Source organism: Tachypleus tridentatus, chromosome 10 (assembly GCF_004210375.1).
Source record: "Tachypleus tridentatus isolate NWPU-2018 chromosome 10, ASM421037v1, whole genome shotgun sequence".
NCBI classification, from domain to species: domain Eukaryota; kingdom Metazoa; phylum Arthropoda; class Merostomata; order Xiphosura; family Limulidae; genus Tachypleus; species Tachypleus tridentatus.
Window position 1 is genome coordinate 70,900,040 of NC_134834.1, and position 60,948 is coordinate 70,960,987.

The window sequence follows — 60,948 nt, forward strand, 5'->3', positions numbered from 1 at the left end:
CTCGTGCCAACAAATCTACCAATGTTTCTATCGCATACAAACACTCTACGATCCCCTAGGTGTGGATTCCTGGTGAGAGGACCTCCCAGAGAAGGTTCTGTACTTTCACTTTACCTTTTTTTGTGATCTGAAATCTACCCACGTGTTTGCTGTTCGTGGCGACCCGTGAAGGGGAGGAAAGGGTTCTTGTGGTTGAGGGATCTATCCTCATCTCACCATTTTGGCTTTGAATTCCTCCCCAGGGACAATCGGATGGTTCACTTGACGAAGGTCAACAGAGAACCAGTGTTGGACGTTCTCAAATGGTGTTGTGAACATTGTGTCTGATGCTAGTGTTTGGGTATATTGCTGACAAAACCCTGGAGTTGCTGCAATGTCCTTGTTTGGCATTGTAGTGCGCCCCCATGTAGCTCTCTATAGTGGGTGGGGTTAGTGGGCACTGAAATTTCTCCTTTTTTGTAGATTCTCCAAATAAAAATAAAAATAAAATAGTGAAAAACAGACCATAGGTAAACGACCACGTCTTAAAGTTTCTGAACAGCAATTTTTAACTTCTTCAACATCTGTACCTCATTTTCTGATATTATACTATTTATCAGAAAAATCTTTAGGGCAAACATCTCCATTTTTTTTATCATAAGGGACTTAAGGGGCTTGCTGGCTCTCCTAAGTTAGTGAAAAGCTACGTTCTGGGGACATCTTGGTGAAAACATCTACTCCAAAGCACAATGGACTTCTCTTGCATTCTAAGACCATTCAGGTTACTCCTCATGCTACTTTGAATTCGTCACGAGAAGTTTTTGTTAAGAGTGGTTTAAAGAATATACCTGAATCAGAGATCATCGCTGGTTTCTCCACCCAAGAAGTTTCTGCAGTGAGGCGTATCCCCACTTGCAAAGATGGAATTATGCTGCCTGCTAACGTCGTAATTTTGACGTTCACATCATCACTACCACCTGTCACCATCAAGGTAGGTTATTTAATATATTCTGAAACCTCTCAAATGTTTCCAATGTAAGTGGTTTGGTCAGTCGAAGGCGTAATGTTGTGATGCCTTGACATGTACTCAATGCAGTGGCAAAAACTACGATGCCTATTTGTGTGAAATACACCCTCGTTTGTGTTAATTGTAGTGACTCTCACCCCACGTATTTTCGTTTATGCCCTAGATGGATGGAGGAAAAGAAGTACAATGTTTGAGCCCGGTTCACGACATTTCTTACCCTGAGACTCGAAAGTTACTGTCCAACACTCCATCCCGGACATATGCTGCCGCACTCCATTCCACTGCTACAGTGGGAGTGCAGACAGATCTTTCTGTGCCTCCAGTAAAGTTGTTCTCTAACTATGTGAAGAGTCTTTGGTCTCCGTTGTTAAGAAAGTAGACGAATCAACGTCTACTCCAACCTCTGTACTTATCAACTTTTTCAGTGACTGCTCAGGTCCACTTTCTTCGGCCCCTGCTTTTAGCGTATGCTTGGGCCCATCTTCTTCGGCTCCACGATGTCGAACGATTATTCATTTTGCACCTCAGTTGCTGGACTCTACTTCTACTGACAGAGACCTACCCACTCGGTCAAGCGTAGAATTCATGAAGGTAGAAAGACCTCCTTCTAGTAAAGAAAAACGACTTGGTTGTAAACTGAAAGGCCAGTTCTCAACCTAGTTCTCACATTGATACAATGGAACTACCGAGGTTTCTATTCCAATATAGATAACATCAAGGAGTCTATTGATTCTTAACATGTTGTGTGTATTTCCTTATCGATGCAGTCACCTTATGGCAGTTTTTTTTACAAAATGTAAGGTTGTGTGATGGATGAGTGCAATGAGGGTCGCACTGCTGGTTGATAAGCATGTGTCCACCCTGTCTATGCCACTCGACACACCCTTGGAGGCCGTAGGCATCCGTGTTTCCTTGAGTCGTACCATTACTGTTTGTTTTCTCTATCTGTTTTTTGAGAGATCTATGATAAATCAGATCTTGATGCTCTCATTGAACAGTTGCCTTCTCCATTTTTTAATCCTGGGAAATTTTAATGGACATAATCCTTTCTGGAGTGTTGCTAATATTGATGGGAGGAGTCATTCTTTAGAGAGTATGCTCTCAGATCACAACCTTTCTCTCTTCAATACTGGTTCTTATACCTATTTTCATGCACCTAGTCAGTCTTTTACTGTTACTGATCTCTCTATCTACGCCCCTTCACTTTTCTCTCACTCTTCTTGGGGTTTAACTTACGAGGCAGTCATAATTTTTCTATCATCTTGAGGGTGAGTGGTCGTGGGTGATGCTACCCGACCCACATGACTCGGTGAAAGCTAGACCAGGCCAACTGGCCCTCTTATCCTGCTCTCTCAAAACTTGATCCTGCCGTCGTTTGTAAACCATCGATAGACGACTGTGTGACAGCAATAACTGACTGTATTGTCCAAGCAGCTATTCAATTTGTTCCTAAAACCTTGACACATTTCCAAGCTATTCTCGCCCATGGTGGAATCTTGCCTACCACATGACATGGAAAACTCAAAAACAGACCTGAGATACGTTTCGCAGGTATCTCACACTTTCAAAACGCATCGCTTTTCAGTGGGCCAGTGCACATGCTCGGTAGGTGAGACGTGAAAGCCAAAGGAATCTTGGATTAATTTCAAAACTAACATCTCTTCTATCACCAGTTCCAAAGTAACATGGAACAAGATTTGAGAGGTCAGTGGACAGTATACTTCTGCCCCACTTTCGATCTTGTTCTCCAATGGCTAGGAAGTTGCTGATACCCATAGCATCGCCGATACTCTTGGCGAAAGTTTTATCGTGCATCTAACACTTCTGTTTCATCTCCCATCTTTTTATTCATCAAGAATCGAGCAAACCGGATGTCTTTTTCCAATCGTCTCTATGACTATAATTGCACCTTTACACTGGTAAAACTCAAGCTTTCTAATAGTACAAGAGTTGAAGCTGATGCAATTCACTACGAAATGCTTTGCCATCTCTCTCCTGCCTTTCTTCTTATTCTTCTGGTTGTTTTAATCACATCTGGCAGGAGAAAGTTTTTCTGATGCTTGATACCATGCTATTGCCCTACCTTTTTCTAAGCCTGGCAAGGATAACAAGATTCCTTCAAACTACCGTCCAATTTATTTGACAAGCTATGTCTGTAAGATCGTAGAGAGGATATTTATTGTTCGTCTTGTTTTTTTCTCGAATCAAGCAACCTCTTCTCGCTCACTCAGTGTGGGTTTCAATGATAACACTCTACGGTGAACCACCTACATCGACTTGAAATATCAATCAGGGGAGCTTTTTTTGAGCGACAACTTCTTGTTTTTGTATTTTTTTACATTTTAAAAGGCTTAGTATACTACGAGGAGGTATGACATTCTGGGTGACCTCCACTCATATGGGTTGCGTGGCCATTTGCTCATTTCTATTAAACATTTTTAATGGACCAGCGATTCCAGATCCATGTGGGCTTAACACTTTCCCGTCCTTTCCTACAGTAACTTGAAGTTCCCTCAGGGCTATGTCTTGAGTTGCACACTTTTCGTTATAAAGATTAATGCCATTACTGAACAATTCCTCCCCTTACAGTTGCAAATTGACTTTTTGTCAACCACTTCTACATTTTGTGTCAGCCATCGAACATGAGGTATATTGAGCAGCAGATACAGACTGCCCTCAATCGTTTACTGAAGTGGACCACAACAAATGGTTTTACCTTCTATTTCTCTAAAACTATTCATGCACTTCTGTCACAAAGTTCGTGGGGCTTATATTTGACCATAAGCTGACTTTCATTCCACACATCAAGTAACTTTTGGAGAACAGATCGATGTTCTACACTAAAGATCTATCGCGCCCTCATTCAATCAAACTAGATTATGGGTCCATGGCCTATGGCTCTGCCAGGACCTTGGCCTTGAAAATATTGGGCCCCTTTCACCATCCGGGCTTCGGCTCTGCACGGGAGCTTTCTGCACTTCTCTAGTCCAGAGTTTGTCTCATGAAACTTCTCTACACCTCTGCGGTTTACAACTGTTTTACTGTATACTTCAAAACTTTGATCCTTACCAAAGCATCTCAGCTAGGGTGTTCTTCCTTGGTTAGCCATGCTTTTTCAGAATAAATTGTTTGCCATTGTTCCTTTTGGCCTTCGTGTCTAGGCAGAGTTAGCTGAATTAGGTCTCTCCTTGAATTATGTTGCTGTATATACTGTTTTTTGACTCATCTAAAGAAAGTAGATACTAGTAATCCGAGGGTCGCGGGTTCAAATCCTGAAATTGTTATATTACAATTTTAGTCATTTATAGGGATAAGAAACCTATCCTTTTAACGACGTCATATATCATTGGAAAAATAAAGCTTTTTATATTCATTAGCGTTTTTATTCTTTTTAAAACTTTATTTCCAATATTTCAGGCTCTTGTAATTAATGGTGGAAAAATAAGTTAGCCATCGTTTATTACATGAATTCAGACTTGATCATAACGCATCCCAAACAGATCGCAATATTAACCAAGCATGGGGCGAAGGATCCACCTCCGAATGTACAATACAGAGTTGGTTCCAAAAGTTTCATAATGGAGATGTGAGTTTTGAAGATAAGGAGGGCAGAGAACATCTTTATGTTGTTGGAATCGACTAACTGAGAACATCAGTGGAAAGAAACCCGTGTCAAACTCTTCGAGAAACTGCATAATAATTAGGTACTGGCATTTCCACAATTTCGGACCATCTCGAAAAAATTGTAAAAGTGAAAAAGCTGGACAAGTGGGTTCCACACGAACTCAGTAAAAATCAGAAAAATCGCCGTTTTGAACTGTGATCTTTGCTGATTTTGTGCAACAGAAATGACCCATTTCTTGATTCAATTATCACCTTTGATAAAAAGTGGATCCTTTACGACAAAATAAAGTGATCTGCGTCGTGGGTCAACCGTGACGAAGCTCGAAAACTCTTCACAAAGCCAAAGTTGCACCAACAAAAGATTATAGTCACTGTATGGAGGTCTGCGGCCGGTATTATTCATTACAGCTTGCTTAAATAGGGCCAGAATATTACTGCAGAGGCTTACTGTCAAGAATTGAAAGAAATGGATAGAAAGTTGCGTGACAAAATGACAACACTAGTCAATCAAAGAGCACCAATCTGGTTTCATGATAATGCTCGACCACACGTTGCTCAAATGACGCTCCAGAAGTTCAACCAATTAGGGTATGAAACATTGCCTTATTTTTCTTACTCCCTAGACTTTTTCAAGCATTTGAAGAACATTTTACAGGACAAAATATTCAACAGAGCAATGGCTGAGAATAGATTTAAAGAATTTTTTAGTTCTAGGACTTCAGAGCTTTATCGTCATGGCATAAATAATCTTACTTCCCCTTTGGCAAAATTGTGTAGATTCACTAGGTTCTTATTTTGAGTTCCCCGCTGGTACAGCGGTAAGTCTACGAATTTACACCGTTAAAATCAGGGGTTCGATTTCCCTCGGTGGACTTAACAGATAGCCGATGTGGCTTTGCTGTGAGAAAAACACGCACTCCTATTCTGTTTAATAAAGTCACTTTTGAATTTGTTTATTTCTTACTAAAGTTAAACTTTAAAATCTGACATTATCTTTTGAACAACTTAATATTTATACCGATTCGCTTATCTCTCTACTGGCCCTTCACGTTAGTTCTCATCCTGTTTTCGTCTATCTTCAAAACCGTCTGGCCATTTCTCTTTATCATCCTTTTCTGTTCAGTTTTTTTTTTTGGAAATCGGGCCACGTTGGTATTCGTATGAACGAGCACACTAACATCTCCAACTGGCGCGGAGTCCAGCTTTAAATGCAAGACTGTAGACCATGCATGGGACAGGCACGTATGTGATGGTACCAGAGCAGACGGACTTAGAATAGGCAACGTGATAACATGCTTTTCCAGATCAAACTTTCTGTTGCACTTTGACCGTCTTCCTTTCTTAAGTTGTCCTAGCTAGACTACACATTGGTTAGAGTTTTTTAACACATCGTTTTCATTTATCAGGAACTGATGCACAAATATGTGGTCTGTATGACACTCAAGACACAAAAGTCGTGAGCGACGGCATCATTTTAGACATGTTTATTCTACGGGTTCACCCTTGACATTGAACAGTGTCATTGGTGATGGTGACACTGTCTATCTCAGTTGTATTTCTAAATTGTTAAGAGTAATTGGTCTTTTTAATTCTATTTAAGTTTTGAATTCGAAAATTGGACCTTGTTTTGTTTTAACACGATTCCTTTCTACGTATTTCAATAATGTTACTTTTATTTTTAATTTTATTACCAGTTTTTTGGCGCAGATAGTCTAGTTGCTTTGTGTCAAAAAACGCCAACCAACCAACTACTCTTCGATAAGATAATATTAACTTCTCAGGTCAATAAATCTATCAATGTTTGTGTTCCGTACAAACACTCTACGATAAGACAATGTTAACAAAATTAAAATAAACAAAATTATAGTTAGAATGACCAAATATGCTAACGAGTTTTATAATTATGTTTAGTCTACAAAAGTGTTTAGTCTACAAAACAGCATCGTATCCGGACAAATGTTAACGTCTGCCATCTTGTTTTTGTTCATCATATTGACTCAAAATTGATGTTTTTATGAATTTAAATGCGATACTATTTAAAAACCAATTCTTTTAGTGAATTCTAGTCACTGATTTTATTTATTTTTCCTTTGAACTCAAACAAGAAGTCTGTGATAGAACGATGCCTCCATCACAAGTTTCCTCGACGCAGATACCGAAACTTCGTCTTATTCCAGAAACGAGCCACGAACCTTCCATTACAAATTTTTATTTTTGTCTTGCTGCCTATTTTCATCCTTTCGTATCACGAATACGTTACGTTATTTAAATATGCAGTCATTGAACTTCATTTAAAACTACATATTTACTGTTATTGTGCCTGTTTTTAAAATAAAAAATCATATTTCAAAAAGTGTTAACACTTGTAGAAGACATGACGTAGAGTTATCAATCTCTACTCAGAGCAGTACGATAGGGATGCGTATCACATCATCGTAGTTGATACGATACTTAATGTAACGGATTTATTGTTATACATTTATTTTAATATATTTGTTTCAATCTGATGCATGCGAAGTACATTGTTGGATGTATATTGGGCAAATCTCACCTGTTCTCTAAGTTTGTAGAAGATTCTCGAGGATAAGAATCAAAAATATATGTTTTACGAAAGCACTTGAACGTTCGAGAATCTCGACTAATAAGTATAAAAACTATCCGAGGAACAATAACAGAATGTTGTTGGTCAGCTACAATCAGTATACTAAAATACTTGGGAGCTATAACTATGACTAAAGCTTATTAATTGGAAACTACAAAATTTGACCAGGTAAGTTTAGAGATTTTGAACATTACAAATCGTTTAATTTCAGTGAATCAACTTCACTCCTTAGTATTTCTACGAAGACATTAAATATCTTTGTCGCTAAAAAGTCAACTTACAAGCGGCGTGAGGACAACTGAACCAGCTAGCTTAAGCGAAATATAACAATATCAACTCAGAATTATTTTGCTCATCGTGGACTTGGACCGTCGATAAAATATTCAGTTTTAGACCAGACAGAAAACTCAGTACAGTTTGTATGCTTGTAAAACTCTCGTATATAAACAATTATTTATAATAACTATTTGTAATAACTGTTATTATAAATTGTATTGTTGTTTGTATATTTGTGTTAAGAAAGAAAACTGTGTGTATCAATTTTGTTCGCAAATATCGTAAATTTGATACATATTAACATTTAATTAACTAACTTCTAAATTAAAATTAAAATTTCTGGCTATTTGAAATCGTAATACGTATCGTGCATGATATAATAAATCGGAAACTCGACCAAGATAAATTATAATACGTAACAGTATACAAATGTTGATGCCAAGATACGATACGTATCTAGATACAAAATGTTTACCAATGATTTGTTACAAAAATAGACAGTCTTGTCTGTAATCTATTACCTATATTACCGACACTAGCTGATTACCTGTAGCGCCAGGGCATTAGTTCCGCGTGTGACGTATTCATGACGATATATTTATACCCTGAGAATGGAGGAAAATAAAGTTCTCTGTGACGAGAAACGGAGGCGAAACGGTAAAATCACGACTTCTGTTGCAAATCTATATGCACACAAGATAAGCATTTCGCGAAGTTGGGGATTGCATATCGCTTAATAAAAAAGTTATTACAGCGTCCTATAAGTGTAAATAAAAAAAAAGTTAATATCTGTATATTTTGTTATTGTTAGTTTATGTTACTCTGCATGTAATGTTTTTGATAAGAGAAATGAAGACAACACGTATTACTCAGTAGTTTTTTTCCTTTATCGAATCATTAATTTATCATTTGATAAAGTATGTTTTAACATATATACCTTGTCAAAACTCAGATTTTCTTCTGTACAAAATACTTATGACGTTTGCCGAAACCTTGTCAAATTTCTTAAAGATATACAAATTGTATCGTATTGTATTAGTCGAAGAAGGGATACGATCGTATCACAGTATAACAACACGCTAGCTTGTTTTTGAATTTCACGCAAAGCTACACAAGGGCTATATGCACTAGCCGTCTCCAGTTGAGCAGTGTAAGACTAGAAGGAAGACAGCTAGTCATCACTACCCATATTCAACTCTTGAGTTACTCTTTTACCAGCGAATAGTGGGATTGACTAAACTTTATAACGTTCCGACGGCTGAAAGGGCAAGCATGAATGGTGTTTCGAACCTGCGACCCTCAGATTGCAAGTCGAACTCCCTAACCGCTTGGCCATGCTGGGACTATTTCACAATATGATACTCATATCGCATTGTTGTATTGTCAAACCTTTACAACATGCTATTAAATTCAGTAATCAAAAACTTCAAATAGTTATATAAATGTAGTGCTTCAGTATTAACTGAATAGTTGTATCATAGAATAACTTGTGATATGTAGTTTAATATATTTTTTTAGATATTAAAAGCCTCTTTTTATTTATAAAACTTCGTTTAAAGAGACACAAAATATATATGGTGTGAATGCCTTTTTCGAGCTAGCGAAGCATGATTATAATTAACGGTGTAACAGCGGTACGTATACGGACTTACAACACTAAAATCTGAGGTTCGAATTGTCACAATGAATATAACAGATAGTCTAATGTGGATTTGCCTTAAAACATGCAAACTTGTCGTGTGACATAAGTGCTAAGCCTATAATGTTTTTAACACTAAATTATTAATATGCTCTCCTGGGAATTTTTAAGAACTAGAAGAGTATATCATAATAGTATTATAGTATTACAACTATATTACATTTGTTATATTCATTAAGAATTCATTAAGTCAGTTGAGGCACAACAATTATAGTAATGGTCAAAACTTCATTTATGACAAGCATAGTTAATCAAAACCACAAAATATTTATTCATTCTGTGCATAATACGTTCAAAACCGACTTTATCTACCGTTTCATTTTCGTCTGCCTCTATAGATATAATACTGAATATTATAGCTTTATGAAGAGGTAAGTATAAGAAGTTTATAAACAGATGATGCCGAAAATTTAATTTATGCTAATAGATAACGCTGGGAGTTTGAATTTTCTAAATAGATAGTATGGAGTTTCTCAAGTCTGTTAGTAGATAGTGCACGTATTTAAATTTTATAAATCGATAACGCTGGGTATCTGAGTTTTATTATTTATGTATGTAATCCATCACATACTGTTACCGATACAAAAGTGACTTAATTTTCTTTTTCTTACTATGCATCGTAAGAATAATAATTTCTTAAAAATTTATTCTCAAGACAGCTGGTATGGATTATAGTGCTTTAGTTAAAATAAAGTACAGAACAACGTTTCGACCTTCTAAGGTCATCTTCAGGTTAACAAAAAATGTTTGCAACTGACCGTTGACCGTTACCGGACAAAAGTCTTAGGGATGAGAGTGTAAATGGGTACAGGATTGTAGGGGGCGCTGCAGTTGGATTTTAGATTATTAGTTAGTATAGGTATAAATGTGTTTCTTTATATTTGTTTAATTATGGTTTGAGTTCTTGTTTAAGTAAGCTTCTTTGCTTTTGCGTTTGTCTATTTTTCTTCCCTATTTTATATCCGGTTTTTATGGTTATGTTGCGTTTATTTTATTTGTAGCGTTCAAAAACATGTGAAGGTGTTTTCCTGTGTTCTTTGTATCTGGTTTCCATTTCTCTGCTTGTTACTCCAATATAGAAGTCGTGGCAATTGTTGTATTGTATTTTATAAATAATGTTGGTGCTGTGTTTGTCACTATAGTTTGTACACAGTATGGGCTTTAGTTTTGTACCTGGTTTTGGAATAAATTGTTTGTTACTGTAATGTTGTGTTTTTAATAAGTTTTTTTTCCAAATGTTGGCTATTTTTTCACAGATATCTGGAGGGTATGGCATGCAGCAGTGTAAGGTTTTATAGTTTATTATTTCTTGGAATTTATTATTGTCTGTTTGTTGTTGAGTGTGTTGTTGCTCTAGGTGTGAGTGTATAATGTTTTTAACGGTTTTCGGAGGAAATTTGTTGATGTTGATGAAATGTTGTTTTATTTTGTTGATTTCATCATTAATTTTATTGGATGACATAGTTTTGTGGATGTATTTATTTGGTTTCTTAATATGTTGAGTTTTTGTTTCATATGTTGAATCCTAGGAAATGTATAATCCAGTATGGGTGATTTTTCTGTGGATTTCTGTGTCAGTTCTTGTGATCTTGAGATTTAGAAATGCTATTTGATTAGATTTTTCGTGTTCACAGGTGAACTTCTAACCATAAAAATGTTGGCTAGAACTGGTGACACAGGATTCCCCATAATTAAGGTAGTTTTGGTCATTGAACATAAAGTTAGTTTTGGTGATAGTGAATTCTATAAGGGTTGCTGATTAGTTGCTGGGGATGTGTATCAATGGGTTGGGATCCTAGATATAAAGTTCTAAAGTTATTTTGCTTGCCTCGGTTGTTGAGACTTCTGTGAAGAGAGAGATTACATCAAAACTGGCCATTAAGGCTTTATGGTTAAATTGATAAAGAATAGATTTAAAATGAAAAGAGTTTTAGAAAAAGAATCAGGCTGATGTTACATGTTTAAAACATGCCTACGCTATATATTTACAAAGATCGTAGTTGAATGATTTATAGGTCAACATTATGGGTCGTAGTGGACACTCGCGTTTATGAGGTTTAGGGATGCTGTAAAGTTTGTGGTGTACGTGAGTCGGTTTTGAGTAAAGGGTAACTTCAAACCCTCTTTGCTAACCTGAAGATGACTTAAGAAGATCGAAACGCTGTTTTTTATTTTAATTAAAGTTTTAAACCCATACCAGCTGTCTTTAGAATACATTATTGCAAAACCTACGATTAATTTCCTACGTTTTCCAGGACTTTTGGATCGATAACACATCACATTCGTCCTATTTGATGTTGTGTGAGATTAGATGTATAAAATTAAAGCTCCACTACTTTCACAAAAACAAGACTTTTACATAAAATATATAAAAAGCTCTGGAAAACTGTGGCTTCGATTTGTATAAAATATCGACAGTAGACACCTATCTCTGTTTGGTTAGCCAGCAATGAGATTTTAATGAAACTAATCTTGGCTGATTAAATTATCAGCGTAGTAGAAACTGTATTACAATAACTGCAGATAGAAATGGGTAAATCTTGGTATTTAGCATTTTGAAAGCCCTGATGAGTACCCATAACAACCAAAGTACCCTGATGAGTACCCATAACAACCAAAGAAGCGACAGTTAGAATGTGGAAAATGTAAATAATTATTTTCAAAGATGGCAAACAGTTGTCATTTATTTTCGATGCACGATCGGAAGAATACCACATGTTCAAAATATTTACAATACGTTTTCTGTGAAGCCAAATCGAAATGTTAATTAACTTTTTATGTTGCTGTTCTCACTTTTTCAAAAAGAAATAGATGAAGCATTAGTAGATCTGTATTACGAAAAAAAAACAGCTTTTATGAAGTGTATTTGGTTTGGCTCCTGAAAAAGTTATAAACTCTCAAATACTCAACTAATCTGATTTGTTTTTATTCTCTTCCTGTAACGCTTTTCTAAATCTTATAACTTTCAATAAGATTGGACACAGTAAGTATTATTACAGAGGTGTTTGTTGAGTGTTCTACTTACAGAATACTAGGTGTTCTTGAATCTGTTAACAGAACCTTTTCCTGGAAGTAAAGTTTACTGAGAACGAAGTGAAGCACAAACACGCAATATTGGTGTTCGCTTAGTGAATTTTTATGTAGTTTCACTTTGTAAGCGGAAATCGGAGAAGTGGTGTAAAGTCGTACATATGAATTACGTAACAAAAAGTACAAAGTCATGACGTGTCGTTTGATTTATTTGAAAGTAGACACTTTCCATGTGCCATTTTATACGAGGAATTCTAATCGGCAAATTTGTCTTATTATGATTTTTACACACAAAACAAATTAAATTTTGAACACCAGTCGTATAAGTCAAATTTCCATGGTATTTCTATTTGAAAAATTACAACGTAAATATCAAACAGACTATACATTTTTTTCTGCTCTATTTAATTAGAAAGTAAATCTGGGGTTATGAGTATTACTGGAGTTTATCTTATTCGAATATACTTGTATACTCTTACCACTCTTCATATTGTTTGTAGGTCAAACTTGATTTCGCAAAATGTATTTATTTCATTTAACTATGGCATCTGAGGTTAAGTAGGGGTTGAAGGAGATAATACTTGCTCCATTATTTCTAATGGGCTATAGTTAAGCAAAAAGCTGCACAATAGGCTGTCTGTGTATTGTCCATCACGGGTATCGAAACCCGGTATCTAGCATTCTAAGTCTGCAGACATACCGCTGTGGGTCAGTAAACTACAGTAACTATTACATTAAACTGAGAAAACAAAGCAAACAGAAACGAATGATTCCTTTAAATATTTAAATGAAAATTAAAGCGTTTTAGTTAATAATATAAAAAACCGGGAGTGTTTTTTTTTCTCGTTCAAACAAATTAATGTTTAAAACCTGATGGAATCAGTCATGTATGTTTGAATATATTAATTTTATTTCAATAAAATAGGAAAGTACATATGTCATCAGAGATAAAAAAAATTGGAAACTACTTTCCCTATTCGTGATAATATTCCTGTCACCACGTGAAGTCGTTATGGAAATCTTATTGCTATGACTGGCAGTTTTCATAGTGTCTGTTTCACACGGATTCAAAGAAAGCTGTCGGCAGCGAAGAGTGATAACTAACTCAACATCCGCTTAACGTATTCAACGGGCCACATCATCATATATATTAATGAGATTTTGGTCTGAAAGTGACACGTAAAAAGAACGCCCATGGTTGTGCATTTCTCTCGTTCATTTACCACAGAATTTGTTCACTATAAGTATTATGGGTTGTTGGAAATTATTATTATTATATATAAGACTTATTAAGTAGTTTCAACACAATCTATATGAACATAGCGAATATAGAACACCATTAAAATACCAAATTTAAACATTACTGTAGAGCTGTGTCATTTTACATATTTTGAGCTCAAACTATAGCGAAACGTTATTTAAACGTAAAATGTAAGGTAAATATCTGAGACTAAATACATATGACTTAGATGTACATATTTATACGTATATCTTATTTACAATGTTATATCTAATAACACTTCAGATTAAATCAGAGTAAAAATATAATTTTTTGTAAGCTCTGAAGGCAATAAAAAAGATTAAAAGTTGATTGCGTCATTAGTTTGTTTGTTTGTTTGTTTTTGAATTTCGCACAAAGCTACTCAATGGCCATCTGTGCTAGCCGTCCCTAATTTAGCAGTGTAAGACTAGAGGGAAGGCAGCTAGTCATCACCACCAACCGCCAACTCTTAGGCTACTCTTTTACCAACGAATAGTGGGATTGACCGTAACATTATAACGCCCCACGGCTGAAAGGACGAGCATGTTTGGCACGACGTGGATGCAAACCCGCGACCCTCGGATTACGAGTCGCAAGCCTTAACGCGCTTGGCCATGCCGGGCCGCGCGTCATTAGTTTGTTGCGCAGATAGCCCTCGTGTAGCTTTGCGCGAAATCCAAAAAAAACAAACAAAAACAATTACGTCATTAGTTTGTATCGTGTTTAATTTGCTTTTTTTCATCCAAGGCACATTATTTATTAAAGTTGGAGTGTTTCTAAACGAAATCTGAGACTACACAGTGAAATAAAGCGTTTGGTTTTTCTAACTTAGAAGTTTCGAATTTTCAGAAATCTCACGTTTCTGTTGATTTTACATTTTTACGATAGAATAAGTTAACTTACTGAAATATGCGTACTTGAAACATTTCAAATGTTTTTGTTGAAAATAAATGCGTTGCGTTTGGAGGTTGCTTTCTGTAGGGTAGCTAACTCCCCTAACGGTCATGTAATAAACTACAATACACACATTCAAGGTTATCACGATTTTTAAAACAATTATGTCACAGAGTCAAAGGCTTCATCTGATTATGCACTCGCTGAATAATTTCTAGTTATAAAATTATTTTCTCTCATCATTATTTCTACTGTGAAGGTGTGAACATTTCATTGACGTATTCAGTTTAACAATTGGTCACCTGCAGTAATGCAGCTGATGGACACTGACAGCTGTCTGAAATGGGATCAGTATTACTTTCACCACATAACTATGAACTGTGGTGTTCCTGAGCTTCAATAAAACCTTTTGGTCATCAGAGATGCACGTGCTACTTCCTGAATGAACGGACAAGTACGTGGCAAATCAATCTTCCTGAGCCAATAAGATAACTTCACGTTTGGCCTTATCATCTCCACTTAGATGTTGCTACATTCTTGGTCTCTGGCCTGTTACTATGGCAACGGCTAGAAAAGGCTTTGAGTTAAATTGTCTATAGAATATATATCAAAAAAGCATTATAACTTATTTTCTATGAAAAATGATGCAGTTAAGTGTATTTATACATGCGAAAGAAAAGCTCAAATTCAGAAGTGGGTTTTAGATGACAACTAAGAACCAATGAAGAGAAACATAAGAAGATGATGATATATATGTCATAGGATAAAAAAACAGCAACATTAACCCTGAAAAGGACAGTATAACGTAGCTCAGTTTCTTTCATCTATATAAATTACAAACTTTCAAGGGATCTTTAGTTCACAATGATGGATATATGTCGAAGTTTATCCATAATCTGCTGGAAAACTTGCAAATAAGTAGAAAAAGAAAAATTAACATATTGTACCGGGTAAACAAAAGAATGTATCAATTTGTATTTACTAATCTAAGAAATATTACAATTGCATGTTAAAAAACAAGCCGTTTCATTTATTATATTTATCACTTTAAACTTTTAAAGATATAACGTAAAAATATGTATTGAACTGCAATAGATAGAAAATATAAATAAACTAGATTAAAAGAATAGTTCCTTGAACAATAAAAATCTCCATATTTTAATAAATGAAACAAAATATTTGTGTGGGTTTTTATAACCCCACATCGGGTTATCTGCCGAGTCCAGCGAGAGGAAACAAAATGACCTTTTATTTCTTATCACTGATCCTCGTATTGTAATTTTATCTTTATGATTTATAAATCATTAATATATTACAGGAGTATTTTTTTTAATTTGTTAATTAAAAAGAAATAGGAAATTATATCTCAAGTAAACCATGTGTTTCAAAGTTTTCGTTAAAAATGAATATTAGATTTTTGACAAGAACGAAATTAAAATTCATTAGGTAAAGAAAGAATGGCATGCCGTTGTTCATAGATTTTCTTCCACGTTTTTTTCGTGATGATTTATATTTGTTTTCTTTGAGCGAATTAGAGCTTTAACGCTTATTTTGAAGAACGTTAAGTATTCTCAACTGCAGTGGATGAGTTTTTCGTTGTTTGAGACACTGACGAGAAGATCGACGAGAATATAGTCTTCTCAGCAGCTGACACTTACTGCTGATCTGTTCCAAATGTGCGGTGCCAACTTCCTGTTGCAACGGTAAACCTAGAGTTATGTTTCAAAAAAGTATTCACCAAACCAAGCGAAGCGTAGCTTTAAGCGCAATATGTGTGTGTGTAAGCCTTTACTGCTAAAGTTCCTTAATAACCGTGTAAATCAACTTTTATAGTTAGGTTGGAAATCAGGAATTTTTCAAAATGGTGACTTGTAAAGAAACTAGTTTATTTTTTCTTTAGCTTAATATGTGAGTGCTAGCAAATTGCATATATTTTTACACATGGCATCTTCCATTCTGTTCTCACCAGTGATTTACAAACTAACAACAGTCTTAGCCAAATATTTGTTCCCTAATAGAAAGTCTTTGAGCTTTACGCAAAATGCTGAATTTTTTACTTTGGCTTCTCTAAGTTATACAGCCATGTACTAAGAATGTGAAAATAAGTTTAACTTTATAATACCTGTTCAGTAAGTTGTTGTAATATCAGGTAAAGTTAAAACTCAAGCATTCAATTTATTTTAAGTTACATAAAATGTGTCTTTTAATCTTTACAATTTCAAACACGAGTTTAAAATCTATCTGAATTTCTGGACAATTTTTGGTGTGCTCACGAACTTTAGAAATAGTTTCTATGTAAAAATGAATCGAATGCCTCTAAAACTAACCCTAATACCAAATCACCAATCTGTTTTAATAGTGTGTCATAATTAGTTGCATTAAAGATAAAAGCCGACAAACTGGATCTATCGTGTTTAATGTGAGGTTTGGGTGACCCTATCGTACAGTTCTGGATTTTGTAGTTGACGAATCAGGTTCGAATTTATCCGATCCAACAAAATATTCCCATTTTAAACTACCAATATGCCTTTCCTTTCATCAGTAGTTTAAAATGAGGACGACTAGGCACAACTTTCATAGCTTTACTCTAAATATAAAATACCAATATCAATGAAATTACCCATCGTTATAATGACGAAAACGCTATCGTTGTTAGAATAATAAGTAATATTTAAAGCGGTTTTAAAATATTACATTAACAAGGTATACTGACGTATAATAAATAGCTTTTGTACTTGTGATCAGCTAAACGAGAATAAGAAAATTATCTCGCCACTTTTTCATTCAGATCGTTTAATCGTATTTCTTATTATTTTCTCATTTAACAATAAAAATTATAATAACAAATCATATCTTAAACAAAACTATCGTGTGTTCAAAAGTTTTCATTAGTGGTTTCTATCTATTTCTGCCCATATAGAATAAGACCTATGAGGGAGAAAGAGCATAATGTTATCTACTCTAGGCTATCTGTGCTAGCAGTATTTTATTTTGAAGTGATAGACCAGAAAGACTGCAGGTATTCAACACCATCCACAGCCATCTCTTAGTAATATTTACCAACAAAGTTTGAATTCGTAGATTATATAGCATATATAGAATATATCTTTTTGATGGCTAACTGGACTCACTGCCACCTCTTGAATTACTCCTGTCTGATCATATATTGGGATATGACCGTTTCATTTATAAATTACCCACGACTCCAAAGACTGAAGTGTGTTCTGTTTCTCCAGTAATTAACCCAGAATCCCGTGATTTCCCATCCTGGCATATTAACTGTTAAACAAAAATATACTAACACCGTGACAAAGAACAGGGAAGCATTTTTACCAGGTAAAAAATGTGAACGTTCTCTAAACATACAGTATGAACATTTAAACCATTATTTATAAATACATTACTACAGAATAACATACATCGTGATGGTTTGAAACAAAGCTTTGGAAGATAGAAGGAATTTTTGAGAAATTTACCTCATATTATACGAGTAAATCATGTTTCTTATTACCAGTATAATTTAAAGAAGTGTATAAAACACTTTTGTGAGTTATGATTTTTTTTTGGATTCTTTCTTTAGCGTCTTCTAATATGAAAGCTGTTTATAGTTAATGTTTATGAATTCACAGAAAGTCCTCATCAAATACTTTTCTTTGACTAGTGTAGTTTTTCTAGTTAATCCTCGCCCGGCATGGTCGGGTGGGTTAAGGCGTGCGACTCGTACTCCGAGGGTTACGGGTGCGAATCCCGTCGCACCAAACATGCTCGCCATTTCAGGCGTGGGGCGTTATAATGTGACGGTCAATCCCACTATTTGTTGGTAAAAGAGTAGCCCAAGAGTTGGCGGTGGGTGGTGATGACTAGCTGCCTTCCCTCTAGTCTTACACTGTTAAATTAGGGACGGCTAACGGAGATAGCCCTCATGTAGCTTTGCGTGAAATTCAAAAAACAAAATAAGCTTTTAATAAGATTATAGTCCACCTGTTGGTCAAAAACAACACAAAACAAATGAGATATTACGCATTTTATTCACATCTAAATTCAGCTATATAATTTACTACAAATAAAGTCACTCCCAGTGTAAAAGAACAAATACTTGCAAAGCTGGAATATTTGTTTGTTTTAGGAAATGTATTCACCCAATCGAAATAAAGTTGTAACTCGGAGAGGTTCATGAAAATCATGATCAAACATGAATTATGAAACCTATCGGAAAATTTACTACTAGTTAAAGTTAGTTTAGAAACTTTGTTGTTTCGGTTTCATAGATTATTATAAATTAAATAATGTTAATTTCATGTCTTTTAAAAACACTGAAAATTGTTACGTAACAACATTTATAGGTTTGTAAAATTAAAGAAAAAAAATACCGTTAGATATTTACTTTAGAATACATACAACTCATGTTTTAGAAACAACCAGTACAGACATGTGATTTACTACGAGGTGAGTACAAGAAGCCACTATCATCAATGAACTTTGTATACAAGCTTCGGAATGAAAATATTTCCTTCTCTAGAGCATCAAGTGTTAATTCATCCTGCTGTATCCTAACACCTTTACTAGTCTTGTCTTTAACACATCACAAGCTGCTCGACTGTGTTCTATAACTATATCAATGACTGTTGTTTTGTTTTTAGAATGCAACTACAAAAACTGTTTTATTCTCACTTAAAATACTTTGGAGAATTACGATATTTTATGTTAACAATCACGATTGAAGCGACCTCTTTAGACTATTTGGCCTTACTAAATATCGACATTGCTGAGTTAATTCGTGGAAACTCTAAAAGTTAATCGTTTATAAATTCATTAGGTATATTAAACTTTTTTTTATAATTATTACATAAACAGCGAATGATTTTTAGACACTTATTTAATGCATACATGTTATTCACTCAAATATGAATAAATTGTAAATAGTAGAATGGTTTGGAAATAGCTAATGCTTTCCCTTTACGTCTACGTTTTGAAATCTGAATTTTTTTTCCCATTATTGACTGTATAGGGTATTAATTGTAGTTATTAATCTGTATAACTGAACAACGTTACCATCATAATCAAATATCCTTAGTAATGTCTATGGTTGATCTCTGAGGGTTAAGAAAAAACACAGTTTGGTTTAACTACTCCTAAACATCCTCCTAAGCTAATTTTAAAAATTTATCTGTTCCGTTACTCAAGATGCTTTAAAACCGAAGCTTTAACTGCTCTATTATCTAGACCCCTTAACATTCAAATTTAACTGTTCCGTTATTTATCACCCTTAACACTGAAGGTTTAAGTGTTCCGTTTCCTAGTCCTTTTTACATTGAAGTTTTAACTGCTCAGTTAAACAGTGATCCAGTAACACAAGTCAATCATTATAAACTAGTATATGCTAGTCCTTAACCTTTAACCCTTCCATTAGTTAGTTCCACTGTCATTCTAAAATGTAAACCATTTGTCTATTCCAGATTGCACTAACCTTCAGGCATCACTATTATAATACACGAGGGAGCTTATGCTCACAAGTATAGGCCTACCTAACAACAATCTTTATATAGAATATTTTAGGATATAAACCTTGGATCTGTATTAAGTATTTTAATACAAAAATCTAACACCAACTTGTTTAGTATTGAAGTTTCATTATCCAAAGACTGTTTGGTCTAATTTCTTAAGTCTTGTCGTTGCTTTTATACAAATTCACATGTTCATGCATTTCGGGTGCTTTCATTGAGATCAAAGTCTCTGATGATAATGGCTATTTTAAATCTTGAAGCACACAACAGAACTCGTACTCTCAACATTTCTAAGCTCTCCAATAGAATTCGTTAACCGACAGTAAAAGACAAAGTATAATCTAATCTACGACACTCACTACAAAGAACACATCATAATGTACATTTGGAAGACTAGATTTCACTTTGGCATGCGCTCTGTTTAATTAAGATCTGTACCTTAAGTTTAGGTCCATTAATTTAAGTTTGAATTGTCAAGTCTTTTTGCGTTTCGTAGATTTTTTTGGCATACAAGTTAACATGTAAATAAAAGTTGGTAAAGTTTTCAGAGAAATAAAGAAGTCAAATGTCAGTTACTTAAAAATACTTAAGTAAAGTGTTTTGTAAAAGGAAACAAAGAATTAAAAATGATAGCAAAGAACGAATGGTCGTCTCACAAACTTTATATCAGATATTTACAATCAGTTTTCTCATGAATTCGTGTTCTATAATTTTATGGTTCATAATTTTAAGGAAACATCTTAACATTACTTCTGTCGCGACCTTATCATCACATATCTGTAATTTATAGGATAGGCATATTTAGTTATTTATCTATATCTTAAATTCCTGGTTCCTATAACTGTCACGGAAACAAAAGTTTCTTATTCATGTGTGCTAGTCTTACTTTTTGTCGAATTGTACGGTGTAACAACATCTCTCATCTTTTCCGTATTCTGAATTATAATTGGCAGCATGATTTTCTGACCATGCAGTTAAAGAAAGGACTAGAGTATTTCTTGTAAAAGTTTCTTTACATTAAAAAATACGGTCCCCTGACTAGTGGAACACACACATATCTCAGTTGTCGAGGAGATTGTCGATTTTGTTAAAAGAACAATTCTATTTTTGTCTTTCAGCAATTAAGTGTTTGTGCATGGTTTTTAAACCAGTTCTCTAAGATCAGTTTTAAACATAATACAGTTTTATCTTAACTGAACCATTCATTTTCTGTTCAGTTGTTTTAATCTGATTTGCCGTTTCTAAAGTGAGCTGTTAATACTTTAATGTTCAACGTTGAATGAAGATGTTTATGTGTTTATAGTGTTATTCAGATAGTTTAGTCTCCTGAATTTTTATTTAACACCTATTCGTTCTCTCTACCATGTGAATTAAATATTCTTTATTAAAATACAATACCTCGAACCACTCAGTCTTTAGAGGAGTTTGGTTACTAAGTTATAAACAAGTTTTCCTCACCCCAAAGGAATCTGTGGTAAAGAGAAATATAGAAAAACAAAGGAATAAACCAACTTCACGAAATGAAAACTTCATAGCAGACGTGGTCTGAAGTTTCGATCTGTTTAATCAAAGTGACAAAAATTTCAATAAGCATTTCTTTCATATTTTTCCTCGTCTTTCTCTTCGAGTATTTCTGAAGTAGCTGCAACAGAAGATGGATTCTCTGCTTCCTTCTTCTTCTGATGCTGTTTCAGCTCGTCCCCAAACGCTAGAAGTCCCAGTTGAGCGTGAGATGCTTCATTAAGAGCACGGGATCGTAAACATGCTCTGTATTGCTCTACAGCCAGATTTGGATCACAAGTTTTTTCGTGCCAGATATGGAATATTCCAGGATCAGTTGCACGCACCACAGTCAAGGGACTTCTTACATATTTCCGGTAGAGCATGACATCTTCACCACCCCAACCAATTATATCTTCATCGAAACCTTTGATATTTATGAAATCGCTTCGATATTGGCAAGTCATTCCAAAACCAAAGTCTCGCCAAAATCCCGTATCACGCGAGATTACAAGCTGTTCACTCTCCGTTGGGATGTCTTTACCTTGCAAAGAATAAACAATATTAGGGTTGTATAAGCTAAATATTATTGGATAGTAGACCTTTTTACCCGGTATTGTATTGAACCTACATCGTTCGAGAAATTTGCTTGAGAACACAATGTCTACGTCACACATGAAGAGTATCACATCATTGGCACGATTCCAATGATGTGCTCCAACTTGAAGTCCTTTGCCTCGTGAAAAGGTTTCGTTTAGGGTTAGTAATTTTATATTTCGAAAGTGATTTTCGCGAGAAATTTTGGTAAGAATTATCCTGACGTCTTGAAGGCCATCTTCGCCGAAATAGACCACAGTCAAAAAAATCCTTTTATCTAGTTTAATTCCAACTTTGACAAATTTCTCCATAAAACTACGAAATTTATCAATCCTGCCTGACAGAGGTAAAATCAAGTTTATAAGTTCCTTTGACGTACGGACAATCTCTTTTGAGATTGTTTGGATGGGTCCAAAGGGTCGCATTAGCGTGACTTTATGATAGGAATGCGTGCTGTTTTTCTCTTTGAAATATAGCTCGTATTGTGAACCAGTTGAAGGATCGTTCCTGTATGCTCCCTCGACAAAATCATCCACTGTGCAACGATCTTTCCCATGTCGCTCCTTGTTGATTACCTCTAAAGCACGAACAAATATTTCCAAAAGGTCTTTTCTCCGGAACCCTATTGGCTTCTCCACTACTCGCTTCCCTAGCCCTAGTTCTACGGGATAAAGTCGACTGAATGTAAAGTGATTGAATGGAATAACCTCATACTCATTATTCAAGGGAAGTCCATGTTTCAATTCAGCAGTGTTCAGCTGCTTTTGGATGTAATCCACACATCCTGCTTCTGAAAATGTTGAATCTTTGGTGGATTTAATGTTCAAAGTCGTTGGTTCAACGCCTTCTTCGATTTCAACGAGTTTCCTGTGAAGTTCTTGGATTTTTTCTTGGAGTTGTTGAATTTTACGTTTATTCTTTTCTTCCTGCTGTTGTAGTAGATCCAAATAATGACTTGGAGAGCTGTAACCGGAACCTGGTGATGACAGCTCTGCCGCACGCAACTCTTCTTCTAGTTTTAATCCACACCTTCCAATGAAAACTAGAGAAATTAAAGATAAGCCAAGTAGCAATAGTAATATTCTATTCAACATTCTCATTTTCACATGAAGCTTATTTCGGTTTTAGGGGTTCTGAAGCAGGATGGATTTAAAAAATTTTAACCTTTTTTTTTCTTTGAAACCTTTAACATCATTGTCGCCTGTATTTAGGTTTAGCCTGAAACGTGGAACCTGAAAGTATGAAATAAATAAAAAAAAGATTGTTAACATTACCGTTGATTCTTGGGTTAAATGCTACATTTAAGTGTGTGTAAAGACATTATTCTCAAAGTTAGTTAGTTCATCGGTTATAAAATTGCATATTTTGCACATACACACACAAAAGAAAAACAACTGCAGGTTATATCGCAGTATTTTGAAACAAGAATCACAGAAATTGGGGCAAACAGTAAGAAACCACAAAAAATTCAGAACATGTTTTCTATAATCTGTACGCTCTTTCTCTTTAGCTATTGCCCAAACGAGAAAACACCATTACATTATTAAAATAGTTTTACGCGCTTTTCACACCCCGAGGGTATTTCACAGCATAGGTTCAAAAGTGGAGCGCTGTTTGATATCCGAGATACTTCTTTCAAAATAACGATCCAACTAATGCCTTCAGGTTCAGAAGAGTCAGTTTAATGAAAGTGCATAGTTGACTGCTTATAGCAACAAGAGCAAAACATTCCTATTTCTTCTTGACAGTAAAATAGTTCAAAGACTACCTTCAAATCTTGCGATTACCACATTCGTTAATCGCACGAGGCGGTAATAAAAAACATGTAAAAATTAATGATAAAAAAGGAATTTACCATTTGATAATACTCTTTAAAATTGGCCACTTTTTCCTTGAAGCTATTAGCGATTATAATAATTCACTACTTTTCCTTAAGTTCGATAATTTATGTTTATTGTCTGTTTCTTTTAATTTCGCGCAAAGCTATCTGCGCTAGCCGTCCCTAATGTAGCAGTGTAAGACTAGAGGGAAGACAGCTAGTCATCATCAGCTACCGCCAACTCTTGGGCTACTCTTTTACCAACGAATAATGGGATTGACCGTCACATTATAATACCCTCACAGCTGAAAGGGCGAGGATGTTTGGTGCGACCGGGAGTCGAACGCCTTAAGACGCTTGGCCATACCGGGCCCTTATGTTTATTGGCTCAATCACATTCTATCATGTAATAGAAAATTTCCGGATGTCCTTTAAATCTGATCTCGTTAAATTACTAAATTACAGCGTTTGACTCTTTTGTGTGTGTATGTGAAGGAATATAACGTTTTCAAGATTTAAATAAAAAGAAACGTGATCATTATTGCTTCCTCAAACGTCTTTATGAATCGTATCAAAACTTCTCTCTGCAATCAATGTTATTCAGTTAATACAAGTCATTAAAATGCTAAAAGTTCTTATAAGAGATTTACGGATGAAGGAATACTTGACATTTGTTATAAAACACAATCAACACAGGAATTTAAATAAAATATAAAAATTATTCGACTTAAATAAAGTCAATAAAACTATATCGCTGTAACTTAGTATTTAACTATTATTTTATTGAGTAGTTTTAGAACATTAAATCAAAAACTACCACCAACGTCTGACTCAGCACTTGATTCTAAATCAAAGACAAATATCCAATAATAAATATTAGGTCACAACACGTCACAAATACTTTGCTCCAGGTCAGAAAATATAATCAGCACTTGATTGTAGGTCAAATGATGATTACAAAACGTTCGAAGTGATCTTTAAATTTAATGATATAAGTATATTCGTTACTAAAAGTAAAAAACGACCAGGTCACTATTATATTTTGAAAAATAAACATACAAGATACATTTGAAAACACAAGCTTTAATAAAATAAAATCTGTGAATGAAAATTAAGATATTATTATCGTAATACGGGGGCACAGTGTTTCTGTTTTTAAGGGGAGGGGTGTTAACTAATATAGTAGTTATAATAGTTGATATTCTTGAGATAGGTTCAAATTAAAATACGCTTATCGAGGATTACACGAGAACTTTCCACTAACTCCATTATCTACTTTAATTAGAGCTGCTGAATAATACCGGTGACTTTATGAAAAATAAAATCCATCAACGTGTCCACATAAGTTTTATTCGCTATGTTGGAATGGCATGCTGAAATACAGTTCCCTTGCATCAAAAGTTTATATAGTAGGTCAATTCTCTGTTAGCATTACTATACGAATCTCGTATAGTATATGAAGTAAGTTCGAAATTTTGATGCTGTGGAAAATCCAGCAAGTGGAGAAAAAAATCACGAAACTTATTATTCAGAGATCTAACATAAAAAGAATGTGTTTAGTTTATCAATAAATATAGAAAAAGAAGAAAGAAAGGAAGGCAACAATCAATGCGTTTGTGTCCACTTATGGGCGTAGTTTCACCGTATGAGTCGATGCTGTTGATTTGGCCATTGATAAAATGGCTGATGGAGTTAGGGAGAAAGTTACACCTTCTATTTCTGTTAGTTCTATGTCTTTGACAAATAATACTGCTCAGTCCCTTACCTATACGTATTTATGTGTGGCCAAGTTATTAGGACGCTTGACTCGCAATCGGGAAGTCGCGGGTTCGAATCCCTATCCCACCAAATATGCGCGTTCTTTCCGCCGGGGGCGTTATTATATTAAGGTCGATTCCACTATTCATTGTTAAAGAGAAGCCCAACAGTTGGCGGTGGGTGGTGATGACTATAGAGACTGTTGGCGCAGATAGCCCCTCGTGCAGCTTTGCGCAAAATTCAAAACAATCAAACATATTTTTACGTTTTACTGGGGCGACTCATTGTTCTTAGGAGGTATATTGTCTTTAAATTTGAGTTCTGTTACTAGAGAATTTGTTATTGTTTAGATTATTGAGGGTGGTTTTGATAATGTTCCTCTTCATACCATTTTTTTAAACATCAGACCAGTTGTGGTTGGAGGAAGACCTTATTTGCAATTAAAGATGTATCTTTATTGTTGTGAAACGGTCTGGCTAGGGGAAAAGTTGTTGCTGAATCCAAATGGGTAGCGAGCTAATCACTGTTGCTGATCAAAAAAAGGGTCTGTAAGTCTTCTCACTATTTAAATATGTACTCCCAAAGAATGAACTGGAGAAAGTTCCAAATGGTTATTTTTTTCAAAAATGGAGTCCGCCAAATGTACCAGCTTCAGAGGATACGGCTGCAGTTTATCAAATCGTTGTTCCAAAAGCATACCATTCGGAAATACTAAAGGTTTCAATATTTCCATTATGTGAAGCAAAATAATCTGAGTTTTAGGTAGATGAGAAAGTATTACTATTAGCATTAGGTGAGCTTCCCTTTGTAAGGTATTATTAGACATTTTCTAAAAAATGAGTCACTACTATGTAAAATATTTATTCTATTTACTTTTACAGGCACAACATATTTACAAGTTTTTACACATACTTTTTTTTACAGGTGATGGAAATTCTGGTAATACTAAAAGCTTATCTTACAACTATATACTTTTCGTATGTTTAGTTTGTTGATTTACTCACGAGCGAATTTCTTCAGTACATTTCTGTTTTCTTACCGCATTAATTCTTTGTAGCGTTTGAGTTGTTTTTTTTTTTGAGAAAGATGTGCAGTCCCCTGTGGCGTGTGTAAATCCTCTAAAATTAGCTGTCTACATACCACCAGTCCTGCAAATTGAACAATAGGTTTTCAGTGAAAATAAATTAATTTAGTGGTATACGTGATTACAGTCTCCCTGACGAGTTTCCGTTTTGCCAGAACTTAATAATACTTTGTCAGTTTCTTTCATACGTAATGTAATGACGCCAGTTTCTCTGGTTTTATGAAAAAAAATAACAGAATCAAATAAATGTTTTTCCGGTAGTTTACACTTTCCGCTTTATATTGTGTTTATGTACACTTTCAATAGTATATACAGTTGTATGTTATGATACTGGTTGCTAAACAAATGGGAATTTTACACTAGAATGTCACACAATTTATGTGCCAAACTTTAAGTATTTTATTTCAAAGCGTTCGTTTATAATATGTTATAAACGCAATGAACTAAACTACTGGTCAAAGACCTCCATGGTTCATATATAGCTCCCCATATTTTTGAACTGCAGACCCAAACACAGAACCTGCCAACTGAAGTGGCTACATGTATAACTGATTAGTGGGATTGACTTTCACTCTTATAATGCATCCACAGATGAAAGAACGAATCATGTTTGCTAGTATTATATTTCGAACACAAAAACCTCTGATTCCTACTTGGATATGATAACCAAGACACCACATTAGGAACCTCAATTCCTACTTGGATGTGATAACCAAGACACCATATTAGGAACCTCTGATTCCTACTTGGATATGATAATCAAGACACCACATTAGGAACCTCTGATTCCTACTTGGATATGATAACCAAGACACCATATTAGAAACCTCTGATTCCTACTTGGATATGATAATTAAGACACCACATTAGGAACCTCTGATTCCTACTTGGATATGATAACCAAGACACCATATTAGGAACCTCTGATTCCTACTTGGATATGATAACCAAGACACCACATTAGGAACCTCTGATTCCTACTTGGATATGATAACCAAGACACCACATTAGGAACCTCTGATTCCTACTTGGATATGATAATCAAGACACCACATTAGGAACCTTTGATTCCTACTTGGATATGATAACCAAGACACCATATTAGGAACCTCTGATTCCTACTTGGATATGATAACCAAGACACCACATTAGGAACCTCTGATTCCTACTTGGATATGATAATCAAGACACCACATTAGGAACCTCTGATTCCTACTTGGATATGATAATCAAGACACCACATTAGGAACCTCTGATTCCTACTTGGATATGATAACCAAGACACCATATTAGGAACCTCTGATTCCTACTTGGATATGATAATCAAGACACCACATTAGGAACCTCTGATTCCTACTTGGATATGATAACCAAGACACCATATTAGGAACCTCTGATTCCTACTTGGATATGATAACCAAGACACCACATTAGGAACCTCTGATTCCTACTTGGATATGATAATCAAGACACCACATTAGGAACCTTTGATTCCTACTTGGATATGATAACCAAGACACCATATTAGGAATATACGAAGGAGATTTTGATATTTTTCGAGTTTTGACAAAAGCACATAATGAAAATAATAATAAACAGGGATCGAACAACTGCATTTCTATGTAAGATTATTCTCTGCTATGTAGTTTCAAATTCAGTCACGCCTCAAAGCTCCTCATAAAAGGGAGGTTTTTACCTGAATGTATTTTATTTACTAAAACACACAGACGATAAGATGTAATATTGACTCGTCAAGCACGTAGTAATAAATAATAAACCAGAAACCCTCTTGTACTCGTAAGTTTACACAAACGTATAGTATTATACATATAATAAATTTTTTAATGCTATTACATATTAAAACATATTTTTAAAAATAAATTCCACAAATTAAAGATCATGGTTCCTAATCCTGAACATATATACATAAGGTAATATATATTAGAATAATTTTATTATCTATTAATATATTATACATGATTTTCATCTATTATACGCCGTTGCTTGTACAGGGACCCTTCGTAAATCTAATAAACATTTTTTTTTCTATTCAGGATACTTACAGTTAATATTTAGTCACTAATTCTAATCGTCACTAATACACCTTTATTTACAAGTGTCAATTTTACACACCGTAGGATCTTTTATTCTAATGATATCTCATACTTTATTAATTATACCACTTTTAAGCTATGAAGTGAAAATTAGATATAATTAAAATGTTGATATTACTGTTTATATAGTATCACCTTCAGTCCCTACGTGGCAATTACTGTGACTTTTTTGGTGTGTTTTTTTTGCACAATATCACTTTCAGTGTTTGTTGGCCTGGCATGGCCATGTGGATAGGGTTCTTGACTCTCGATATGAAGGGCACGGATTCCACTTTGCATCCCATCAAACATTCTCGCCCTTTCAGCACTGAGGGCGTTATAATGTGACGGTCATTTCCATTACTCGTTGGTAAAAGAGTAGCCCAAGAATTGGCAATGAGTGGTGATGACTAGCTGCCTTCCCTCTAGTCTTACGCTGCTAAATTAGGGACGGCTAGCGCAGATAGGCTTCGTGTAACTTTGCGCAAAATTCAAAAGCACACACACGGTATTTTTTTTGTTTGTGGCAAAGCCAAATTGAACTACCTATTGTGTCCGTCTCGGTAATCAAATCCCGGATTTTAGCTTTGTAATATTGCAGACGGACCGTTGTCCCTCAATAAAAATCAGTTTCAGTAACCACGTGGTATCTATTATTTTTTATTTATACAGTGTTTCTTTCAGACATTACGTGGCCTCTTGCTAAAAATACTCCCTTTCTTATAAACAGTCAATTTCAGCCGCATGCGCACTCATTGGTAGAACCCGGGTTTCGATACTCGTGGTGGGTAGTGTATAGATAGCCGTCTGTGTAGCCGCGTGCCTAATGACAAACGAGCAACAACTGTAACCACCAAATGTTCATGTTTAAATTCCGTTAGTCACATGGAACTTCGTTAAATTTAATCTTATCCGAAGCTACAACTGTCACGATAAATGAATAAATTATCGTTTTCATGTGATGGTGTACACATTGTTCATTTCCTAAACACATAACACGCCGTGCAGCTTTATTAACGGGTACTAATCTTTTGAAATACATAATTATACAAAATATATGAACAGGCGAAATCCCGCCTCTAAACAAATTGGGGTGATAATTATTATAATTTAAGTGCTAAATATATTTGAAAATTCTTTTGAAAATTAATGAAAAATATTCTCCTTCAAAGTGTTTTTACAAATTAAGCACTTTTAACGTATATGTGTATGCACATGTTACTTTATCATCAATGTGTCCTAACGTCATAAGCCATTAAGTTTTAACCTTATATCTTCATTCATAAATTTACTCTTTCCCACAAATTGCTTTACACATCATTTTAATACCCTTTGTCTAACAGTTCCTTTTGTGATGTGCAGTTTTGTGTTGTTCTTGTTCTATAACAAATAACTGCAAATTTTAAAAGTTTGGATCATATTTCTGTAATACAGCCTTCGTATTAGATGTGTGCGTGTATCTAGATATGGACTGAGACTCTAATATATTAAAGTTTACACGAATCCAAATAAACAATTTCTTACTAATTAATGGGCCCGGCATGGCCAGGTGGGTTAAGACGTTCGACTCGTAATCTGAGGGTCGCGGGTTCGAATACCCGTCCCACCAAACATTTGAGCCGTGGGGGCATTATAATGTTACGATCAATCCCACTATTCGTTGGTAAAAGAGTTGGCGGTGGGTGGTGATGACTAGCTGCCTTCCATCTTGTCTTACACCGCAAAATTAGGAACGGCTAATTTTGATAGCCCGCGAGTAGCTTTGCGCGAAAGTCATAAAAACAAAAAAACAAACTAATTAGTGATACGGGTCTCAAACTACTACACAACTTACGATATTAAATAAAAGTGGAAAAACACTGATTAGATTTCAATGTCAATTCTTCTGAAGGATGTCCTTCCTTCTTTCAGAAGTTTTGAACGAATACAAACTGGTTCCATCCCTTTTATGCATTATGAACTCAAAACTACCGTCCATAAAGGAGGCGCAGTGACCAGCTCCCAGTTCTCTAAAGAAAAAGATTTAATAAGCATTCAGTCATGGTGGGTTAAGACGTTCGACTCGTAATCTGAAGGTCGCGGGTTCGAATCCCCGTCCCACCAATGTTTTATGTTTTAAAATGGTTAAATGTTTAACTATGAAATGTTTCGACAATGTATAACTTCAAGCAGTTGGAGTATAGAAATAAACTAAAGGGTCTTGTAACTATTGCATGAAATATACTACCTTATAATTGCAAAATGCACCACAGAAATTAAACAATGTGTTCACGTAATTAAATTGTTTGCTGATTTTATTCATGCTAAATGAGTGGTTTTAACAACAAAGTCTCGAACAGTAAATTGTGATCTAATGTTTTCTAAATTTGTTGATTATATATCTGGTTTCCAATAACTCTGGCTTAGCGGTAAGTCTGAAGTCTTATAACACTAAAAACCGGGTTTAGATACCGAGGTTTTTAACAATAAACCAACATATCTTATAACAGGTGGAGAAAAAAAAAGTCGGTAGAATTCGAAAGCGATAATTTGCTTACGTTAGTCTGCTTGTTTTGTTGTGCACAAAGGGCTATCTGTGCTCTGCCTACCACGGGTATCGAAATCCCAATTTTAGCATTGTAAGCCTTCAGACTTACCTCTGAACCGTCAGAGGGCTGTTTTGTTGTATTTTGAATTGAGCACAAAGCTACACAATGGGCTATCTGTGCTCTGCCCACCACGAGTATCGAAACCCGGTTTTTAGCGTTGTAAATCCGCAAACATACCGCTGAGCCACTGGGGGGCTCAGAGGGGTGTTTTTATGATCTAATTAATAAAGCATGTCTATTATGTAAGAGCTTACTCAAAATACGGAAAAAAAGTTAAAGAAGACAGTGACATTATAATCAAGTGGTCTTTAGCCCAGATGGAATATTAGTGGCAGTTCTTGTATCAGAAGGTTCTCGTATAACGGAGAGCTTGTCATACAAACGTTGGCCAGAACTGGTGACACGGGATTACCCATACTTAGGCCACTTATTTGGAGGTAGTTTTGATTATTGATCATTAAGTTCATTTTGGTGGTAGTGAATTTTATAAGAGTTGCTCATTCAATGGTTTCAAGAAGCTTAGCAGCAGAGTTTAACGAGTTCAAAGACTACTGCTAATGGACACATGTTTGTTCGATGCCACGTGTGGAAACTGGATGACCTAAAACATTCCACCTATACTTTCTTAAATAAGTTAATTACGATTTCGAATATCACTTTACATGCAAAGCATTTCATATTACCAAAAAAATATCATGTATCTATTATGTTTCTAAAGCTCAGCCCAAACGCTTGTCTTGGTCAGTTACCCTAAATAACAGAAAGAAAACGAATCCATAAAAAAAAAACAGTCGTAAACACTGAAGTATAATTATACTGTGTTCTTGTTTGAAGTTAAGCCCAAAACTACACCATGTGCTCTCTTTGGTCTGCGCACCACGGGTACCGAAACTCGGTTTTTAGCGTTGTAAGTCCACAGACATACCACTTTGCCAGTATGGGGTTCCACTATGTTATCAGAGGGCAGAAGTTATTTATTAAACTTTCAATTATTGTTTAAATAATAAACCTCCATATTTTGTTATTGTTAATCATGTCTTTGTGACTGTACAAGAATTATCGGCTATTTTTACACTAAATAACATCCTGCTTTCCACATTGTATTTTCTGGTTTCCTATCACGAACAATACTGGAAAACGCTTGTTATAACACCATAATACTGAAATTCTGTTCAAATAATTAAAAATGATCTTAGAAAGCGTTTCTATGTATCAGATGATGAATTATATTATGTGACTTGTCTCTAATTACAAATACAATCAGGAAAACATTCTCAGTAAGTAAACACATTCTACCCAATCACCGACGCGTGCGATAGAACGCGTCATTTCAAACCGGTACCAAACACATTTCGCGTTTCAATGGTCATCCTGATTGGAGGCTAATTATAACCGAAGCACAGAGTGGATTAAAATGTCTTGCCTCAGATAAGCCTTATAGAAACCAAGTTATGTTAAACTCGTAACTTGTCAACGTAAAGGGTTGCTGGACAAGTTCTAGTAAAGTACGATCCATCTTTGAAGTTTCATCCACGAGAACTGACCAGACTGGTCATCTTGGTAAAGCGTTTACATACGGTCATGAAGAAATGGAACAACTCAACCAATTGTATCTGGATTACATACATTGACCGTATATTTTGACTAAGCTCTTTTCTGTTGTCGACTCGTCTCGACTTCGGTAAATATGTCACTTAGCTTTTTTTTTTTTCCAAGTAAAATAAGTAATTACACAAAATAATGATGTAAAACATTAAATCACAGATTTTATTTCAAGTAATGACACTGTAACATGAAGTCACAACTGTAATAGAGTACAATTTTGAGGGAAATTTGGAAACTTTTGCATTTCATAGAATGAAAAGTTAGGCCTAAGATTTATGATATAATCACGCAGGGCTGCAAATTTTGTACTATAGTTTATCATCTAGGCTGGACGGCACACATACGAAATGCAGTTTATACACTTTTATGAGTTGAAGTTTATACTTACGGAAACTCAAAAAAACATAAACATTCTTGCACGATTTTTATCATAATTTTTTATACCTTCGTACGTTCGATTCAGTGTAAGTGAATATTAAATACCTTGATGCTTGTAGTTTCAACTTGAGGGGCACGTTACTGACACATGGGCTAAATGTCTAGGGCGGAGACCACCTAAGGTTCAAGCAAAACTATGACTAAATTTGAACTGCTGATAAAATGAAGGGCATGCAGTCCGTCACCAGGCATGTCGTCTATAATTCGGCTACTCTCAACCGAGATTGGATGTCATAGTTATGACACTCTTACATAAAGAAAGTGCGAAGCGTGTTCAGCAACGTATCGTCATTTGAACCTTGGACAATATGATCTAAAGCCATACACGCTAACCACTTTAAGAAACTGTTAAACTAGCAGGTAAATCGGTGTTATTACACATTAATTATCAGATACAGCGACATTACCTTTCGTTACTGACAAGTAAAGAGATGTTATCGTTTGTGACTATAAACTACAGCAATGTTATCAGTCATGACTGCTCGTTTAAACAATGTTATCATTTGTGACTATAAGTTACAGCAATGTTATCAGTCATGACTGCCAGTTTAAACAATGTTGTAATTTGTTACAATAAAATAATAATCTCTCATGGGTTATTCGTGTTACTAAGTGATAAACGGTTTGTAGGTATCAGTATAAATTATTATACTTACAGATACTTTGATTCTGAGGTTATTTAGGAAATGTAATTTATAACTAATAAGTTTCATTTCCTATCATTTTCCCCCTGTGTTTGTATTCAGAAATAAAATATTTATATATTAATGCGTTACCGAGATTAAAAGTTCGACGTTTATTTCATTGGCTAAACTAATACAAAGATGCTGAGAGTCATCTATAACATATCGTGAAAAGTAACAAGTGCGTTAATGATACTGAAATTACTAGCACACGTGTTTTGAATCAAAGCACGTGCTTACTTGTTGGGGTTCTATACGTAGCACATATACTAGCAGGAAAAATCGAAACTATCTCTGCTGAACTCGCACATTTTACGTTGAAAAATGTTAACAATTTCATTTTTCGGACCACCTTAAACAAATAACCGATAAATACACTGGCCGAGGTTTTTCTAGTTATTGTTTTTTTTTTCGTATTGCTCAGCGGTATGTCTTTTTTTTTTTCAGATAGCCATTGTGTAGCTTTGTGCTTAATTCAAACAACAACGTTTTCGTATCAGAAAATATATTTATACGGTCAAATTTTCGTTCGACAAGTTTTCAAAATCGCTGATAGTTTTGTCATGTTTTGCTCTAACATTGGATTTTCTTTGTTAACTTGAATTCAACCTCCCAAATGACAGAAAAATAAAAGAAACTCTCCAGATATAATAAAAAGAAGAAAACAACGGTAATTTCGTCAAAACATCAATGAAGTTTAAAGAAGTACATAATTCTTTTTTCAAAGAAATACAGCAGCGAAACTGTTACTTGGTATCCGTTTCTTCATAATAAAAACATCAGCCAGCTTCATCCACCAGATAACCTTGATGAAAGCAAGACACTGGCAAGTATAAATATACATATATGTGTGTGTTGGTGCTATCCAGGGACCAGTATGTGTTTCGTAAAGTTGGGTACAAAGGCCCATAGACGTGATGCAAAATTTAGATATGTTTTTTTATGATAGGAACTTTCACTGTTATCCACATGTAATATTTTAAGTTTATTAACTTCATTCGCTTGGTGTTAAACGTTAGGAGTTTGGAACTTACTACAATAATTTATCATTATAGTCAGGCTAACGAAATGAGTTCTTTATAAAAGAAGAGCTGGAAGCCGTCCAGTGGTTAGTACTGGGCTGCAACTCAGAGGGTCGAAGGTTCAAACTTTGACATGACCTGAACTTAAACTGCACTTACATCTGTAGAAACATCACTGTTACAATAGATGGTGGACGCCGTCCACCCACTACATTTGAGGGAACGATCTTTTAGATATTTCTGTCTGACCTATTATCTGTCATGAAAACAGTTTACGAGGCTTTAAATTTTGCTATTATATCTCCATAGTGTCTAAACTTACACAACCCACTCTTTATTTTTCTTTATTGTATGTAGAAGTTTGACCAGCAGGGGGCGTTATAACCGTAACTGTCATTTCTGCCATTCAATTAAGAATACATAATGAATGTCTGTTGGTGTTTGGGTAAGAAAATTTCATACCTTGGAGGGTCAGGTTCTCTATGACCTCTTCTTCCTCCCCGTACTTATGTTCTTGACGGATTGGTATTTATAATTGTAGAAATGAATATTATTTTGATCCTTTTCAGGGCAATGTCCATGTATTGTGGCTCATATATAGTGATTATTTTATTCTATCAGTGGAATGTCAAGTTTGTTGGTGGCATTTTTTTATTGTTTAATACATACATATATATATATATATCTTTATTATTATTACTTATTATTATTATTTTATATATTTATATTTATTTTTATATTTAAAATATAAGTTAACTGAGGAGAGATATTTAGGACTAGCTTCATCATGTATGAGGTACCTGTCTAGTTCGCATAGTAATTCGTTTTTCATCCAATTCTTGTTATTGTACTATGTAGGAGTCTATCTGGTACGGTTGGTTTGTTCGAATATTTGTGAATGAACTGAGATGATATAGTTCTTGTAACTCTGTATGCAGTTCTGAGGAGTGTGTTTTGGATTGTTTGTAGTTTGGTTTTAATTATTTTATTGCTTACAGTTATCCATGCTGGAACTGCATAATCTATTACAGGTCTAATATATGTTTTATAGATTTTAGTATGTTGTCTGTAGATGCTCCACTGTTTTTACCAGTTAGACTCCTAGCATAGTTAGTTCTTCGTCAGACTTTATTTTTAATTTCGTTAACATGATTGATCCAAGTTAGTTTTGAATCATAGGCCAGACCTAAAAATTTTGCCGATGGGGCAATCTGGAGTAGTATACCATTTATATATAATTCTGGCTGTTGTTTTTTGTGTTATGTCAATTTCGTAAAGACTACGAGTTGTGTTTTTGCTGTGTTTATAAGCAACGAGTGTATTTTTAAATTAGGTATAGATATGCCTAACTCGTAGTGCTATCTAGCTCATGTGTTGCATAAGATGTTCATATTGAAAATATCAAAATCTAGTACAACTACCTATAAAATCAATCTTTCAGCCGATATGGTTTTGTGAGCTCATGCATTATTTGCTCGAGCAGAAGAGCGGCGTCTCTAGTTTTATCGCAAAGTCTAATTGAAAACATTTTCAAACTAGAATGAAATTCTTCTCGTTTTCCAGCTATTAAAATAAACTACGAAAAATTATTGCGTCGTTTCACTTCCTAACAAATTAAATGTACTCTATTAAAATATACTGTGTTAAAACTTATAATATCAATAGACAATAAACTATTGTATAATTTCTGTATTCAGAAATAAGATTTGTACGCAGAGAAAATGGTATCTAGCGAAGACACAACGGTTAGAAGTTTGAAACAGTTAACTTACGAGAAACGTAGAGTTAAAATAAGGCACGTGTACTCAGATTGACCAGTCCCTCGGAGGATCAGTAGTAATTTAATGGATTTGCAATAGTAAGATCCAAGGTTTGATTTCCCTGCAATAGACAGAGTGTAGATAGCCAATTTTGCACTAATAAAACAACACTAAACAATAAGAGAAGCTGAGTGGCATATATGATAAACAAGGGTAACAGTACTCAAGTAGAAATGAGTACAATGTGGCTTCTTTTATTGCTAAACATATTTTCATTTATAGGTTACAGGAACTATCAAATTTTTTTCTTATTCATACACGACCGATAAAAAATAATTATTTGTAAGTTGATTATTTTAGAAAATACTCATATTTTGTTTGTTTTTTGAATTTCGCACAAAGCTACTCGAGGGCTACCTGCGCTATCCGTCCCTAAAATAGCAGTGTAAAACTAGAGGGAACACAGTTATTTATCACCGTCCACCGCCAATTCTTGGGCTACTCTTTTACCAACGAATAGTGGGATTGACCGTAACATTATACGCCCCCACGGCTGAAAAGGCGAGCATGTTTCGTGCGACGCGGAATCGAACCCGCGCTCCTCAGATTACGAGTCGAACGCCTTAATCCACCTGGCCATGCCGGGCCAAATACTCATATGGTACCAAATTACTAACATCCTTATTGTTAGAAAAGATAGGGTGTGCCCTACTGTTTAACTACACCAGATGTGAATTTGATTTCCGCGACAAAGCATTTTTGAACAGGAGGTGCACTGTGAAAGTGACGGTCACATCTCATTAAACCCAAATGTTGATAGTGGATGCTGTTGACTGAACACCTTGTCTCTCGTCTATCAGTTAAAAATTAGTCACAGTTGCGTACAAGTATCTGTTGTGTAGCTTCGCGAAATAATTTTAAAATATTGTAAAAAACAACAACAAATGATATGACGTCAATCGCTTGTGTACGTGTGTGTTGCTACATCAGCAGAACACTTTTCAATACTACGTGAAAGGAAACCGTTCTTAAATCACTATATGCTTGAATGGTCAAAGCTGAACTTTAAGGCCAAGGGTCAAAGTAGACAATCGTAGATAGTTTTAGAGGTTTTTAAACTCTCAACTGTCAAACATACATAACTACGGTAACACTTTCAATCTGCCCAGAGTAAGATGACTCCTTTAGTGACTAATTCAAACAACCATTTCACAGATACGGTTTAACTGAAAAATACATCCCAAATAAATGACCTATCTTATCGATTTTTTTATTAAAAATAGTTGCCCTAATGGAAAATATTTGTAGACTGTTTATTTAGATATATATTTTGTTTAAATAATAAGTATTTTGATTCAGTAGAGTTATTTTTAAAGTTTTGTGTTTCGAATTTCGCGCAAAGCTACATGAGGGGTATCTCCGCTAGCCGTCCATAATTTAGCAGTGTAAGACTAGAGTGAAGGCAGTTAGTCATCACCACCCACCGCCAACTCTTGGGCTACTCTTTTACCAACGAATAGTGGGATTAACCGTAACATTATTACGCCCACACAGCTGAAAGGGGCGAATATCTTTGGTGTGATGGGGATTCGAACGCCTTAACCACCTAGCCATGCCAGCCAATCTTTAAAGTATGCTAATATACGTATATCTGTTCTTCAAATTCAACCGCACGTGTACGTATTTATTTCAACCATTAGGTAACGATTTATATTCTGTTCTTTCAATCCTAATATTTCGTTTACTAAATAAAAACACTTATAAGTTAGTTTATTAAATAATATTTTTTATCGGCATGCGTTTCGTTCTTTGTCTCAAAACAACAGAATATTCATATTAATTTCCCCCCCCCCAGTGGATCAGCGGTATGTCTGCGGACTTACAACGCTAAAAAACCAGGTTTTGATACCTGTGGTGAACAGAACACAGATAGCCCATTGTAGAGCTTTGTGTTTAATTCAACACAACAACTTTAATTATTTTACTTTAAAGCGAAAGCTTTTTTAGGTTCAGACCACGATAATAATTTTACTTTATAACTAGGTCAGAGTGACAATGCACTCCCGCTTAGTGTTTCTTATTCTGTACTAACGAGGATGTTCAACTCAGTAAAAAAAACAACAACCAAAAAACGCTACTATTAAAAGTCATATTAATTTAATATTCGAGCAACATGCATGGTGTTTGTCAGGTCCTTTTCAGTAACATCACTTACGATTGAACGTATAATACGGTAGAATAAAACATTTTAGGATGTAATGTACTCGTAGATTGCATATTCGTTTCAAATAAATCCTAACACCTACTTAACACGACTGTGGCTCCATCTGACGGTGACCAAAATATTCTGCGAAATAGTGTTAAATGCACCTCATTTGCTTGAGTTTCAAAGTATTATCTTCGGTATTATATTACTGTGTGTGTGCTTAAAACATTTCTGAAAGCATGAAACGAGAAATATTAATTAATTCTCTTTCCCTCGTGTTAATTATTAAGGCTACGTGGATTTACAAAACAGCTAAAACGGAAATAACTCTCACAGAGTTACCGACCAACGTTCTAGATGGAAAATTGAAGGTTTATCAGCGTGCGTGCATATTTTTAACGTATTGTAATTCAATCACAGTGTTAGACCATACAATATAGCAACACTAGTGAACTAAACACGTAAGACGTATTAGATTATTAGAGACACATAAGGATTTACATTTCTAAACAAGTAATCAGCTTTCCTTGAAGCCTTTGTAAACCCTCCTTCTCCCTATCAACGTACTCTACAAAATCCACATAATAGAACCCTCGCAAATCCTCCTTCGGTGTTCTGGTTTATTTAAAAGGATTGAGATAACAGATATTCCACAAAACACCTTTTGGTATTTGACTTGTAAGTTCCACATGATAAAGCCTATTCACATCTTCCTACGCTGTTTATTATTATTATCCACAGGCTATGTAATGCCTCCATACGTTAATGCACTATTTTGCTATATAAATTCTAAATATATGTATAAGTCTGCGTGAACCTTCCTGAAATAACATGTAACATATCTTCGATAATTTTAAGTCTTCACAAAACAAAAAGCGACTAAATACACCGATTTTGACCACTAATTGACGGCAAGGTTAAATGTTAGAAAACCTTTACAAAGTAAACAAATATAGCTACAGTGGTGCAAATTGTGAAATGCAGACATTTTAATTCGAAGTAATGCAAAGAAATTTTGTTGTGAACGTTTAAACTAAATATGCTAGTTTCCTTCCAGTGAGTTTAACCATTTGTAGTTTAAGGATTTATATATTTAACCTGTACACAAAACTGACATTAGGATTCCCAGATTTTAACCCAGTTGTTGGATGGCAAAATGATAATTGTATAAATCAGCAACAACTACCCGTACACCCAATACATACTTCAGTTGAGATCAATAGCGCATTTGTTCCGAACGTATCGTTTACACTTCCCAGAGTTGTGATCACGAAGACGGAAAGAACTGGAGGAAATGGGATTTATTAAACTTGAAATGTAATTTTATACTATATTAGTCTACCATTATTATTTTGTGTTTCTAGGAACCAAATTCAATATTATACAGGTAATAGCATAATGAACACAAAAATGGACATGCATTTCATGGAATTTATTAGTATAATTCTCTTGTTTGTGATTAAAACTAAATTAAAGTTGCTTACATGGTTTGCAATGAAATGTAAGTAAAAAACGTGTTTGTATTGGTTTCTACTTTAACTTGAAATTAAACAAAATTAATGATGACCGAATCAGTTTTGTCTCCAATGGACACGAGTAGCTCATTAAAGCATGTCGCTAGATTGTTAAACGTTTGGTAAAACTATAACAAGAAACAAAGCGTGGGAAAAACACTTCATTGGAGAATTGAATAGAGGTGCTAAGAGTCTCCAAGAAAGCATTCTTTTTTAACTCTTGTCTCGCTCGCGCCAGTGACATTTTACTTTAGTTTAACATAATGTAACCTAAGAAACCGAATACGGTATACTGGGCCCCCGCTGGGCTGCGGCCGGTCTACGAATTTACAACGCTAAAATGTGGGGTTCGATTCACTTCTGTGGACGCAGCAAACTACCCGATATTGCTTTGCCATAAGAAACACACGCACACACAGAAACTGGAAAAGCTATATTTAAACTTTTGTAACCTAAGAAACAGAATAGAATATACTTTAACTTTTTCAGTTTTTCGTGTTTATCAGTTTAACTGCTGAACAAACGTAATTATTGAAACCAGTCAGTAGCAAATTGTTAGAGACATTTCAGTGGACAAATTTCTAATTTATTTGGTTAAACAACTTTCGAAAGAACTCCGGAACATAAATTATCAAAGTTTACTAACAACAAGAAACTGGTTTCTTTGCAATTTTTTCATGTTTCTCTCTTTTCTTGTTTTATTTTGTATGTTTGTTTTTTTGTTTTCTTTTATATAAATGTAAGTGAAAAGGCGCGATATATTTACGTATCATGAACGCGTTAACTCACTAGGTCATCACGGTTATAGTAGTCCAGGAAAATATTGCTTTGCCTACATCATTGTATTATAGCATGGTTGCTTGACATATATAAGATCAAACTCATAAATTGATAAACAGCTAAACTAGCTTTGTTTCTGATCGAACTATGATTACACCTGATAAGTCTTTTTAAAATTAGGTTAGAGTACAATAAATATACTGAATAGCCCAAGTCACACTCTAATAAGAAGACGTAGGCTTTGAAAACCTATGATTGGTTGTTATTTAACAACATTGTTCAAGTTAATAATTTATAAGTCGCACTAATACAAAGACGTGGGCTTTGGAAAACCTATGATTGGTTGTTATTTAAAAACATTTTTCAAATTAATAATTTAAGAGTCACACTAATACAAAGACGTGGTTTTGGAAAACCTATGATTGGTTGCTACTTTAAAACATTGTTCAAGCTAGTAATTTAAGAGTCGCACTAACACAGAGACGTGGGCTTTGAAAAACCTATGATTGGTTGTTATTTAAAAACATTGTTCAAGTTAGTAATTTAAGAGTCGCATTAATACAAAGACGTGGGCTTTGGAAAACCTATTAATTGGTTGTTATTTAAAAACATTATTCATGTTAATAATTAAAGAGTCACACTAATACGAAGACTTGGGCTTGGAAAACTGTGATTGGTTGTTTCTTTAAAACAATGTTCAAATTAATAATTTAAGTGCTTTCCTACGCGTGAGTTACAATACAAATTGGTAAATCAAAATGAACCATAACATTAAACATATTTTTAACTATCTCGAAATACACTTGTTCATATTTCAACCATGATTTTAACGGTACTTTTGATACGAGAAAAAGTAAAATATTTGGTTCTCTTTTCTTTAAAATATATAAAAGTTTTGTTTCTAGCGGAAAAAATAACAGAAAATCAAAATTATGAAAACTATCATTAACTAAAAACAAAAACCAGAAGAATAAACTTCGTTCTTTGAGAAGAAAGGAGAAGAGAAAGGAATATTTTGACACCAGGATATATATTCGTGTTAGGCACAACTAACAAAAATAAAAAAAAAAAAATAACAGAGAACCTTTTGAGAATAAAACAGAAAAATAAAGGTGTTCCTATCGCTTCTGTAGAAAGGTCTATTCTTATTTATAAGTAGGAAGAATGTTTTTTTTTTTTTTTGAATTTCGCACAAAGCTACTCGAGGGCTATCTGTGCTAGCCGTCCCTAATTTAGCAGTGTAAGACTAGAGGGAAGGCAGCTAGTCATCACCACTCACCGCCAACTCTTGGGCTACTCTTTTACCAACGAATAGTGGGATTGACCGTCACATTATAACGCCTCCACACCTGAAAGGGCGAGCATGTTTGGCACGACCCTCAGATTACGAGTTGCACGCCTTAACACGCTTGGCCATGCCGGGCAAGTAGGAAGAAAAGGTTGATTCGAGTGAGTTTTGAAATCAGTTGTGGAGACTTGGGATTCACTTGTTGCTTAAATGTATATTTATAAAGATTATAGTGAGTAAAACTCCTAAGAAACGAGACGTACTGCAGATGTAATAAAAGTCTTATATTCATTTAAAGAATGATTTTCTTAAATATACTTCAACTCACTTGACATAACTCAACAGGTGTTAAGGCTGTCAGTCTGAAAGCTAAAAGAAAACAGCGTGCTTCTTTCTTGAAAGCAACAGGCTAGAGGGAGCTGAATTTTCAGTATACCGTAGAAGTTCCACTGCCTAAAGTAACCCCCACCATCGTCTGGCCGCATGTGAATGCTATGACAGCCGGACACCTCATCAGAAATCACGCCATTGGACTTCTTCGTGATCTTGGTGTCAAGAATGACGCAGACAACTTCAGTTCAGAAGACTCTCTTACGTGCACGTTCCCATTCCAACAATACACTCTACGATGCCGCGAACTGTTCTGTCAGCCACGAAACTCTCTGAACATTAGGCTTCACGTAACCCGCTAGGGGGCGTTACCGTATTTAATGCTATATCGGGTTCCGTAAGCATCGATCGAGGTTGAGCATTGTTCTACAGTAAACGCTGCTTACTCGTAACGCTGACGAATCTTTTAGAGTCCTTTCCTAAAGCAACTAACACGATGTTGAAGATTACATAATTCCTGCAGCTTGTTGCCTGAAGTCACTAAGCGCTGTTTCATGGGACTTTATGACACTTTAAACTGCAGAGACGTGTAAAACCGGCTTTTCATCGGGTTTTCTAACGAAGCAAGCGGCTTTTGAAAGTTCGAGACTCCTGGCAGGTTATAGTTCTAAGGAAATTGAGACCACAGATGTAGTAGCCAATTACTCCCCAAGTCTGTAGGACAAAGAGTAATGGTTAGCGAGTTTTTTTGTCGATGTATTTATGTCATGTTTTACAAAACAAATCACTCTTGTGTAATCGAAAGTAGGAAGTGAAAGGTAGAGTTTACTTTAACTTGTTACAAATATCAATTTCTTCATCAACATTAAGGATAGAAAATATACGACTTCAAAGAAGTAGGAACATAACCAAAATTTATGATATATATACATATATATGTATTGAGCGAGAAAAGCCCATAAATTATTTTGTTTCCTAAGAAAACCTGGTGGTATAGAATTGTCATTAAAATTTAAATGTTGCACAAGCAGTAATATTTCTCATAAAAATCACACTGAAATTCATAAAAAAGGTTCAGAGTATTATCTATGGGTGAAGGGTATGACGCAGTGTTTGACGTTTCATTCCTTTTTCTTTTTTTCAAAGTATACGGAGACGAAACGTTATTATTTTTGGCGACTATGTGATGAACAACTTCGTAGACAGAGAGTTTAACACAACATCCCCATGGGTTTTGAGACACACAAAAAAAAAAACTATAAAACTCACATTAAAATATTTAGTGTATAAAAATATGGTTTCTATTGGTGGAACAGTAGTATTCTCATGAACAACTAAATGGAAGTATCCTGTGTCACAACACATAGCAAACATTGTTTCATCCAGGTAAACAATGAAACTTTGCTGTGTCGCATTAAGGTAAATGCTATTTCATTGAGGTAAACAATTATTGTTTCCTGTGTCATGTAAAGGAAACAGGTGTTCTCATTCAAGTGAACTATAGAACTCTTTGTAATAATTATAAGAATGATGCTATATTTAGGTAGACATTGGAACGTCTTTCTGTAATGTACAAATTTGTTTCATCCGAGTAGTTAATAAAACTCCATTGTATAACGTTAGTAGTGTTTCATTTAGGTAACCGGTGAAAGCCCGTGTGGTATTAATTTGTATATAATGTTTTATCTTGTTATATTGAAGTCTAAAATGCTGTTGGAGCGAAGTGGCGATGAGGGCTTCCAGTAAAACAGCGATTAATGCTTCCTTCACATGACGTCAAGTAATATTGTGTTACTTAAATACCAGATATTAATAGACCTATAAGATGTTCAGCTCTGTGGGGTTAACACATCACTTAAAAATGTTAAAATCAAAATCGGAAAAATAAAAAAATTAATCTTAAAATATTGCGCTACCAACTTACCCTACTCTCAATTTGTGGGGCAAGTTCTCGTGTGTTGTGGGTAGAAATAATGTTTCATACTCTGTTTGTTTTGTTCTTTGTTTTTGAATTTCGCGTAAAGGTACACGAGAGCTATCTGCGCTCCACAGTCTCTTATCTTAACACTTTCTTTTATAAAACCTCCGTGATCAGCTTAAAGTGAGGTACAGGAATCAGCTCCTTAAACTTAAAATACTAGTGGGTGAAAAACAATACTTAATTTGTTGTTGTTGATAAAGTATGAAGGACGAAAGTGCTGTATGTCGTCCTCTCCATTAGCGTATAAAGGCCAGAACTGAGAAACCAACACCGCAACAGACAAGTTGGGTACAATCCTACAATACTTAATATCATTCGAACCAAAATCTGCTTTGAGAAAGCGCAAGTCACTGAAGTTAGATGACTAAAATAGATGACTTATTTTACATTAGGCCTGGCATAGCCAGGTGGGTTAAGGCTTGAGACTCGTAATCTGAGGGTCGCGGGTTCTAATCCACGTCGCAACAAACATGTTCGCATTCTAGTCGTGAGGGTGTTATAATGTGATGGTCAATCCCACTATTCATTGGTAAAAAGAGTAGTCCAAGAGTTGGCGTTGAGTGGTGATGACTAGCTGCTTTCCCTCTAGTCTTACACTGCTAAACTGGGACGTCTAGCGCAAATAGCCCTCGAGTAGCTTTGCACGAAATTAAAAAAAAAAAAATTATTTTACGTTAACAGGATAAATAACAATTTTTAAACAGAAACATGAAGTGGGAAGTACTGAACTGGTTCGACCATCATGATTTCATGTAATTGTGAACTGAAAACATAAAATACGATTTTGTTTGATATAAAAGCTGGAAAAAGCATAAGTAATGACCATTTTTATTGCAAAATGATGGTCAGAAAGTCCACGACGGTCATTTTTATGCCCGGCCAACATCTTGTTAGCTGTCTAATTGGCACTAAAACAGGTATCGCGACAGCTTCGACTTTGTTTCGTCACTAGGGTTAGTGACGAGATTGAAAAAAAAACCCTATAAATATTACTTGTTTTGACGAAATCCCGACTTGGGATTAAGAATATGAATGTTTACATCATTCCCAAACTGTTGTAAGTTCCAAAGAGTTACTGAGCTACTTATTTCTAGAACTCTCCTGAACAAACGTTACTTATTAATCATCCTGAACTACGCTGGTTGGAGAACTCTGAAGAAATACGTTGAAATACACATATAAATTATTCATTGCCGAAAAAATAACCTACAAAAAACACATGAATTTGGAAAACGAGTTAGTTTTATTATATTTTAATTTATGCTCCAAAGCTGTAGAGGTCTTTGATATAAAAGTACAAATATGGAAATATATATATATAATAAAGAAAAACTTGTAATTGCTGTCACGAGCACAAAAAATCGATTAGTTATGAAAAGAAGTCTAGAGTGTTAGAATCAACTTAACACTGATTATAGTCAGTGTTAATTAGATAAAGTCTTCGTTTGTGTGTTAGAAGCTTGAAGTTGAGTGCTCGTTGTTTGTCGTCACCAGATGGTATAAAGTTACACTCAGTTACACAACTTCCTTCAAACATGTGTCAGCTATCGGTCAGTTCCCTCTTTCTTTCTTTGTAAACCTGACGATGATCGAAGAAGGTCGAAACGTTGTTCGCTCCTCTATATAAAAATTTTCTCAACCCAAACCAGCCGTTTTTACATATATAGATGGTATAAAGCTTCTAGTCAAACACTCATTTGTAGCTCGGTTACCTTGCTGTACAATGAGCACTTATTGAAGACAAAACAGTCAGTAACGTATTTCGCAGCTTAGCAAACAACTGTCACTTCCAGTCTACTGACTTAAAACCTTGACCAAAGCATGTTTCTGCGAATATTATTTTCGTCTATTTTGAAGCCGTTGTCAGATAATATTTTTATTCTGTGGTAAATACGTAATTTTTACCGACTTGAGTAATTTAAATAACAGTTTTTAATTACCCGATATATCTAAACAACTGGTAAAAAACTAAATAAAAAAATTAAAAACGCTTGACAAGATGCTTCCAAAACAATAGTGTCGATTAACGTGAAATTTCGCGATTTTGGCGGTAAAATGTAGTAAGTTAAGCCTTCCATTGAGAAAACACGATCTAATTGAATATCGCATTTATTGAATGTCGCTGCCCATGTGAGTGTGGTTGATGTTATTTGCCTGTTTAATTTTGCGTATACATTTCTAAAATTATTTCGCTGTATTTCCATAAAAAAGAAGGAAAACAAAATTTGCTTAATTGTGCATTTTCCATTCATAAAATTGGTGGTATTACTTTCATTACAGGAAGCGCGGACTGCACTAATCAACTATCACGTGACAACCACTTAGAAGAGGACTACAACAGACTGCTGACGCCACTAGCTACCAGGATATTGCGTTCGTTAGTCATGCAACGAGAATACTGAATGGCCTGAAACATGAGCTGCATTTTAATCAACAACTGCTGTTTCAATAAGCCCCGTTTGACCTAAGGCATCAATAGATTGTCTGAACGACACATTAGTTTTATTTCATAGTCATTCATCCAAGATGTTCGAATCAGCTTTAATGTCTTTTTATTTTAGTCTTATAAGTGCCAACTTGTCTAACAGTTCATCTTATTATATTCATGTACAAACCAGTTCGTTTAGGAAAAAAATCTCTATTTGGATTAACCTAATATAATACTTACTTAAATCTTAATTTGATGTTTTTGCTGCGAGAATAAATCATTTGCAAAACTCTGAATCCTTTAGCTTGACACAATACCTATTCTAATCCCAAACCTTTTCTTGCCTATTGTCCTTGAGATAAACTAAAGAAACTTGTTCTAGCTACACCTGTTGGAGAAGTTCCTGCAAAACACCTGGAAAGTATTCTTTCAGACGCTGAGATAACACTCCAGACCAAAATGTCAAGATATTTTCAGGCCTCTATTAGTGTGGAATCTGGTTTAGCAAGCGTGTGTTGTATGAGTAAACATACCTCAAAGATGCTTTTGCTTAGCAGCAAAACATCACAACCTTTGGATATAGGTGTAGTTTAAATCCTTTATCAGATCACTTAGCAACTATAACTTTAAACTGTTTCTGTTTTCTGCGGGAGAACATGAAGAAAAGCTGACAATAATTGTTCATTGAATCAGTATTCATACTTTCAAGTGAGAGAGGGAATAGATTAAACCTATACTTAAATTACTTGTTTAAAAATAAAATTTAAATTGATCTTTACGTGGTTTTACAATAATAATTAAAAAACTAAACTTAATAAATAAAACTTCACACAAGCTTAAAAATAATGCAATTATAAAACTGCCACTTTTAGTTAACAACTAAATACAATTCATTTTAGTTACACCCTAAATAGAATAAAAACAGAGCTACTTCCTAATTTTAAAAGAAACTCGTCTTTTCCTTACAAACATATAGATTGAAAAGAAGTTCCATTTACAAATAGAAATGAACAAAAAAAGCAGTTATTATAACTACGCACATGTGCAGAGGAATTCGATGGGGTTGGTAGAACTCCTTATTTTTGTGATCTAAAAAATTGTGTTTTCATACTTATAACGCAGTTCCTTGTGTTATTTGACATTTTCTACACAGTCTATATTTTTCTACTGCCAGATTTTGTAGACTGGATTCTTTACACTAGAAGTCTGTGACTTGTTGACAATAAATTTTAACATTAAACAAACATCGACGCAGTCCACTTGTTTTATAATAATATATTAAAACAAGTCAAACATCTATACACTGTTGGTTATCACAGTTCTAACCAGAAATTTAAATAATTGTGTCTTTTTCATTAAAGACCCCATGGGTTCGTGCAATTACTTTAGAACACAACTGACAAGACAAAGTATTCTTCTCTCCTCTGGGCCCGGCATGGCCAAGCGTGTTAAGTCATGCGACTCGTAATCTGAGGGTCGCGGGTTCGCATCCCCGTCGCGCCAAACATGCTCGCCCTGTCAGCTGTGGGGGCGTTATAATGTGACGGTCAATCCCACTATTCGTTGATAAAAGAGTAGCCCAAGATTGGCGGTGGGTGGTGATGACTAGCTGCCTTCCCACTAGTCTTACACTGATAAATTAGGAACGGCTAGCACAGATAGCCCTCGAGTAACTTTGTGCGAAATTCAAAAACAAACAAACAATTCTCTGCTCTGTTATCGCAATACAGTCTGTGATCATTTCTCTTCAAAAATTGTGACCATTTATCTATGTATAAATAATAATATTTCAACGCGTATTTACATCGCGACATAAATCTAGAACATTACACGTAATAATAAACATCCTGATGCAATAACACTCAATAACAGCTACAACGAAAACCCAAAAAGCTCTGATAACATGACGCGATAGTATAACAATTGCTAACTCATAGTAAGTGAGCAAATACGCTACACATCGTAAACAAGCTTGGCATATACTCTTGCTATTAATATTTCTTTTGTTAATCTTATATTCTTATTAATATTATGAATAGTATTTGAATATTAGGTTGTGGTCTCCGTATAAAGAACTAACTGCAAGATTTAGTTTTGTTTCTTTGGAATTAAGCACAAAGCTACATAATGGAGCTTTTGTGTTCTGCTCACCACGGATATCGAAACCCCGTTTCTAGCGATGGGAGTCCGCAGACATTCCGCTGTGACAATGGGGAACAAGACTTTGGTTTCAATCTAAAGAATAATTCTACAGTTAAAAAAAGCTAAGTTCATATTTATCGAAGATTGCGCTTCGTTAGTACGTAACTAACCGTAGATTAGTTTCACAGCTGTGAAGGCTAATGGTATACGCACCTCTCCATATTTAGTAATTATATCTATAACTGTTCAACACAGTTGTTGCACAAAAGTTACTTGAAGAGAACTACAAGGCTAAGCCCTTTAAGTTGATGAGTTCTTCCTCAAGTAACTTTTACACTCTCTGAAATTTAAATCGTAGATAGTCCAAGTGTATTTTTAAAACCTTAAACATTATGGCTATTTGTATATCAAGTTCGACAGAAGCCTTATTTTGTTAAATATTCTTCAGCTGCGTTGGAAACAACTTTCGGTTACTAGGACAACAGTGTTTTTACTTCTTCTATGGGTACATAAATCTTGTGTCTTTGAAGTATTTAATGAAACTTGAAAAAATGTACAACATTAAGCACCTCTTTATGTGTCCTCAACTTTAGTTGTTGAAAAAATATTGTATTTAGACCAATAACTACGTCTTTAAGTGCCCTTAACTTTAGTTGTTGAAGAAATAGTAGATTCATACCAATAAGTACGTCTTTAAGTGTCCTTAACTTTAGTTGTTGAAGAAATATTAGATTCAGACCAATAAGTACGTCTTTAAGTGTCCTTAACTTTAGTTGTTGAAGAAATATTAGATTCAGACCAATAAGTACGTCTTTAAGTGTCCTTAACTTTAGTTGTTGAAGAAATATTAGATTCAGACAAATAAGTTCGTCTTTACGTGCCCTTAAACTTAACTGTTGAAGAAATATTAGATTTAAACCAATAAGTACGTCTTTATGCGATCTCAACTTTTGTTTTTAAAGAAATATTAGATTTAAACCAATAAGTACGTCTTTAAGTGTCCTTAACTTTAGTTGTTGAAGAAATATTAGATTTAGACCAATAAGTACGTCATTATGTGCCCTTAACTTTAGTTGTTGAATAAATATTAGATTCAGACTAATAAGTTCGTCTTTATGTGTCCTCAACCTTAGCTGTTGAAGAAATATTAGATTTAAAGGAATAATTACGACTTTATGCGATCTCATATTTTTTCTTGAAGAAATATTAGATTTAAACCAATAAGTACGTGTTCATGCGTTTACTTTAATGGTCAGTTGTGTAGCCTTTCAGGTGAATTACTTGGTACAATCTCTCCTCATAGCCCTCCATGATCGTTTGACAATACTCGACTGGTATTTTCTTCCATTCTTCTTTACAGAAGGCCTCAAACTCTTGCAAGTTTATCGGATGACGCTTATGAACCCTGGTCTTCAACTCATGCCAAACGTTTTCATTTGGGTTGAGATCGGGTGACTGCAGTGGCCACTCCAGAACGCTTATATGGTGTCTCTGCAACCAGAATTGCACATATTTCGATGTGTGCTTAGGGTCATTTTCGTGCTGGAAGATCCAACGACGCCCAAGCCGCACGTTCCGAGCATCATTCTTGATATAAGTGACTAATATATCAACGTACTCTTCTTTTTTCATGATTCCGTTGACGCGGTGAAGGCTGCCTACACCAGAAGAGCTGAAGGAACCCAATAGCATGATCGAGCGACCTCCGTGTTAAACTGTAGGGACGGTGTTCTTTGGAAGATTTCGTTCCTCCTTCTTACGGAAAATATTGCGAACATCATTTTGGCCGAAAAGTTCGATTTTAGTCTCGTCTAACCAAAGAATACTCTTCCAATAGGTAAAGGGTTTATCTACATGCTTTCTTGCATACTTCAATCATGCTTCTAAATAAACAGGCTTTAAATATGGAGTTCTATGAGAACGGCATGCTTTGTTTTTGAATTTCGCACAACGCTACTCGAGAGCTATCTGTGCCAGCCGTCCCTAATTTAGCAGTGTAAGACTACAGGGAAGGCAGCTAGTCATCACCACACACCGCCAACTCTTGGGCTACTCTTTTACCAACGAATAGTGGGATTGACCGTCACATTATAACGCTCCCACGGCTGAAAGGGCGAGCATGTTTTGTGCCACCGGGATTCGAACCCGTGACCCTCAGATTATGAGTCGAACGCCTTAATCCATCTGGCCATGCCGGGGGCGGCATGCTTTGAACCCAGAAGAGCGTAACAAGTTCGTAACTGTAGAGGTGCTTACTTCAACCGCAGTTTCCCCTACCAGTTTCTGTGCGTCATTACGTGTTAAACGAGGGTTCCTACTAACTTATCTGAGAACCTTCCTCCTGGTTCTCTCTGGAATTTTGGTGGGGCGTCCGGAACGAGGGAGGTTAGCAGTTGATCCTGTAAGCTTAAACTTGGCAATTATGCTTTGAACAGTAGATTTCGGCACATTAAGTTGTGTAGCAATACCGGAAAGAGACACACAAGACTTGTATTTTACCGTAATTCGGTTTTTTTAAATCACTGGACAGTTGTTTCCTGTTCGCCATGATGACCAAGCAGATAATGACGGAGACGGCGCTAAAATGCCGGAAGTACATTTTTTGCTGGCTAAATTCCAATAATTATGAACCCAGTATATTGTTCTAGAATGGTATAATGTAGTTTATTCGCTAAACTAAACAAAATTTTTACGGGAATATCAGTTTTCTCACACGTTCTGAAATGTACGAACACTTTCTGCTCCTCCTATTTTTGGTTATTTGTTTATAAACAGTTTATTTGTCGTTTAATTTACATAAAAATTTATGTAGATGTGTGTCAGTATAATATTTATAACAAGTTATACGTCTATTAGCCTAATCGTGATACGTTTTAAGTTATGAGCAAAAAACTACTCGGGACGCCGAGGTACGAACACTTTCTATCGTAACTTTAATGCCTTACACAAGATATATTAATGAAGAGATAGAAATTTCCAATAAGCTAAATACATAAGATAACCACAAATAAACCTACTCTAAATCGTTTAAGATGTACACAAGCAGTCATTATCTTATAATGTAGCTCCCATTAAATGGGATGCATTTCCGTAGTTAATTGAACCTCACCGTACCTGTATAGGAAATTCCTTTGCCTATAGTTGTTTTTTGAAAAGGAGTTGCCTGAAATTGTTGCCCAAGTAGAGGGTACTTTAGAGAGACAGAAATGTCAGGAAGCTAGGTCAGAACGGTATGTAGAAAGTTTTAGTTTCATGTAAAGTTTTAATTTGGAAAATACTAGATGGTCAATGCCACGTTATATTTCAGCCATAGCTATTACTTTTTGAAGCATATCCTATTCACGAAACAACTGTATACTATATTTTGCATGCGTAAGATTGCTCTGAAACATGGACAAAGAGGTTTTGGAATAGCTGCTCTTATTTGGGAATGTTCATGATTGTCACATGAGACAGAGATATTTTGGGGTACTTCTGATCTAATTTTACGACTGGTCAGCTTCATAGTAAATGCGGACTATTAGGACATTTTTTGCGTTTTCAGAATAATGCATTTCCATCTAGAAAAGTTAGGACTTGCCATAAAATGTCTCGTATGTAGTTTCATTGATTTTTCTCTACAGTTTAATTAATCATTTTCCTAATTGTATGTACCTGTTGTTCAAATACGTAATTAAGCTATCTTGATTATTTTCAGTTTCTTCTATTAAATACAGTGTAATTTGACAGTCTGCTTATTCTCACACAGTTCTGTTTAATTTCTTTTCAGTTCTTTCCATTTACTTTAATTACACACAGTGTACAAGGCCTTCATTTAGACGATCAGTCATCTGTACTTAATTTTTTTCCTCGGTCTTCGTTCCGAGTTTTGTCTCTTTCATTCCATTCACAACAGATTACTACGTCTGACCTGCTACGTACTAAGTTCATTAATCTCCAGTTATTAAGAAGATCAGGTAATTGTGAACTATGTTAATCCTAGGAATATTACAATGAGTAGTCATATAAGTATGCTAAAATAAAAAAGTTGAAAGTTCTATATATATATACTGCTACAGAAAGAAGTTCAGAGATTATTATGCAAGTATACTAAAACAGCTATAATTAGGACTTAGGTACATGAATACTTAAACAGCCAAAGGTTGAAGTTTACCCATGTAAGTATATGAAAAGAAAAATAATTGAGGGTTTAGTATTAAGTGTACCAAAAAACTTAGAAGTTGACTTAAGTTTTTAAGTATGCCAAGACAATCGAGGATTGGACGTGACAAAGTGGTTTGCGTACCTAAAGTATGAATACGAGATTTTCAAGTTTGCAATTCATTATCACAAAATCTCTATATCTTTGTACTTTAGGGCCATTGGCAGGTTTAAACACTAGAAAATGTAACAAATTTAGTATAATGTATAAATTTTAATATAGATATTAGTTTAAGTTAAATTTTTATTTAGAAATATACGTAACTTACACTGTTAAATCGGTATTGCAAAATTCGCTCTCATTCACTGAAATTGTAGAAAATTATCGAGTGTAAGAATCAACAATATATATCTGTATGCACGTAAAGGCTAGTTTACACTAATTGTTGTGTAAGCTCTTTACGAAGGCTTTATGTAGGTTCAGCAGTGAAAAACTCAATGTGTGATCAGCGAAGAAAGCAGAACTAGTAGGCTTCCTACTATGTACATCAATCCGAAATTAACTCGCTCAAGTTTTGGACCAGAAAGAAGACTCAATATTTTTTGTAAGTTTGTAAAACTTTTGCACATAGATCATTATTTGTAATAACTGCTATTATAACTTGTGTTCATGTTTGTATTTATAAAATAGATTTGTTTTAAAATATAAATTTTGTGTATCGATCTTGTTGGCAAGTATCATAAATTGGATACATGTCTACATTTATTTAATTTGTAAATATAAACTACAGTTTAACTCAGTTTTAAACTATTGAAATTGTAATACGTAACAAATATAAATGGCATTATTCAGTCAGACAAGCATAACACAAGTTAGTGATGAATGCTATTATCAGATGAAAAGACAATTTTTTGTGTAGTTTTTCACACAAATTCTAAAAAAGGGCATAACAAACAAACATACCAGTGCTGTATAGATTAGCTTCTACAAAACCATAATAAATTCTTAACAGAAATATGCATCATAACATTCTAAAAACGTTAGTTTCGTAATAATTACTTATAAAGTATGGCTATCTCGGTGATTTCTACGGTCTTTGTAGGACTAAAATATGTCTATATTGAATTACAAGTGTCGTTCGAAAGTTTTAATTCTCGTTGACCTATTAATTACTAAGTTTGCTCTTGGAGTCATAAAACTTAATTTGGGATTAGTTACAACCTGTTATCACAGATGAGAAACAAAACATGGAAAGTACAATAGTTATTACATAAAAAGAACTTGAACTTTTTTGTAAACGATAGATAACTTTCTCTCGAAGAATTTCCTTTTCATCATTTGTAAATAAAAATGCCCAAACGTTTTCTATGCATTCTAATCAATGGTACCAACCTCTATTACAAACCAAGTTTCTGGAAGCTACAAAGTGAAGGTCTAAGAACATTCTTATATCTTGCTACAAGTAAATGTTACTTTCAAAAGATGATATTGTATTTTATGAAATTCCAAGCAAAAGGTTTCTTTCGTCAAAGAAAAATCTAACTGATATCAGTATTTCTGCTTATGATAACTACATAAGTCGAATAGAAGTGAACTTAATAATCTCAGATTTTTTGGAATTCTTCTCTTTCAAACAGCTTTACTGAAGCTCTACTTTCAAAAGATAATATTGTAATTAAGATATTTAATTGTTTTATGTTCTTTATGGCTAATCTTTTACTAAATAGTTTTATTGAAATCCTACACCCAAAAGTCAGATATCAGAGTGAAGAGTTTTACTGTAATTTTGCTTCCATAAGCCAATTTTCTATCAAAGAGTTTCACTGTCATCTTATTTTCATAACTTAATCTTATAAAGAAGAATTTTACTGTGATTCTCTTACCGTAAGTAAAGCTTGGATTAAAGAGTTTCACTAGGATCCTGTTCTATAAGTTAATTTTAACTTAAAGAATTTCATGGAAATCCTATTTTAAAATACTGCTCTTATCTAATTCTGTAATTAACCAAGAAGGTGAAAACCCCGAAAGTGTGTCTTTCAAATGGTCTCAGATTCTTTGTTGTCGTTTTTTATACAGTCAGATTTGCTCTTAAACAAAGTAAAGATCATCAGTGAGCAAGTTAATAAATTGAGTCCGTTTCGTTCTATTTTAATTTAAGCCTTCTTAAACAAGAGAAATCTTAGATACGTTTGAATAATGACGAAAACCAATCACAGGTGCATTGATTTTCAAGTTTTACCCGTTTCTAAGAAATTTAAAATAAATTTGATAAAACACACACCTTAAATTTGATTTAGATGAATCAAATCATTTGAATTATATTGACCTATAATAGGCTCTTTAGGTCGTTTAAGGTGATTTGTTTCAAGTCCTGTTTTGGCGTTGTATCGAACTAAAACACGATTTCTATATCATATTCGAGGAATGAAAAAAATCTCTGTCAGATGTGAAATTTAAATAAAATACTTTATGTTGAATATTTTCATTATATACTATATGATGTGCCAACTCCACAATGTTCAGTAAGAAATCACGTGATACGAGTTCTAATTCAGCTTGTAGCTTTGTATGTAAGTATCTATGTCCAGTTCTAGAACTAACCAGACCAAACTTGGCAGACGAAGACGGTTTAAACCATGAAATGTTCTTATTGGTATGAAGTAAGGTCACCCATGCGTGATGGATTCTGATAGAATAGGTTTGCAAGGTCAGTGAATCCGAATCTAACATCGGATTTTGTGTTCCTGTCCCTTCTTGGGATCCAAGAGACATCATGTTGAGCAATACATATGTATGTATATAAACATATATATATACACGCACATACACACACATATATGTACAGATATATATATACGCACATACACACACATATATATACAGCTAACCCCTCCGACATTGCTTTTAAGGTCATAAAATCCTCAAAATCTAGAGTCGATTTTGTCTCTTGGCCGCCTACGGATCACCGGACGCCATGCTTGAAATTATATTCATACCTTCTATACAGAATTCCCTCCCAACTCAGTATAGCAAAGTACCCCGATTCACATCATTCAAAATTATGCAAACAAACAAACCACCTTCGATAATCTTGCTAAATCATATCGCGAAAAATTTGCAAGAAATGACCTGCTATAGGAATTACATCATAATTGTATACGTCATGCAAACAAACCTAAGTACCTCTCACCTATGTACATTAGAAATAAGCACATAATCAGGCCACTCTTCACTGGACTAATGATGTTAGTTCTAAGCTGCTACCACAAACATTAATAGGGTATTTATGTGTAACGCTCTCGAGGAATAAATAATAAATAAAAAAACATAAATACACATATAGAAATGTGCATATTCACATTTATATTGCTGTCGCTACAAACATTGACACTGCCCTGAAAGGGGGTCAGTATAAGTTAGGAATACTCTGCCCCTCTTGCAGTAATAATAATACCCCAAAACCTGTTACCGTCTACTAAGGGGAAGAAAGAGATCACTTAGAACCTGACCCTTCAAGTCTTCTAGACCTAAATCCTGACAGTTCAAGGTAAAAACGATAAAGAATATAGCGAGACCAAAATGGACACATATTCTCAAATAATAAGGACAGTATCATAACGATTATTTTGAGGGTATAGACCCCTCTTTAAGTTAACTATAGGAATAACTGAGGGATAATAGAGTTTGTTCGGTACTTTGTAGCCTCTATGAACCCCGAAGAGGATTTGAAACTTGCAGCGTAATGGTTACTGTATGGTTGAATAAACAAAATTGAGAACTTTTCTGTTTACTCAATGTCAGCTCGATGTTGACAAGTAACATGTCATGAAAAACTAACTTGCTTTATTACATTTGTATGATAAACACTTCTGTATTGTGTAATAACACGTTAGCACATAAACACAGCTTGGATTATTACACACGTGTAAAAACTGGATATAGGTTGTTTAGTAATACTTTACATGATCTAGTAATAGTTTGAAATGTAAAAAAACTTGATTTTTTTATTGTAGTATCGTGTTAAACTTCTAAATATAAACTGTGCCTTTCGGTTTTCGATATTCAAAGTTGGCACACCACAGGTTGTCCTTTGGGAAGTTGCATATCAACAGACAACCAAACAAAAATACTCTAGTTTTACTCTGCTAAATCAGATACGGTTAGCGCAGATAGCCCTCGTGTCTTTGAACGAAATTCAAAACAAACCAAACTTATGTCTTTTTATTTTTTGAATAACGTTACAATTTTTTTTTGCTTTACAAAATCAATGACACTTTAAGTAAGCCTGTTTCGTGTTAAAGTATACGATACTGTTCTATTTTATTAGTAGTGTAATACATACCTTTACCTAGACGTGATTTTATGTGTATATTTATTGTGCAACTTGAAACTCATGTAAAGTTGTTATGAACGCATTTCATGTAAAAAAGTTAAAATGCTGAGATTCCTTCTTTAAGCTATGATATTTTTACAATATTTTCAAAAAGCGTTTTATGAGAACTTTTTTCTCAAACACCTCAGTTAGTCCCAACTATCGATTATTTACATTCAAGGCTTTTCGAAACTTTTAAGGACGTTCCAGGACGCTTCGAATACTTTACTGCAGGATGAGTAAGACGTTCCGTATCGTAGTACTAACTTCTTTTTCAATGACAATAAAGACCACAGACGTGTGTACCATGAATAGAAAAATATAATATGCATTTAAAAAATATCATACACTGACACGGACTTCAGACAATGAAATATACATTATTCAGAATGTCAGCGTTAAAATTAGTTTTGTAAACAAATGTTTTCGGCTTTGTTCTAAAATATCAAATCTAAGATGAGTTTATTTGTTGTTGTTGTTTTTTTATTGTCAAAACTACAATTAACCTAATTTAGTTAAATGTGGTTTTTGTTCTCAATATGCAGATTAATTCTGCTAAGAATACATTAACACAAGCATAAATATTCAAAGGTTTCACTAAATGATCGTTAAGAAGAAGTGTTTCTCAGATATCCGAGGCCTGGCATGACCAGGTGGTTAAGGCGTTCTACTCGTAATCGGAGGGTCGCGGATTCGAATACCCGTCACACCAAACATGCTCGCCCTTTCAGCCGTGGGGGCGTTATATAGCTCTCGTACATTTGCGCGAAATTCAAAAACGAACAAACAAACACATAATCTTATGTCAGCACGTCATCTACATATCTATTTATTTTTCATCAATTACACTGGGACTCTGACTGAAACGTACAGTTTGCAAAATGTAAAGTTTAATCAGAGAAATTTTGAGCATGAGTAAAACAAGGATAAAAATTTGTTTTGTTTGTAGTTAAGCATATAGTTAGTTACATAATAGGCTCCCGGGGATATTAAAACACGATTTTTAAGCGTTATAAGAGATTAGATTTCCCACTGAGTCACCGGGAACAAGGATAGTAATGAAGTTAACAGCCCACTTCCTAAAACATTGAAGAACTATTGATAAGAGACGTTCAGATATTTGTTGTTTCTTAACATGTTCAAGGCTTGGAGAAGAACTATCAGTAAATTTTGAAAATGATTATTAGATGTTTCTAATTCTACTTTCTTTACATGTTGAAATACTAAAACGAATGCTTAAGCTCCTATATGACAGCTTTACAGTTTCATAAAACATTTGCTTCAAGATATACGTCTTTTATTCGATTTCCTATCTGTATTTCCATTCGAATAAAAAGAAAGGTACGTCTCATTTTTTAAAATTTTCTTTGTCGTTGTTGATCTGCTAGAGAAGAGTTTGAGAAACTATAAAATATGAAAAGATTTTTAAGGCTTATTTGTTTGTGTTTCTTACAGCTCAGCCCTCCGAGGAGACTCGAACTCCTTATTTTAGCGTTGTAAATCCGAAGACATACCGCTGTACTAGCGGGTGGCCTTCTTGCTTTGTTTACAAACTTAAGCAATAAACGTCGATAGTGATAGCTAATAACAAAAAAGAATGCGAATAAACATGTTTCACCAAAATTTGCTATTCAACATTTCAATTGACACTTCTTATGTAATGGATTTTTAGTTTGACTTTTGTGACTGAGTTCACCTTTAGCTATATATACTTAATTAAGTCTTTGAAAGATTAAATGGTATGAAATGTGGATAAAAACAATTGTGTATTCTAAAAACAGACACTTTAAACTTTTTTTATGTTCATAAGATACTGTGTAAGATAACATTTTGAAGGGCTCATTTCTTCTCACTCCGGCTCGCATGGCCAGGTGGATGAGGTATCGACTCGTAATCTGAGGGTCGCGGGTTCGAATCCCGGTCGCGCCAAACATGCTCGCTCTTTCAGCTGTGGGGGCGTTATAATGTGACGGTCAATCCCACTATTCGTTGGCAAAAGGGTAACCTAAGAGTTGGTGGTGGGTGGTAATGATTAGCTGCCTTCCTTCTAGTCTTACACTGCTAAATTAGGAACGGCTAGCGAAGATAGCCCTCGTGTAGCTTTACGCAAAATTCAAAACCAAATTTATTTTCTTTATCGCTGGTGTAAAGCTACCAAGTAAAACTGCAATTGATAAACACTAAATGCCATGTAGAAAAAACAACAACAAATATTTTTAGCATCGGCTTTTTGTTATCGGTCGCTGAAAGGTCTATATAACTTTCATTTTTCAGGTAAAATTCGATCTGTGTCAAGAGACTGATGAAAAATGATATGTTTCATAGCTGCAGGGACTTCCGTCTTGAAAACTTTTTAAAAAAAGTCGTTTCGGTTGACAAGTCGTTTGTTACAGTATATTCATGAATGTGTCCACATTGGCTAGCAATAGTTATACAGTCTGCTTTTATGGATGTTTAAACCTTAATGGTATTTTTGAACCAACTATTTCAATAGTATTTTTGAAAGATTGATATACCGTAGTTCTGATAACATGGCTGCTAGGTATACGTCACCGTCTTTTTGTAATCCCTCTTCATCTTCATTAGTTTTCAATTTTCCTAATTTTGTTGCATCTTTTAATTGATAATACGTAGGCCTGACGCCATTTCTTATGAAAATTACAATATAGAAGGTTGAGAGTGTTGTATTAAACAATTTGAGTTTCACTATTTCCAGTTATGCTCCATTTATCAAACACGCATCTTGAAAATAATTCTGTAACAGTTTCTTTGCTAAAGGCTCCGTCCTAAGGCTGTCATGTCCAAATTAAAATACTACTTTCCGATTGCTCTTCATAATCCATCGAGGACAACGGTTTCCCAAACGTCCGTTTCTGCAGTCCATTCGCACAAAAATTCGGTGTATTAACCGATATGGCTTTGT

At 34.7% G+C, this 60,948-nt stretch overlaps 1 protein-coding gene and 1 long non-coding RNA gene across 3 annotated transcripts; one reads left to right on the top strand and one right to left on the bottom strand.

Annotated features, from left to right (window-relative positions):
- Positions 1 to 18,402: 18,402 nt before the first annotated feature.
- LOC143229529 (chondroitin sulfate N-acetylgalactosaminyltransferase 2-like) lies at positions 18,403 to 43,323 on the bottom strand. Of its 2 annotated transcripts, XM_076462004.1 has the most exons (3): positions 42,960 to 43,323; positions 26,610 to 26,718; positions 18,403 to 23,225 (listed from the first exon to the last, which is right to left on the bottom strand). In XM_076462004.1, exon 3 carries the CDS (start codon positions 23,091 to 23,093, stop codon positions 21,480 to 21,482), a length of 1,614 nt encoding a protein of 537 aa, XP_076318119.1. In that variant the 5' UTR covers positions 23,094 to 23,225; positions 26,610 to 26,718; positions 42,960 to 43,323; the 3' UTR covers positions 18,403 to 21,479. The 2 variants fall into 2 exon arrangements, with proteins under 2 accessions (XP_076318119.1, XP_076318118.1); XM_076462003.1 differs by lacking the exon at positions 26,610 to 26,718.
- Positions 43,324 to 43,384: 61 nt separating this feature from the next.
- LOC143229531 (uncharacterized) lies at positions 43,385 to 48,616 on the top strand. The gene is made up of 2 exons (XR_013015922.1): positions 43,385 to 43,695; positions 47,223 to 48,616. It is a non-coding gene; the product is annotated as an uncharacterized LOC143229531 (long non-coding RNA).
- Positions 48,617 to 60,948: the final 12,332 nt, after the last annotated feature.

Bases quoted from the DNA above. Each gene is read 5' to 3' on its own strand.
- LOC143229529 (XM_076462003.1), bottom strand. From the start codon at position 23,093: ATGAGAATGTTGAATAGAATATTACTATTGCTACTTGGCTTATCTTTA.